The 72,089-nt window shown below is 41.8% G+C and overlaps 1 protein-coding gene and 1 long non-coding RNA gene across 2 annotated transcripts; one reads left to right on the top strand and one right to left on the bottom strand.

Annotated features, from left to right (window-relative positions):
• The first annotated feature begins 11,781 nt into the window (after positions 1-11,781).
• Positions 11,782-38,810, top strand: MAL2 (mal, T cell differentiation protein 2). The gene is made up of 4 exons (XM_045453839.1): positions 11,782-12,012; positions 25,296-25,466; positions 35,551-35,706; positions 38,528-38,810. The coding sequence occupies exons 1-4, from the start codon at positions 11,881-11,883 to the stop codon at positions 38,597-38,599; spliced, it is 531 nt and encodes a 176-aa protein (XP_045309795.1). The 5' UTR covers positions 11,782-11,880; the 3' UTR covers positions 38,600-38,810.
• A 16,531-nt stretch (positions 38,811-55,341) lies between these two features.
• LOC123586798 lies at positions 55,342-63,118 on the bottom strand. The gene is made up of 2 exons (XR_006706955.1): positions 62,747-63,118; positions 55,342-55,792 (listed from the first exon to the last, which is right to left on the bottom strand). It is a non-coding gene; the product is annotated as an uncharacterized LOC123586798 (long non-coding RNA).
• Positions 63,119-72,089: the final 8,971 nt, after the last annotated feature.

Raw genomic sequence — 72,089 nt, 5'->3', positions numbered from 1 at the left:
TCTATAAAATCCCAGAGTTAAACTGTCCTACAAACCAAAAGGAATGGGTGAAACTGCTTTTTTGGATAATATTGGTGAAAGAAAGAAAGAAAGAAAGAAAGAAAGAAAGAAAGAAAGAAAGAAAGAAAGGGCTGAGCTCATTAATGTTCAAGCAAGGATGCATTTGAATCGGGAAAGTTAATAAGTACTCTGCGTGGGAGGATCCATGAGACAGTATAAGGCTGTGAAACAAATTCAATGTTTAGAAGAAAATGATAGATAATTCCATTTAATGAGTATACAGCAGACTAATTATTGCAATGAAATATGTTTAATTAAAAAGAAGTCTGCTTCCTAATGATTATACTGACTGTAAACCAGTTTGGAAAACCCCAAAGACAGCTAAAGACGATATATATAAAGGCTACAAGGAAGGTTTACACAAGAAGGGTAAATAAATGCGTCTACTGTGGTCTAAAGTAAGCATTCTAGCTATCCTAGGCTCTTTTCATGTAATACTCCCTGATTTCTGAGGGCAATGCCCAGTTGGAAATAAAAGAAAGTCTTAGGAGAATCATTTAAATACATTTTGATATAAATTTGGAAAAAATATATTTTAATATAAATTCTTAGAAAATGCAACTTATAGCAAGTTTCATTCAGGATAGTGTTAAAATCCATTCACAGAATCAAAACATTAACCAAATGTGTACAGCTCCAGTTTGTAGTGGGACTTAGCAATGACATGTAAAGCATGTTTTCACATCCTATTTAGGTCACGCAATCATTGGTGGCCCAATGGACAGGGAAGAGCATAGCGAGTGGAGGAGAGCAGAATTGGGGGTTTCAATCCAGGGCTGCAAAAAGGTGACCCTGTCTGGATCCTCCAAGAGATTCTGAGAATGTAATAAATGAGGTCATCAACACAGATTAATAGCCTTTATTAGATGCAAAGTTCAAGGATTTTTTTTTTTTTAAAGCAGGAAGGTCTTCAGCTTCTCATCTCCCAGTCTTCTAGAATATCTCATCCTTCTACAAGAAGGACAATTTTGAACACCTAGAACAAGGATAAAAGATTTCTTTTTTTCCAAAAGTGCCAACTTCTCTGAGGAAAAGAATGCTATGATTTATTACTATGTTTGCCATGGGTAGGGTGTAATAGGTAGTGTAACTCATGCCAAGTATTTACCTAACTTTTCTGTAAATTATTTTCCTCACTTCAAAAAATGTATCTTCATTTGTCTCCTTAAAAATCACAAGTCACTGATTTCTGCTATGATTTCTTGAAAGTCTATGCCTTCATATGTGAGATAATTAGAGGAAAATTAGCTTAATAGGCTATATCTATCCTTGGATAATCTTCTAGTGAGGTCAGATCTGATTATGTCTAAGGTTTGAAGAATAATTACTAGTACAAATTCCCTGGGGAAAGATTTTTTTCTCTCTTCTGGTGTAATGAGGGGCTCAATGTAAAATTGGTCAGATGAAATGTGTTTGGGTTTTTTCCCTATAAAAATAATTGTAACACCTGCTCTCTCTTGCCTTTGTAAACATCAACCCATTTTTCTATTATATGGGTTGAAAGTCATTTTCTATTGGATACATTTAAATAAGTACCAAAATAAAGAACAAAATCATGTATATTTCAGGAATAATTTCATGACTCATGTATTATTACTAATGATGTTAAACGTTCGTTAGGTGCCTACTTTGTGTTAGGTGCACAAAGCATGGAAAGCAATAAATGCTCTCCAGATAGGTGTCAATCTACAGAATAATACTACCTCCCTATAGAAGTGTAGTTAAAAATATAAAGACCAAGGACTCATGAGAATAAATGACATTTTGTGAAATGTGAAACTAGAATATTTCTCCATAAGTTTCATAAACTTGTATACCTTTTACCATGCTTAGCAAAATAATTGAGCACTCACTAAATATTTATCACACCATCATATCTGAGAGCATTTTACAATAAAAAATTACATCTTCTGTTTCATTTCACTTTACAATTACCCAAAGGTAGATAAATACAGGAAACAAATACAGGAAAATAAACCCATTTTATGGGTGAGAAATGAGCCTCAGGGAAGTTAAATGATTTGTTGAAGATAAGGAAGCCCTCACCGCACTGCTTTCCCATTCACTGTTGGATGGTTTCAATATTCGAGTGCCAATTTATCTCTGAGCCCCAAGTTATCTCTGTAAAACTTGTGCTTTATAAGTTCACTCTCCTCTAACCTTGCATTGTCCTTATGAGGTTCTTAGGATAAAGTTCATAGTCTTAAGTGTGACCTAGAAAGCCCTGACGAACCAAACCTTCACCTAACTCCCTGGCTTCATTTCAAGGTACATGGACTTCACTCAGTTCTTATCACCAAGCTCCTTCTTAAATACCAGTTTTCATGTCTGTTCTCCCCTTTGTTTATGACACCCCTTCCTCCTCCACCCTTCAGTCAGGCTAGCTTTTATTCACCCTTTGGGTCTCTGCTTAAGTAGCTTACTCTTCAAAATTTTCCCCAACTTTCCACCTTAGGTGAAGACCCTGTTATTCATTCACATACATTCCATATATAAAGAAAACATTTGTCAAAGTCTTTTTGGCTGTCCTGAAGATGGACCAATTCCTTATTTGGTCAATTTCCCAAAGTATAAGTTATAGGGAAGGATAGAGCCCACCTCCCATTATGGAGGGCTAAAAGTAGATACTTGTTCCCGCCTGTCTTTTAGCTAGAACACAGATGCATGGAAAATTAGATGCACCTGCTTCCAAGCTCAAATGAGAAGCTCGTGACTGAAAGAAGCATGGACAGAAGAGAATTTATCCCCGGTATGGTGACAATGGCTGTGCTGACACCCAGTTTTGAGAAATCACAGAGACATCAACAGGATTGTTGTTGATGGTAGAATCCTTGATCCCATTCTGGCAATGTAAGGAGTACAAGTCATGGATCCTGCTGATTAGTGGAGTAGTTGGTAGTGTCCATACTTGACTAGTTTTGTAGCTTAATTTTGGGTGTGACCCAGCTATGCATCCACCCTTATCCATTTTCTCAGCTTGGTTTCCCAACACTCCTGACAAATGTATAAACTAACACATGTCTTTTCAGTAAATTTTATTTCTGTTTCAAGCATCCAGGTTCAATTTCTGTTGTTGCAACTGAGAACCCTGAAAAAAAACACTATTTCCCTTTTAATCTTATGATTTAAAAGGAATACATATTTCAGTGATGTCTGCTTCCCCAACTGAACTATAAGCTGGAAGACTTGTACTTTGTCTATTACGTGAGCCACAGCTGTCTAGCACAGGTTTGTCACATAGTGGACAAAATCAATCTGCTGCATGAAAACAGTGAATTAATATCTGCAAAGCACTGTGCCTAAATGATAGAGAGGGTAGGGGATAATAAGGTTCAACAATGGAAATTCATATATATGATACTCAATAGAGAGGATCTGTTTATAATGAATTATAAACAGCCACACACACACACATATATACTAATGAATGTATATATACATATGAACTAATGAATGACCATTATGTAAGATAGAATGTGAAAAGTGTGGGAAAGACAGAAAAGTCAAAAGGGGAAGAAATGAAGGCATTATGAAAGAGATATCTTTCAGGCAGGATCTTGAAGTGTATATCAAATTTTGATATTCAAAATTTGGAAGAGGGATTATTCAATGAAGTCTGGACACTTGGAGGGATGAACAAAGGCACGGAGGTCAAAATGCAGAGAATGTAATGGGCACCCTACTAACAGCTATTCTGGAGGGGGAAAGCTATTAGGGAAGAAAATGGCATGTCTAGGCTGCACTATGAAAAAGTCAAAATTACAGAATTATTTAAAATTTAACAGAGTAGAAAGAGTAGACCAAAAAAAATCAGGTTTTAGAAACTGTGGGTATAATTCAAAGGAGAGGTAATAGGACACTGTTGTAAATAGTAGAAACAAATGAGTGAGACAAATTATGAGCCACCAAAAAGGTGGAATTGCAAAGATTTGGAAACTGGCTAGATATGGGAAGTTTTTTTTAAAAAAGAAAAGTTTTTTAAAAGTGAAAATAAAGCATGGATAACCAGGAAAATGGTACTACCAAGAACAGAAGAAAGAAATCATAGGGAAAGGTGAAGTTTTATAGAGAAAGATCAAAGTTTTTTGTAGGATATTTTGAATTTAAGGTACAGATGCATTCCCACAGGAACTGGAAGTAGAGGTCTGGAGCTCAAGAGAGAAATCAGAGTTAGAGGTCCAGATTAGGAACAGAAGCAGATGCTGTCAGTGGTCTTCTAGGTCCCCTCAACTCCCTTTATATCATTTCTGTGTACCCTTCTCCCCAGTTCGGTGTGGGTTCAGGCATCAGCCTCTGTGGCCCACTTGGGAGGACAACTGTGAGTTACTAGAGGTGTACTACCTGCGTGTGCAGATTGCTACAAGAGTTTGGAGTTTACGTGCTCTTCTCTTCTGTCCTTAGCCCTTTCTGGTGCCAATCAGGTAAAGAAGTATGAAAGCCTTGCCTTGAATTGTGCAACACTGAGATGTACCTTACACTCCAATCGTTCTGCAAGATCAGGTTGACTTATGCCTGAGATCATACCCTTGCCTGACCTCCTCCCTTCCCTGTCCTGCTCTAATCCTTCCCAGTCTCCTATAAGAGCACTTCCTTACTGAATCATTTGTATATGAATCCATTTCTCAGGGACTGCCTCTGGGGAACCAGAAGGAACACAGGGAGTTGTTCTCACAATGTGGCTCAAGTCCTCCATATTGCCACCGATGTTCTTCCTGCTTGTTTTACCAATTTTTGAGTGAGGGGTGATGAGATCTCTGATTCTAATTGTGGATTTCTCTATTTCTCCTTACACTCTACTGCTTATGCATCACTTATTTTTAAAACTCTGTTATAAGTTGCATAAACTTTTAAGAGTTTTAAGTTCTCCTGATTAAGGGATACGTTTTATCACTATGATATTACCCTCTTTATCCTAATAACTTTGTTGTGATTGAAAGTTATTTGGTCTGATGTTAATATAGCCCCTCAGGCTTTATTTTGATTACTCTTATCATGGTATGCCTATTTACATCCTTCTACTTTTAATATGTTTGTGTCTTTATAGTTAAAGCAGGCATTTTTTAATCAGTGTGTAGTTCAGTAAGAGTGAACCATAATGTAAAGTATGGACTGGGTGACTAACATGTGACAACGTAGGTTCACTCTTTGTATAAAATGTACCATTCTGCTGACAGATGCTGAAAATGTGGGAGGTTATGTATGCATGGGAACAGAGTGTACATAGGAAATCTTTATATCTCTCTCAATTTTGCTGTAAACCAAAAACTGCTCTAAAACAATAAAGCCTTAGGGGTGCCTGGATGGCTCAGTCGGTTAAGTGTCCAACTTCGGCTCAGGTCATAATCTCATGGTCTGTGGGTTCGAGCCCCACGTCGGGCTCTGTGCTGACTGTGCAGAGCCTAGAGCCTGCTTCAGATTCTGTGTCTGCCTCTCTCTCTGCCCTACCCCTGTTTGTGCTCTGTTTCTTTCTCACTCTTTCAAAAATAAACGTTAAAAAAATTTTAATAAAAAAAACAATAAAGCCTTAGAAAATAAATTTAAAAAAATGTTAAGTGCATATTTTACCTTCATTTTTGAAAGGCACTTTGAAAGGCAACCAATTTTAGGTTGGTAGTATTTGTTTTGTTTTTTTCTCTTTTAGTAACTTAAACATATTTTACTCTCTTCTTGCTTGCATTGTTTCCAACAACAAGTCTGTTGCCACTCTTATCTTTGCATCTCTGTATGTCATGTATCTTTTTGGCTTGTAACTTTGAAGATTTTTCTCTTTATCATTGCTGTTAAGAAATTTTATTATGATATGGCTTGGTATATATTTCTTCATGTGTCCATTGTCCATAAGTTCACTGAACTTATTAGATCTGTGGATATAAATCGATAAAATTTAGAAATCTGTCAGCCATTATGTCTTCAAAATTTTCTCTATGTCTTTCTTCCTTTTGAGATTCTAATTGCAAAAATATTAAAACAAGGTTCTCCCACTGATCACTATACTTTCATTGTCCAGTATTCCCTCCCTCTGTGTTTCATTTTAGTTCCTGTTTCTATTTCTATGTCTTCATGTTAACAAATCTTTTCATCTGCAGTGTCTAATCTGTTAATCCTCCACAGAGTATTTTTCATCTTCAACATTGTAATTTCCATATCTAGAAGTTCAATTTAGGTCCTTTTTATGTGTTTTATATTTGTTTCTTTAAAAAAAATTTTTTTTACATTTATTTATTTTTGAGAGACAGAGTGTGAGCAGAGGAGGGGCAGAGAGTGAGAAGGAGACACAGAATCCAAAGCAAGCTCCAGGCTCTGACCTGTCAGCACAGAGCCCGACACAGGGCTCAGACTCACTAACCACGAGATCGTGACCTGAGCCGAAGTTAGACGCTTAACCAACTGAGCCACCCAGGCACCCCTATATTTGTTTCTACATGCTATACTCAATCCTTATTTTTTGAACATATGGCATACATTTATACTAACTGTCTTAATCTTTCTACTAAAATTATCATCTGTACCATTTCTGGATTTGTTTATGGTGGTTGATATTATCCTCATTATATTTCATATTTTCTGCTTCCTTGCATGCCTTGTAGTTTTTAACTGGATGCCAGACATTGCGAATCTTATCTTCTAGGGTGCTAGACATTTTTGTATACCTTAATATTCCTGAGGATTGCTCTGTGATTCAGCGGAGTTATCTAGAAACAATTTGAGCATTTTGAGGCTTTTTAAAAAGCTTTGTAAGGCAGGACCAGAGCAGCCATTCACCTAAGGCTGACTTTGTCCCAGTACCAAGACAATACTTTTCTGAGTACTCTATCCAGTGCTCCATTAATTAATCAATTTTTTGCTCTAGTTCCTGGAAACAAAAACTGTTTCTGGCCATGTATGAACTCCTGGAATTATTCCTCTGCTCCCTTGGCATGCCTCTTCCTTGGCTTCAGATAAGTTACTTACCTTCCTGTGCTGATCAGCATTTATCTGAAGATTTAAGGAGAACGCTTTGCTGACCTCCCAAGCTTTCTCTGGATGCAGCTCTTTCCTCTAGTATTCTGTGAACTCTAACTCCTTTGGATCCCTCAAACCCAGCTTCACCATCTCAACTCATGAAGACAGCTAGCCTCCACAAGGGTCTTTCTCCCCCATACTCTGGAAACTTGCTCCTCAGTGAGAAAGTAATAGGGTTCACATGACTTTTTTTCTTATTCCTAAGCGATCACTACCTTGCACTGTCTGATGTGCAATGTCCGAAAACCAGTGTTTTACATATTTTTTCTGGAATTTGTTTCAGCCACAAAGATGAATCCAGTCTGGGTTATTATATTTTGGGCAGAAGTCACGTGTTGCTGTTTTTGGTAATAAAGGAACTTTGTAAGTGCTCATAGAGGGGAAAAGATTGACTGTAAAGTAGAATTTGAAATTGAAGAGAGAGAAGGAAAAATTAATGAATGAATTTCCTAAAGGAAGTACAAAGGAGAAATAATGAAAAGCTGGGATGGGACTTAACTTTGGATAAGGAAAAAAAAAAAAAACACTTCTTCTGAGACAGGAAGAAAGTAGGAGAGTAATAGTGATAAAGCATAGAAATTTAGACGCAGGCTTCATTTGGTCAACTGATATTATGTGCGCTCCTATTATGTAATGTGAACAAATCTCAGCTCTTTTCTGCAGGGTGGGTCAGGGGATGGAGGAGGAGAGCGAAGCATGATACCCAGTACATGTCTCCCCCAAATCACCCTCATTCCAAATCCTCCCTCCTGAGCTTTCCATATTCTTTTTTTTTTTTTTTTTTAATTTTTTTTCAACGTTTATTTATTTTTTTTGGGACAGAGAGAGACAGAGCATGAACGGGGGAGGGGCAGAGAGAGAGGGAGACACAGAATCGGAAACAGGCTCCAGGCTCTGAGCCATCAGCCCAGAGCCTGACGCGGGGCTCGAACTCACGGACCGCGAGATCGTGACCTGGCTGAAGTCGGATGCTTAACCGACTGCGCCACCCAGGCGCCCCTGAGCTTTCCATATTCTTGATAAAAGTGAGTGTTTTGTAGATTATCTAATGGGCTCTTAATCAACTTCCTTTAAAACTTCTGGTGGTCTGATTCACAGCTCACATTGGTATCTGGTATTTATCATCTTTTGGTGCCTCCACTGATCTTTTCAACTTAAAATCCTGTTATATAACATTACCTAAGGGGTATGAGACAAATGAAAATACAATTTCAATTTAGCAAAGCGAGTGTTCTGTTCTGTAAGTGTTCTGCATATCAGGTCATGGAAATACAGTGGATGGGCCGGGGCCCTACATAATATTCAAAGGCCACATAGATAAGGGGAGTAGGAGTGGTAAGAAGGAAGGATGCTCCATTAGAGGGAGGAGAATGTGTGAAGGTCTGGAGGCAGGAATTTTTGGAGCTGCAGGTGGATTAATAGGACAGGTGAGGTCAGAGAGCTCATCAGAAGCTACACCCCCACAAATACCCTGAATGCTTTCTGGGGTGTTTGGAATTGATCCTGAGAACAGTAGGGAATCCTAGAGGAGTTTTAAGTAGAGGAGTGACTGCAATCAATTTTGTGGTCAGAAATCATTCTACCAGTGTAGAGACTATACGGGAAGGAACAAGACTGTTAGAGTAGTTACTGTGACAAGGGATACTATCATATCCTGAGATAGAAGGAGAATAGTAGGGATGGAGAGAAGTGATATATCCTCGAGAATAAGATGGTGGAACTGCCAGATCTTATAAGTGATTAAATATGTGGCATAAGAGGAGCTACCAGGGGAAACACCCAGATGTTTGTCTTGGGTAACCGGATTGACGGCCCTGTTTTCAATGAAACAAGTATTACTGGTTAGATGTCCTAAAACTCCTTGTAAAGTAAGAGATAGTAGGGACGGTTGGAATGGTTTAGATTTGCTTTCGTTCACTGAACATATTTGTCTACTGTGCCAGGCTTAAAGATGGGGAAAGTGAAAGAAGCTATGGGATAATAAACAAGACAAGTAGTGGGGAGGGGTGGTGGCAGAAAGTGACAACCTCAGGAATCCTTAAGTCCCAGTCAAGGTTAGATAACATGAATTAGTGGAAGCAAGAGTCTTGGTTATGATCTTCTTTCAGTAACCCTGGACACTATGAAAGTAGCATCAGAGAAAGCAGATACTGATGGCGGGTGGAAGCCAAGCTGCAGAATATGGGGGCAGTGTGGGTAAATTTACAGTAAAGTACAAGATGGAAGGCAATATCTGGGACTAACATGAGCATCTCTAAAATACCTTCCCATGAGCATAGAAAGGATAGGGAAGCCAGAATGGGGCCAATGGGAGAATAAAGGCAAAGTGAAAGTCTGGAGGCCAATGCACTGAGAATGAAGGAGAGTGTGATGAATAGGAGACAGCCATCAGAGAGAATGTCAGCGTTGAAAGGAATGGCAGTAGTGAAATTCCAAAAGGTGTGTGCAAATGTGATTTCACTTCATAGAAGGCAGCAAGTGGTTGTGAGGCAAGATTGTTAGAAGTGTCATGAATATGAATGATGACATTCCAAAATAGGGGTTCCACAGGAAGTCTATGAACAAGGTAAAAGTCAGGCTGGAAGTCAGTTATGGAAACAGGACAGGGAAAGAGCAGAAAGTAAAAAAGAGCGCAGAGTCAATTGTGTGGAGGAAGAGACACCGTGGTGAGGTGGAGGTGGGGGTGAGTGCTTTCCTTCCTGAGTCCAGAGGTATTACTTTCATTAGAAGGAAACTGGTATTATCACGAGAAAAGAGGTATGGGTGGCGACCATGAGCAGGGAAAACCATTCCAGGAAGGGATTAATTTTCAAGCAAATAGTATGTTACAATAATAGAAGAAACCTCGAGGACAATTCTTTTCATTCCACTGGTCATTGTGGAAGCAGGTAGGAGAGGGAAAACAGGGATGGTCAGGGATACATGGGATAGCAAGGAACGTGCTGGAAGGGACACAGTGAAAAGTTTTCCCCTCAGTGGCAATTTTTAAAATAAGTGAAATTGAGGCTCTCTGGGTCATTTGTATTTCTGGAAACTCCAAAGTCATTTTAAGTTTATTTGCTAAAATTTGGGGGGCCCATCATAGTTGCTGAGCATCTCCCTAATGAAATTCTTTGAAGAGGTCTTCCCTTTGAATTTTCCTTTCATTTTTTTAATGTTTTATTTATTTTAGAGAGAGAGAGAGAGGAAATTGTAAGTGGGGCAGAGAAAGATGGGGACAGGATCCAAAGCAGGCTCTGCACTGAGAGCAGAGAGCCCGATGCCAGGCTGGAGATCATGACCTGAACCGAAGTCTGACGCTTAACCAACTGAGCCACCCAAGTGCTCCCTTTTGAATGGTCTTCAAGTGCTTATGGAGAAACGGTAGGCAGAAAATACAATGTGATATGATACACAGGAAGATTATTCCCTACTGTCAGGGTCTGAACACAGAGAGAGTTCACTAATGAAACAAGTCAGAGGAGAAAACTTTCTATTTCCTATGAAATAACTAGCTCACATTAAACATCAGAAAGTAATGACGAAGAGGTGGAGAAGATGGGAGGAATATTCAGAAGGTTTCACCCACACCCTGTTTTGTGGTGTTTGCCCTCATCCTGCCACCACACCTATGAGTTTCGCTTATTAAAATAATAAAGAGGTAGAATGACTAAAAGCTGCTGACAATGCATAGAGCTATACACAGTCCCATAAAGGCTAGTACCAACAGAAAAGATCAGTATTCAATTTGGGGAAAGCCTGATGATGTTAGCTAATATTTTTTCCAGCTTGGTCTATCTGTGCATACTGGTGTGTGTACTTTTGTTTATCGTCAGCGGATCCTTGAGAAGATTAATCTCCTATCCTTCATTTCACTTACAAAATGTTGACATTAAAATCAAAGATAAAACGGGGATGAATTGGGGTAGGGAATCTAAACTATACATAGCATCCTTTTAAAAAAAATCCACGTAAGTGTTTAAAAGGCAACAGCAATTCAAAGTTTGGAACAGGTAAAATCAATTAAAGTTTTATGCGGAAAATACAGCCTGGGCAACATCATAGGTACACAAGAGCACGATATGAACATGTGTAAAAATTCAAAAAAATAGCAGTCGTCATAGAAGCTACCATTAAAAGAGCACTTCCCATGGTCTAAGCTCTTTCCATGTTAATGTAATTTCGGTAATGACAGGAGGTAGATATCCTTAACCCCATTTCACGGATGAACACACCACAGGCCCGCCAAGAAGCCTTTGCAGCATCCACCACCAACAGGTGTTGGAGCTGAGCCATCTGACTGCCCTAGCGGTGTTTAAAAAATCCCACTAGAGTCTCACTTAAGGCAGATCTACTCCACTTTTTAGGTGTGCCTAGTGACCTTCATTTTACCTGCCGAGTCACAATTTCAAGACTTGTCTTACAGTTACATTGAAGAAAGTAGGGTAGAGAAGTCGTGAGAGTAGGAGGAGGGGTAGGGCAGGTGGAAGAGAACAGGTGGAAACGAGGGGAGCTAGAAGAAACAAATATAGAGCAAGGCGCTGGCCCGCGGAGGGGCGAGGAGGGCGCGGGAAGGACCGCGCCGGGTGGCCGCCGCACCTGTGCACGTGACCGGCGCGGGCGCCAAGGCGGCCTCGGCGCGCTCACCTGGACCCACGTGACGGGGCGGGGCCCCGCGCGGCCCTAGACAGCGCGGCCACGCCCCCTCCCGCGCGGCGCGCCGGGACCCCGCGGACCCGAGCGGCGGCGGCGGCGGCGGCGGCGGCGGGAGCCCGGGCGGCGGAGGCGGGCGGAGGGAGGCGGCGGCGGCGCGCAGAGACGCAGAGCGGCAGCGGCAGCATGTCGGCCGGCGGAGCGCCAGTCCCGCCGCCCCCGAACCCCGCCGTGTCCTTCCCGGCGCCCCGGATTACCCTGCCCGCCGGCCCGGACATCCTGCGGACATACTCGGGTGCCTTCGTCTGCCTGGAGATTGTAAGTGGGGTAACCGCGGCGCGTCGCCCGGGGAGCGAGGACCGGCAGCGGCATCCTTGCTTCCCGGGGCTGGCTCCCTCTGCCCGCGCCCCAGCTCCCTTACATTCGACGTGGCCTTTACCTGCGCCCCTCCCGGGGTCCTGCCCTCTCCATGCCCAGAGCAGCCCGAACCTGGGCCCTCTCGCCTGGCACCTGTTACGCTGGCACCTGCTCTCCCGCTGGCGACAGAAATGGCCCCGAGGGAGCGAGCAGACGGCCCAGCGCCGGGGCCAAGGATTGGGGTCTTTCAGAGGGGAAGGGTGCTTGGGCTTGGGGCGCCGCGGAAGACCCCCGGTGGCTTGGCCAGGGGCCGCGCTTGGCTAGGGCAAGAGTAGGCTCTCTGGGCCTCGCCTGTTGCTAACCTGCCATTTTGTTGGGTGGTGCAAAGGTGTAGCCGATGACTGAGTGACCTGAAGGCTGCCACGACGTGAAAAGCCGGAGGCGGGAGGTGCCAGGAAGAGAAGGCGGGCTTAAGACCTGAGCCTACCCACCCCCTTCCCTTTCCATTGTTAGTGCCCTTTGGATTGGGGAGAGGAGCAGAGCTCTGGAGGCAGGGCAGGGAAAAAGGTCAAGTGAACCGTGCCCTTGGCAGTTTCTAATAAAGTGGGCCTGAGAGTGGCTGGGGCGTTGGTGGGGGAGGTACAGAGGTGGCTGTCAAGTTCCTCGCTGCCTGCCTTTGCGCCTACTAGCTTCCTAACCGACCTGTGCAAGTCGACACTTCTCAGCCCACTTTGTTGGGCCTAGGTGAAGGTGAGGTCACCTGCCCTGCCGTGCACCTTATTGGGCTAGAGATTTTTTAAACCTTTTTAAAGCTATTTTGTGGAGTTGGAAGCTTTTGGAGCTCTTTGTGGACCAGGGGGAATGTGCAAACATAAATTGGGCAACCCCAGGTTGCATCATGCCCTGAGAACGGCAGATCAGAGTGCAGTGCTAGCCAGTCCCTGCCCTTCCTGTAGGCTGATGTTGTTTGTTCCCTATGGAGTTTTCATCTCTCTTTTCTCACCTCCTCTGAGTTTGCATAACCTGGATTTGGTCGCTTCGGTTTCGCTTTTGTGCTTGTGGGGCCGGAACGCCTTGTGAGCATTGGTTTTCTGCCCTATTGTGTGAAGGTGGCTAAGGCGTGCTAAGTTAAGTTTAGCTCAGATTTGAATCTGCAAAAGGAGACAAATGAGTTACAGGCTACGACATCAGTAATCGGATCGTGACTGCGAGGCTGGAAGAGGCTGGTTTTGAGTCTGAGCCCAGTTCAGAAGCATCTGAATGCTTGGGATGAGGCGCGGGCATCCATGTGAGGAGAGTAGAGAGGGGATGGCACTGGGCCCGGGCACCGTTGTGTGTGTGTGTGTGTGTAGGAGGGGGAGACACTCTTAGAACGGTAGAAAGCTTGTATAAGTTCTGGGCTGCTTTAGTCCCATGTTCCTCAAACTCTACTCATTTGCATATCGCTTTTAGGAGTTTTTGCCATATCTGCATTCCACCTGTTCTAGGATTTACAGAATGTTCACTTCGATTCACTTTCTAAACTTCAGTACCTACTTCAGCCTCATCCTAAGCAACAATATACATGAATTCTCGAATTTGATATACTGGGTATATATTTTTAATATTTACTCAAGTATGTACTTTCGTGTTTGCATACATGTATGCATACATATAAAGATATGTAAGGATACATGTATGTATATAGGGACCTGTATACATATATACACAAAGAAGGCTCAAACACGTGCCATCACATCAAATACTGTGCCAAGGGCCATCTGTGGTCTTGTCATACTTTTGGAAACACTGCCTAATTCTGTGGGAAAAAAGTGGATGTGATTTATTTTCTCTCCCCTGCCCCCATATCTCTTTATCTAGCCCAGGAGTTAGTTCTCAACTCTGCTGTACTTAATTACTTGGGCAGCTTTTAAAAATACGGTGGCTGGCCCAGACTAATTAAATAAGAATCTCTGGGGGAGCGTCCTGAGTCGGCTAGGTTCTAAAAGCTCCCCAGAGGGTCTAGTGAACACATGGCTGGGAACCCCCGAGGGCGGCCTTTACCAGGGCTCTGTGGACAAGACGGCCCTCATGCAAAGCCAGAGCTTCTACCCCTCCCCATTCTAATAGGGACCTAGGCCCAAAGAAGTATCCAGACTGTTCCCCTTATCTCTTCAAGTTTTCTTGTTGCTTTAAAGTGTTCAGTCTCCCACGGCTCCTCCTCAGAAATTCCTCTGCCTGTGAATAAAACGTGACAGTTTGCTAGGAGCAGTTCTAAACTCCAGGTGATCTCCTTTCTGGGGGCCTCTTCCAGTGTTTCTGGATATCCCCAAACTCCTTCTCAATTTTGGCCTTCTGTTCAAATGCATTTGTCTTGGTGAGTTCTCTTTTTGCGTCTTGTTGCCATCTAAAGCTTGATGTGGGAAAACAGCAATTGACAAGTGGGCTGGGCTATCAGCAGCTGACTAAGCTAATGAAACCTTGATCTTGGAGTTCACTTCTCACACTAACTGGAAACTTTGCTCAGAAAATTCAGTGTCACAGATGGTGCCTATACTTACTGTGGTGAGTACTCAGTAATGTATAGAATTGTCAAGTCACTGTGTTATACACTGAAACTAATAGAACGTTGTATGTCAACTATACTTCAATAATAAATTTTCTCAAATTTTACATTAATAATTCATTTTCATTCCCTCTTATTATATCCATGCATAATCTCTCAAGTGTAAGCCGTTTATTGAGAGATAATTCAAAAGATGCAAACAGTGCCTGCCTAATGGCACCAGATAAGGCAATTTATAGCACTGGCTTCATAGGTGGAGAATATTGCAACCACATAGACGTGGCATGGTTTTTTGAGACAAATGTGGTCCACTCCCAGATATTTAGGTTGTCAGCTCCTATGTTTTTGCCCCGAGCTATACTTACCAATGCATGCTTGCCTTGAAGAGTGTAATACTAAGTTATTTTTGCAATGCTAAGTCTTTTAGTTTAGGATGGAAAACATCACCTTCAAAGTTACATTTTCAAATTCTCTCAGTGTTTCCTGGTTTAGTGTTTTCTAAGTCTTTTGTCAGGTACTGATTGAATACCTACTGAGTGCAAGACACTCGTCTGGGGGGAAAAAAAAGATGGTAGACCCTTCCTCACCTGAAAAAACATCTAACCTAGTTGAGATGATCTGCATAAAAATAACTGCCATTCAGGGACGATGTAAATATGGAGAGTGAGCTACAGCTAAAGTGTTTTCCAGGCAGGTCTGTTTATAAGAAAATGAACATCAGAGCATCTGTCCTATGGAGCCGAACAAGGTACTTGAGGTCCCTGTCCTCAGTGAGCTTACCTTGTATAATCCGCAAGATAGATCAGATGTTACAGTTAAACATGGAAAAGAAGAAAGGTCAGGGGCGCCTGGGTGGCGCAGTCGGTTAAGCGTCCGACTTCCGCCAGGTCACGATCTCTCGGTCCGGGAGTTCGAGCCCCGCGTCAGGCTCTGGGCTGATGGCCCGGAGCCTGGAGCCTGTTTCCGATTCTGTGTCTCCCTCTCTCTCTGCCCCTCCCCCGTTCATGCTCTGTCTCTCTCTGTCCCAAAAATAAATAAACGTTGAAAAAAAAAAAAAAATTAAAAAAAAAAAAAAAAAAAAGAAAAAAAGAAAAAAAAAAAAAAAGAAGAAAGGTCAATATGTTGAATTCAGTGCGTTGCATGGTTTCGGTGTTTGGGAAACTATCCACATTCCCCAAGATATTCACTAGCGTTTTTCTTTATGGGAGGTATTCTAGGACTCCTATTCACATGTTCTGACCTGCAGTGGTGTGGATGTCCCAATAACTTTCACTCATCCAACAAATACTTAAGAATCTGCTATGCATCAGGCCTTATTTTATGCCCTGGGAATAGGATAATTAACATAGCTCCTGCCCTTAAATTCGTGTATAGTGAAGTATACAGTCAAGAAAGAATTCCAGTGTCTGAAGTGATAAAATTGGTCATGAAAAGTACTATTGAAAAACGGGGTAAAGCACATCCGGCCACTGGGGAGTCCAAGCCAGGCAGCTCGCATGAGACGGTGACACAGGAGTTTAGTCTTAAGTGATGAGTAGACATTCAGTAGACAAGAGAAGTGGGAAAGAGAATTCCAGGTAGAAACAAGGGCATGTGTAAACGCTAGAGACAAGACAGACCATGGCACGAAGGTTCCAGCAACTGTTTTTGTTTTTTATTTTTTCTAAATTTTTTTTTAATGTTTATTTTTGAGAGAGAGACAGCAAGGGAGCAGCAGAGAGAAAGAGAAGGAGACACAGAATCTGAGGCAGCCTCCAGGCTCTGAGCTGTCAGCACAGAGCCCAATGCGGGGCTTGAACCAAAGAATCACGAGATCATGACCTGAGCCAAAGTCAGAGTCGGATGCCCAACCGACTGAGCCACCCAGGTGCCTCTGGTTTTTTATTTTTTTTACATGACTCATGGGAAGGTGGCAGAAGAAGGAGAAAGAGCAGAAAAGGCCCGAGTTGTGATTTGCTGAGAACTGACTGGACCAGGCATCACATGGGGAGCTGCTGAAGTCCAGGGGCAAATGTGATTGTACTTGTGTTTTAGAAATCTTTGAGTACGGGCACCTGCGTGGCTGGGTCCAGTCAAACGTCCGACTTCAGCTCAGATCATGATCTCGTGGTCCTTGAGTTTGAGCCCTGCATGGGGCTGTCTGTCATCAGCACAAAGCCAGCTTCAGATCCTCTGTTCCCCTTTCTCTCTGCCCCTCCCCCACTCATTCCCCACCCCATCTCAAAAATAAACAAACATTCAAAAAAATCTTTAAGTGGTGAAGTTTGCTGATAAAAAAGAGGCTGAAGGCAGATCAGTTAAGGGACTTATGTCAGTGGTTTGAATGAGGGATAATGACAATGACAAATGACAGAAGTACAGAAGAAGAGAGATCTGACCTTTAGAAGGTCAACCAAGTATGTAAAGTTTGACATGTTCTGAAGTGAAACTATGGTAAACTTAAATATAAGATGTAACTCAGAGGAATTACGGCAGGAGCACAAAAGTTAGAGGATGGTGGGGAGGGAGGGGCTCTGGAGCGGGCGTGCACAGAGAAACCTGTGGAAGAGATTTCAGGTTATTGTCAACCCGAAGTTTCTTGCCCAGAAAATAGATTTGAATTGCACAGGGACATTGTGTGTTTGCAGCGGTGAAGAGGGGCTCTCTGTGGGTATGTTTCCTTCTCTGTGGGGGTTTTAATTCTCTAAGTAGGATTTTTCTTTTTCCTCTGGGTTAGAAATCTCCAGCCGTGTGAAAAGAGTCCTTAAAACTGCATAAGAGAAAAGGAACTGATGCCCTTGCCAAAGATTATTTTCGGCACTTGCTTCGCCCTGACTAGCAGCCCCTTACAAAATAGGAAGAACTACAGCTCAGAAAAAGTTACATCAGTTTCCTGAAACTCTTCACCTGGAGCTCCAGAGGAAAAGGTCAAGGACAGGAGATTGGTTTTGCAGAGCCCTACAGAAATGTTGGACGTGGTGGTAGGATCCGTGGCCGTGGCATGTCTGCGTGGATGTGTCCGCATAGAAAAGACTGCGTAATGACAAGGACAGGGACCGGGCTGTCATACACAGTATTGTGCATGTGCAGCACCTGACCCATGCTATCTGATCTGGAGGACGGTCTGGACGGTGTGTGAAGATATTCTAGAGAAACTGGCTGGAGTGGACAAGGGCAGCTTTGAGGTAGATGTCCTGAGCAACTCTTAAAACATCATGGTTCTTCTCCAGGAATCTGCAGTCTGACCTGAATTTCCTGTGTCCTCTCTAACATGAAAGGGGCCATGTCCTTTCATATGTGACGTTCTTAACTTTTGTATAATGGCTTTCAGAAGGAGGGAGGTAAAAAGCAAGAAAAGAGGCATGAATGATCTGTGTGGTCCTTGCTGACATCAAGGCATTGACCTGCATGAACGTTTTTAACCTAGGTGATAACTAGTTACCTGCAAACAGGAAAAGAGGATTTAAAAAAAAAAAAAAAAAAGAAAAAGAAATCAAGGGCAGTTATAAGTAAGAATAAAAAGGGGCCAGAATTTATTTCTCCCCTATAAGGATGCGCTTTCCATTTTAGGACCTTAAGTAGCCTCAGCTACTTAAGAAATTGAAATGGAAATTTGGGGCAGATGGGGAGGAAAGGCCTGTAGTAACAAATGCTTCCCAGCATCCTCAAACATATTTTTGAAATTTTCAAATATGAATCTAAAAAGTAAAACTTCCTTTGCATTAGTGTGTTTTGTACCTAGGCCCCTTCCGTATATGCTATTTCCCATTGCTTCCCAGAACTTGTCTTGTTCTCCTTTCTCTGATTTAAAACAAAAACACCTTGCCAGCTTGTAGCTCTGAATCAGAACTGCACCAGGACTAGTCCGGGGCCAGGACCAGTTTGGATGGATGTCCGCATGGTGAGAGAACAGATGGGGATTGATGGAGGGCTCAGGAGGGGGTCGGGTAAGGCACAAGATAAACACCACCCTGGTCAAGAGTTCCAGTCACAATTGCAGGAGAATAGGTGAATTGAACACATTTGAGGCTCGAAGAAGAGTAAAAATGGAGTGTCATGAGCTAGACTGGCAAAAGCTGCCACCTTCCCCATAACTTTCCATCCCCGCCTCCTGAGATCTTGCTAGTACAAGATCTGGGTGGGTGTTGCCAATAATAACTTAAAAATTGAGAAGTACATGTTCCTGCTTCACTAGACTTCATGCCGATTTTTGAACACCCACCATGTACCAGCAAATGAGCTAGGCTCCAGACAGCAGTGTGTTCTTAGCATCTCAAGCTGCACTTCTGGATCATTTTCTTCTAGAACCATTCATTACACATACCGGTTGGTTTCCGTTTCTTTCAGGGAGAATGCAGTTGAACGTCTCCTGTAGAAAGCACTGTCCTGGGTTCTGAGCGTACAGAGATATTTAAGGCAATGCTGCCGACTCTGACCTCACAATCCAGTGGGCAAACAGCCATATGAACCCATGATTTCAGACCAGTAGATGTCAGTGCTACAGAGGATACACCTGTCAGTAACCATGGAAGGACCAGGTGGTGGCATCCAGCCAGGGAGGTCTATGTGGAAGACGTGCTGCCAGAGTTTAGTTATCCAGAGAAAACTTTGATGGCAGCATGCTAGGCAGAAGCATGAACCAGTGTGATGGACTCGTGTGCAGGGGGTAAGAGACCAGAGCCCGGAGTGCCAGGCGAGGGTGGCTGGGGAAGCAGCAGTGCCGGGAAGAAGGTGAGCTTGGAGTTGACTACAGTCCCACGGTGAACGAATTTATATACTTATGGGCTGCCTTGCAAGCACATCTATCTGCTGACCAAAGTATGTTCCCAGTTAAAAAAAAAAAAAAAAAAATCTTGGAATACAGGTTATGCATAAAGAGCTAACTGTAGATCATCTAGTCATTAGACTATAAATAGTCCCAACATACTAAACACTCTTTAACCATGTTTAAACCAAGTTTATTTATTTATTTTGAGAGAGACAGTGAGGGAGCATGAGTGGGGTAGGACCAAGAGAGAGGGAGAGAGAGAGAGAAATTCAAGCTCATGGCGTGGAGCTTGACGCAGGGCTTGAATCCACGAAACTGTGAGATCATGACCTGAGCTGAAGTCAAGAGTCGGACCCTTAACTGAGCCAGCCAAGTGCCCTGATATTCTGAACTTTTGGAGGGCACAAACTCCTTTGTGATCCTGATGAAAGTTGTGTCCTCAGGAAACTGCACGTGCACTTTACCCAGCTGGATATGACTTTAGGGAGTCAGCACTCCCACATCCACCAAGCGACTCCACAGCAAAAGGATAGAAACCCTTTGGGGGAGACACAATAGCATAGTATCGAGAGCATAGGCTCTGGAAGCCAGGTGTCAGTTCGAGTCTCATTTTAACATTTATTAACTGTGTAACTTAGGGCAAATTATTAATGGCTATCTGCTTCAACTTATCTGTAAAATGGGAGTAATAATAGTAATTATCTCTGAGTGTTTGTGAGGATTAAGTTGGCACAAATAAAACCCTTAGAGCAGTTCTTGGAACATACGCATTCAATAAATGCTGGCTAGTATTTCTTTTATCCTCATTAGCTTCAACCTCTTAGTCAGCTGACTCTATAAACCAGACTAAGAGACCTTTTTTTTTCCCTCTAGGCTTGCTGGTGGGTTCATTCTCACTGCTATAGTGATGAAATGCTCAATATATAAATTTTTTTAATGTTTATTTTTGAGAGAGAGAGACAGAGCACGAGTGGGGAAGGAGCAGAGAGAGAGAGGGAGACACAGAATCCGAAGGAGGCTCCAGGCTCTGAGCTGTCAGCATAGAACCCGATGCAGGGCTTGAACTCACAAACCACGAGATCATGACCTGAGCCGAAGTCGGCGCTTAACCGACTGAGCCACCCAGGCGCCCCTGAAATGCTCAATATATAAATTGCAGGAAAATTGGAAACTTTCTGTTATATACAGAAAGTTCCAAACAATTAAATATTTCTCCTTAGGGGTAGTCTAACCAGTCCTTCCTACCTTCAGATTCACTTACCTTTCCCTGTTCTCATTCCAAACATTGACTAAAAATAGGTCACAGTAGGGACTGGCCTGTTTACTTAGTGCAATAATAAGAGTGCACTAAGGTGAAGGTGTCAGATTGGTTTGAAAACTGTCAGCTAAGATGTTGGAGGGCATGTTTAAAAGCATGCTATTAGGAAATAAGTGACATTTGAAAAGACATAGGCTATTTGCAAAATGAATCCTTTCGAGACACGAAACCATCCAAATAGGAGACAAGTCGCGAAGTGTGTCATTGCACAGCCAGGATGGCCAGAGTTGTTTCTGGCACAACACCCTGTTTTCCTGCGGGGTTACGGGTTTTCACCCATCCACGGTTTCTAGTGAAAACACGTTTCAAGTCCAACTCGGAGGGCTCAGTTCAGTGTGATGGGCGGATGAAAACGTCCGCGACTTTCTTATGGGAAGGCTTCAATCGAGTCACACCCTCGTGGGCTGCAGGAGCCAAGCTGAAGTGGTCAACACATGGGAAGCCACAAAGGAGATCTGTGGTTTCAGGGATGTGTAGCAGTTTAACAACTGCAACTCAACACAGACATGAACACTCCAGGTGGCTGCCAGGGACCCCTGAATTTGAGCGCAGAAGGGAAGGGGAAACTGAGACACAGGAGAAGGCTGATACGTACTTCTAGGAAATGTTTGCCTTTGCAACATACCTGTAAGTCTGGTTGTCTTTTTGTTAGAGCTTGAGGTACAGAGTCATGCACCCCAGCTTTGTTCCTGAAAGAAATGTCAAAATGTGGTGCATTGGGGAGTTTTGTGTGTAATTATCAGACTTTTCAGGACACTAGAGTGATGGAAGGCAGTGATAGACAAGAGGTCAGAATGTGGATTCAGATCCAAGAAGAGAAAACGTGGGCGGACACAGCACCCCATCCTTCTTCGCAGTGTGTGTGCTGTGCAGTTGCTATGATACTTTATCAACTGTTCTCCCTCAGATTGTAACCATTTTTGACTCTGCTTTTCACCTCTACAATCAAGGCTCCCTCCAGAGTCACCTCTACTAAACAGGGATGCTAATATTTACAGTATGGCTGGTAAATGCTCTCAGCTTAGTAACACCCAGGATTAGAAGAGGTGAGTGTAGTGAGCATTGGTAATATTATTAAAAGATGGGTCGTTACAGTTGCAGCCAGGTTGGGAAGCTCAGGAGAAGGGGAAGCTTTTGGTGAAAGGAAGTCATGAAGTGAGGAAGAAAAAACTGTGTCAGAGCCCTAGTGACCTATATGCCAACGTGAGTCTGTGCAGTGAGGAAGGTGGAACTCTGTAGTGAGCTTAATTACGTTCTCTGACCCGTCCCTCCAGTATCTCCCATAGCTACTGTGGTGAGCAGGACTTAAATCCGGATTTCACAGACTTTTCAAGCCCGGGATGTGGAGTATGTTTACGTGGGGGAGGGGCATTCGCACACCTTCCTCCCTCTCCTGCCCCTTTCCCACACAACACACACCGCGAATGAGGAGGCGAATCTGTTCTCTTTCCATGTAGGTGCTTGGTTTCCTTCCCAAGCCTTTGAGGTGTTGGAAGGGCTCTGATTTTGAGTAAGAACGGTTTATCTGTACTGTTTCACATCAGCATCTGCTGTCAGAGCCCTGGTCTGCTCTGTAAGCCTGCTTCAAAACCCGCCTCCCTGCCTCTCTTTCTCCATGCCTCCCATTAGATTTCTTCTCTCCTCTCCCAGCCTCTCAGAGCACACTGCATGGAGCTCTTTTTATAGCACTCGCCACAATCTGCTCCGGAATCAGCTTTGATGGTGTCTGTTTCTCCCTAATCTAGAGCTCCAGGATACAGAACCTCGCCTTTTTGTCTTTTTTCCCCGAGTATTCTTCTGCAGTACCTGGCAGTAGGTTTGAGGTCAACTAGTTTGAGATCCAGTCTGGGTTTATTAAATGTTATGCCTAATTCTGGGGGATCATATAGCCCTTCTTCAGAGTGTCAAATTTATCATAATCCCTGTAGCATATATTTATGCTTTAATATCGGAGTCTGCCTGCCCCTAATAAACAGGTTCTTTATTAGCCTGGTTGAATGAATAGATATTTATTAGTGATGTATATTTCTTAAATAGTATTTAAAGTAACGTAAGTTATTTGTGGTGGGAGAGTAAGAAAAGGTTACCAGAAAGAGGATGCTGAGAAAAAAGGAAACAATTTGAAAATCTTATCACCTTCGGATATTTAGTAGACAGTATGAAAGAGTCGAGAATCTTTTTACCAGGAACATTATTTCTTTCGTAACAACTAATCAGTTTGTGGTTAAATTTGTTAATGTACATTAATATTCATGACTTAGATTTATTTCATAAAACTTTGTGGGTTGATTGTTAATTTGTTTATTGTTATTTTTTTTTAATTTGAAATCAGGACTTCAGGTATACCAGAAACCACAACTGTAAATGTAATGATTGGTGCTTTAGTTATCATACTCAAGTGATAATTCATTATGCTTTCAAAAATATTTTTCAAAGTGGTGGTGAATTGTATGACTTGGCCTTTGTGGAGAAACTTGAATTAAACTTGTGGTTTTGACTTTTAGCGACTTGTGCAATTTGGATATTATCTACACACTTAAGCGAGATACATGGGATTACTGTTTGTTAATATGTGGAGCTCTAGCTATTCTTGGAAACTTGGAGCTTTTTTTACTAAACAAATATGGGAGAGCCTTCTGCCTGCCAGACAGACATGTTTCTATGATATCGCTTCCATGTATATGGGGGGGGGGGGGCGGGGGAGGGAGGGGGTGCTGATTCCTACTTGCCTATAGGTTTCTTCAGAACAGGTTTCTTCAGCCTCAGCTTTTGGGTCACCAAGTCCAGCCCAGTGCCTGACTGACAGTTAGGAAGGGATCATTATGTTGATGGATGAATGGCTTAGGATGCAGAGGCCTATAAGGTGGCTGGCTGCCAAGAAGGTCTCATCGTGCAGTTGGCGTGGAAGCCAGGACATTTACAATTACAATTACATCAGTATAACATATCCATACAGGGAGCTTGCCCAGGGGACAGGGTACCTGAGCATGGGGTGGGACTCAGGAAAGACTTTGGGGTGTTGTCCTCTTCAAGATGAGCTATGAGTAGAGGTTTCTCAAATACTCATGGGGAGGGAATGACATTCTCAGCCAGCATATGTGAGGCCACTCAAATGTGAAAGTGCTTTATCTTTGGACTATGGATTTTTTTTCTTTAATATAAAATGTGAGGGGCTTAGTGGCAGGAGACAAAGATGGGAAAGACAGGTTAGAGCATAAAGGGCCTGGAATGCCATGCAAAGGACGGGTAGCCTCTATTAGCAGTAGCATAGAGGAGAATTGCTGTGGTTAGGTTCGTGAAACTGGCCGTCTTATCTGTTCTTTTGCTGGCATGTTCCCTACCTGCCACCATGCCTACTTCTAGGCATGAAACTAGAAACTGGAAACATTCTAGTTTCTGTCTAATCCACTCACTTTCCTCTGTCCTCCGTGCCCGAGTCTGGACTGTGCTCTGTGGCTGTCACAGTCTCCTCTGTGGTCCCCCAGCCCTGCATCCATTCCTCTCCAGCCCTGTCGCTCTCTGGCCAGAGAGAAGCATCTAAATACACGTTAGATGGTGCTCACTCCTGCTCAGGCATTCTGTGGCCTCCCATTGCCTTTGGGAGAACGCAGGACCCTTCAGCTCAGCATCCAGCCCTCGCCTGTGGCCACCCCCCATGTGGTCCCTGCTGCCCCTGTAGTGCTGGGCTCCGCCCCTCAGCTCCCCACCCCTGAGTCAGGGCTCATCTCTAGCAGGAAACAGCCTTCTCCTCCCACCTCTACACTCCCTAGCTTTGTCTTTTAGGTTGCTGCTACTGGGGCGTATTTCCTGTCTTTTCAGCTCTGGATTTTTAGAGCCCTCACTCAGTGAACCTGCAGTGCCCAGTATTTGCCCAATTGTGACAGGTGTGAAACAGCATTTTACACACTTACTTGTCTCTTTCCTGTAAGAGGCCAGGAATTCTGCGATGGCGGAGACCAGGTGTAGCTTGTTGACCATCTTATTCCCAGCATCTGGAACAGTCCCTGACAGGCAGCAGCTACTTACTGAATATTAGGTCTGTGCCCGGCACACAGAAGAGTATCAAAAATCAGGTAGACCTTGTTCACTACCACGTACAGCAGCTGCGGCTTTTACTCGACAGATGGGCAATAATCTCACATGTTCAAATAGGCCATGATAAGGACGGACACGTGGCCATTAGCGCTGACAGGTTAGAAAGTCATGGCTGATCTGTGCTGGTAAACTCTCTGAAGTGGTAAGAGCGGAAGCCAGAGGTGTGAAGAATCACAGCAAGGATAGGAGGTGAGGACCAGGCACAGATGAATTTGCAAAAATGGTTGACTGAAGAGGAAATAGTTAGAAAGGCCACAGGGTCAAAGGAAGATATTTTTAGGTGATGCAAGAGGTCTGTGTCTGTTCATGGACTGAGGATGAGCATCCAACACGGAGGCAGGTGCAGAAACAGGTGTGGCTCCAGGTCAGACCTGTGCATGGAAGCTCTGGCCTTGCCCTTGAGGAAAGCAGGTGTCTGTGTAGGGGGCTTGCAGCATGTGTACAGGGCTCTGGGGGGAAACAAAGGTAGAGTTAGGGGTGTAAGCGTGGACGTTCAGTTCTGTTGCCCACTCCTGTGACATCTTTCTTTCTTCCTTCAGCTGTTCGGGGGACTCGTCTGGATTCTGGTTGCCTCCTCCAACGTTCCTCTACCTCTGCTACAAGGATGGGTCATGTTTGTGTCCGTGACGGCTTTTATCTTTTCCCTCCTCTTCCTGGGCGTGTTCCTCTCTGGCATGGTGACTCAGATTGATGCCAACTGGAACTTCCTGGTAAGGGATTTTTAAGTCTATTTCAGGAAAATGAGAGAGACGTATAAATATCTTATTCTGTCCTGAAATGCCTGATCCCCTCTTCGATCCCCAGTGAGAGAGAGAGGTCTGGCCACCGGGTCTGCTGTGCTAGTGCCTTGCTGGACAGCAGGGTCCCTCTTTGTGAAATTTGTCAATAGAGCCGAGCAATCTGTTATTCCTTTATGAGTTAGGTGACCTTTACTCAAAGACTCTTTTAGTTCGTACAGTAAATGAATTGCATTACAGTTATTGAACTATTGAAGAGATCCTTTTGGGGGATGGATGCTTTGACATACATCTTGAAATTTTCCATTGATTTCTGCTTCAGATATTAAATACATATATCCTTTTCAGAAAACAAGCAGCGATATATTCTCTTCTCTAAATACTTACAAAAGGGGATAGTTTGTATTTGTTTTTAATTCCTGTCCTAAATTATTAAGAATTGGTCAATTTTAAGAGATGAATTTACAATCAACATAACTTTAAAAATTATGACACCATTAGATTGGATCCACTTACTTTCCCTTTTCCCATATAACATAGGGGTCCTTTTTCATGCTTATGCTTATTCATTCTCTGGGACTATTTCATAATGGCCAGTGGAGGTTGAATTCCAATCAGTTGGTAGTTAGAAATTTAAATCAAGCCTTAAATCAGGCTTATATTGTTCCTTTCAAGTATGGTAACATTGTATTCACCAGCTTTAGGACAGAGGCTAGGCATATTAAAAAATGTTCTTTGTTACAGAGTCTTAGAAGAACCATCATCCCAAATGTTACTAGCAGTGAAGTCTAGTGAATGTGGTTGCCCATTAACCCAGCCCAGGGGCAAATGGTTAGTGTAAAAAGTTAAGGAGGAAGTGTGGTACAGTGGTTATAATCCTGCACAGGCTTTGAACTTAAGTCTGGTTTGCTTAATAACTATGTAGCCTTGGACAAAATATTGAACCTCTTGGGCTTTCAATTTCTTCCTCTGTAAAATGGTAATAATGATACCTACCTCCCTTAGATGCCGTTAAGGAATAATGGCCGTAAAGGAATGCATTCTAAAGCGCTTATCAGCTTTGTGATTTCTAGTAAGTGATCAGCAATTGTCATAATTCCATAAGTACACAAGGCTTGCAGTTTGAAACTTTGAAAGCCCTTCTGTTGAGGGATGCCTTGGTGGTTTAGTCGGTTAAGCATCCGAATTCAGCTCAGGTCATGATCTCATGGTTTGTGTGTTCGAGCCCCACGTCAGGCTCTGTGCTGACACCTCAGAGCCTGGAGCCTACTTCACGTTCTGTGTCTCCCTCTATCTCTGCCCCTTCCACTCATGCTGTGTCTCTCAAAAATAAATAAATGGTAAAAAGAAGAAGAAGAAGAAGAAGAAGAAGAAGAAATAAAAATAAATTAAAGCCCTTCTGTTGAATTACTAAATTGTACACCTGAAACTAATGTTATACCGTATGTTAACTAACTGGAATTTAAATAAAGACTTAAGAAAAAAACATATTCTCATTTTCTCTCTGTCTCTTTCTGTCTCTCTCTCTCTCTCTTTCTTTCTCTCTCTCTCTCTCTCTCTCTCTCACACACACACACAGGAAGTCCTGTTTCTGAGGTTGCTGCTGCAGTGTGTTCCTACATTTTTGCCTTGATTTCTCATTAATGATGAGAAAATATTTCTAATAAATGGTCAAGTGATGAAGATCAGAAATCTCAGTCTAAGTTATAGATAGACACTTAATCTCCTCTCCCTAATTGCCTGGCTTTCCTGTAATAATGTATGAATGAACCATCGATACCTAACGTTGGTACAGCAGCAGCCTCTTCTAGTATTAGGTTCAAAGATGGTGTTTGGCCACCATGTACCAGTATAGCCTTCAATCCTAGCTAATACACAGTCACTGCCCCCACCCTGCTACCTCTTCCCCAGTGCTGTGCTCCCCCTCATCCTGGCCCTTCCTCTGGGACTTTCCTGGACTGCCGAATAGCTCAGCAACTAAAAGGTTAATGCCTGGAAAGGTAGTGAGTCTCCAGGAGCCTGCACTGCCCAGCGTTCCTTCTAACTGGTTGATGCACATGCTGTACCAATGTTTAAATGTTTTGCCAACATCACTCCTGGTTTTATTAGACATACAATCTTTTTTTCATTTATTTAATTTATTTTCAAATTTTATTCAGATTCTAGTTAGTTAACGTATGGTACAATATTGGTTTCAGGAGTAGAATTCAGTGATTCATCACTTGCATACAACACCCCGGCTCATCATAACTAGTGCCCTCCTAATACCCATCACCCATCTAGTCCAAAAAAACAAATAATCCAGATATGAAAAGGACAGAAGACATGAATAGAAAGTTTTCCAAAGAAGACCTCTGGATGGCTGACAGACACATGAAAAGATGCTCAACATCACTCATCATCAGGGAAATACAAACCAAAACCACGATGAGGTACCACCTCCCACCTGTCAGAATGGCTAACATTAACAATACAGAAAATAACAGGTGTTGGCAAGGATGTGGAGAAAGGGGAGCTCTCTTGCACTGTTGTTGGGAATGCAAACTGGTACAGCCACTCTGGGGAATAGTATGGAAGTTCCTCAAAAAGTTAAAAATAGACTACCCTATGATCCAGAATTGCACTACTAGGTATTTAACCCAAAGGATACAAAAATACAGATTCAAAGGGGTATGCGCTCTGATGTTTAGAGCAGCATTGTCAACAATAGCCAAACTATATAAACAGCCCAAATGTCCATCAGCTGATGAAAGGGTAAAGAAAAGGTGGTATATATACACAATGGAATATTACTCCGCCTTCAGAAAGAACGAAATCTTGCCATTTGCGACAGCATGGATGGAGCTAGTGTGTATTATGGTAAGTGAGAGAAGTCAGAGAATGACAAATCCCGTATGATTTCACTCATATGTGGAATTTAAGAAACAAAATAGATGAACATATGGGATGGGGGTGGGGAGGGGAGAAAGAGGCAAACAAACCATGAAAGACTTGCAAACATCTGTTTTCCTTTTGTTTATGTTGAGTCTAATTTTTGATATTGCGTACGTTGTTAATATTCTTATAAATGTATTAGGTTTCCTAAACTTGTGTTCCTCCCCCCGAGCTGTAACGTTATATCTGTTGTTCGGGCAATAAAATGTAAGAGTGGGTTTTGGTTTTTTGGTTTTTTGTTTTTCCTAATTAAACCACTTTATGGAAGAGGCCGTTGAAATTGGAAGACCTCCCAGTCTGTTGCATGGTCCCCTGCAGAGTGTATCCTGTGGTTTTCTTAGCTGCGGCCGTCCACTCTGAGGGAGCGAACGGTGGTGGCCACACACAGCACACGGTGCAGCGGGGTCACTGCGCAGCCTGGTGACAGCAGCCACGTTTTACAAGACCTGGCTCACGCCTTCAAGGAGCAGACTTAAACGCTTGCCATGTTTCCAGAGGGCTCCTTTTGTTTCTCCTCTTGTGTGATTTTCTACATAATCAGTCATTTTTTGACCACATGGCTGCTTTTGGTGGGTTTCGTAACCTATGCTGTGTACTCCTAGCCAGAAAGAGTTTTGAGCCAAACGTACTGTGGGAGTTGCCACCAGATGGTAACAACTTTTAATTGCTGTGTTCTGGAACTGTTAGACATTAACTGCTCAAAAGATAATCATTTCCCCCAGTGGTGACAGTTTAATGCTACCTGCATACAATGCACAAAGGAAGCAGAAATACATTTTGATGAAGAATTTATTTTCTAAAAGTATTTGTTGTGGGATATTGACTAAAATATTCATAGCTTCTAACTGTTGTTGATCATGAGATTGAGTTAACATCCGTGGTGGTAGATGTCCTCAGTATTTTTCCCCAAGCTTTCTAGCTTCAGTATAAATGATGAAATAAAAATATAATATGTAATATATGTAATAACCTATATTAAATGCGAAAAACTTGCCCTATTCTGAGAAAAGAAGCAGGTTTTCATTTTGAAATGGTTTTTCTGTACTCTGTGTGTGTGCATGTGTGTGTGTGTGTGTGTGTGTGTAGAGGAAATAACACCATTCTGCCTAACTTTAAACAAGAGATACCATACTTATTTTCCACTTTTGGAGAGGAGGGGTGTGAAGGAAAGATCTATTTTAGGAAAATAAAAGCTACAAAAAGAAGTCCTGTACAATTAAACAAATTCACTTTATTCCCCCAACACAGTTGACCCACATTTGCCCATTATGGACATCACTTAATACTGTGAATGTCTTGATCTGTATTTTCTGTTCTGATACTTCATTTACTTATTTGATCTTTAGGTCGATTCCTATGGGACACCATTTTCTCATTTTTTCAGATGAGAAAGCTGAGGCTCTGTGTGGCCATCACCCCTTTTCATGCTGCCGTTGCAGAAACCAGGATTCCCCTATTTGTGATGTAGCTTTTTTTTTTTAACTAGTAAAAATTTCACCTTGAAGTGTGGAGCAAAACATGGGCTTAAGATAAGAATATGGGGGGGGGGGGTGTCATTTGTTGCTGAAAAAAATCAAGCTATGCTTGAGGCCATTTACCTGAGCAAAAGGTGAAGACAAGTGGGCAGCACTCTAGGGTGTATGAATATTGGAAAGTTTGGCAGGAGAGCAAGGGTATGCGAAGGAGACTCAAAGAGGACGGGGCCATCTGCTGATGGGGACGTGCCAAGGACTCAGGACAGGTGGTTCCCAAAGGGTGGTCCCTGACCAGCCGCAGCAGCGTCAACCTGGGAACTTGGTAGAATGTAAACTCTCCCATCCTACCCAGACCTACTGAGTCAGGATCTCAGAAGGTGGGGCCCCATAGTTTGTGTTTTAACAAGCTTTTCAGATGATTCTGAGGCATGCTTACCTTTGAGAACCACTGGTTTTGCATAAACAATCTGCGTTGTCCAGAACGAGCAAAACATGTGGAAGACCTTCTTGCACACATTCCACACAGAACAGCAGTTGGAATAAGATGACGAGGATGGCCAAATATAAACATGGGCGTGGCTCTCCAGTGGCGGGGGATCTTTACTGAGCACCTAATATGTATCTGGCCCTATCCTAGACCCTAGCAATAGAGTGGTGAACAAGACAGGCCTGCAGTGGCTCTCAGAGTTTGTTGTAGCAGGCAGTGGCATTAAAAAAATGATTACACGATTGATGCATTAATCAAAATGATGTTAATGGCCAAGCAGGGAATGCTCAGGGTACTAGAAGAACATATCTGTCATCTTAGGTCCACTGGGAAGCGGACTGTAAGATGGATTTAAAAGTGCAAGAATTTTTTTTTTTTTTTTTTTTTAGAAGGAGGGGAAGAGATAACACCTGTCAAAGGTAATGGGCAAGGAAGTAGGATAAAGCAGGAAAGTCTTAGAGTGGGATGTAGATTGGCAGTCTTGGCCAAGTTAACAAGAAGCTGAAGAGCACAGTTCTTCCTTCAAAAGTCTTGTATTGGGCAAAAGTGGCCAGGCACCCAGCATCCCCACTGGAGCATCATTAGCTGGGGGCTGCCAGGAGGAATGTGGCATTGGCTGAAACACAGCAGTAGGTCCCCAACCCACTGAAGCTGGAGCTGTCAGCTAATGCCAGGTTCTTTCTTAACGGGGAATGCATGCAGTGCGTGATTACAGAGGCTACTGTCCACTTCTTTCACCGGTGGACCCACTTCTCTGTGTCCGAGGAACTGCTCCTCCAAGGTTCTCTTCCTGAGTGAGCACTTAGGCCAGATGGACAAAGCACAGCCCCTCTAACTGGCGTTGGTCTCAGGGCCACAGCCGGTGCTCATCATCTCCCTCCTCCACGAGCCGTCTTACTGCCCTTGCTCGACACTCAGGTCTGCCGGTCTCGGTGGTTTACCTGGCGGTGTCATCCAAACCCTCCTTCCTGAGGGTGGCCGAGCCCCTGGTAACCATATCCTTGTTTTGCTTCAGCTGTCCATTTTTAGTCCCAACCGGGCATGAGAGTTCCAAGAGCAAGATCACCTGAGTTCCACATGTGCTGCCCTCCTACGTATCTGCAGCCTTCCCTTCCCTTGATGATACGGGCAAACTACCCTTGTCAGGATGGTGATTCCTCCTCTTGCCTTTTGTTCCCCAAATTCACAGGCAGGCAGCATAGCTTATAGCTCAGTGGGACCCTTGCTGTATCCTCCAGCAGGAGTATACCCTTTGGGGGACCAGGGCCTCTGGACATGCAGAGCTCAGAGTCGCAGGAGCAGCAATCACAAAGTCATCAGGTTATTGGGAGTAATAGTAAGTGGAGAAATTCCTGCTTCTACCACTCGTTTCCCGTTCTTTCAGTGGGGATATAACACCATGTAGAAAACTCATGTGCCCTATACCTACCACATCCCAAAAGATGGCCACACGTTCTCCAAACTGTGCCTTTAGCCAGTCATTCCGTCATGCTCTCAGGCCAGCAGCTTCTAAATGGTGCACTATGACACAACTCATGGTCATGGGCCCATTCCCACTCTTCCTCTCCTGAGAAGTTGGTCCTTTGGTCACATGCTCTGTTGACTAGATGCCTGTGAATCAGGCATTCTGTAAGTCCCTGTATAGTGGTGGTGGCTGAGGCCTTCAGGAAAGGAATAGCTAATACAAACTCAAAATGAGTGTTTGATTTATGAGAATAAACCATATGCCTTCCAGGAAGCTAGGAGCCCAGTTTCATCAATTTGCTACCAGGTAAGGATTGTGCTATATCAAAGTCTCAGAGTTAGTCTCTGCTGTTGGCAGGTTCAACATTCAGAAGAGGCAGTAACTAAATCAGCTTTGGCGATTGGAAGTCAATGCTACTGGGCGTTACATAGCCTCCTTCTCCCAACTATGGTCATTCTGCTCTTGGGCCCATAATGCCAGTAATCAGGTGGCTGGTGACAAAGCCTGGCTTGCATCAACTGGCTGGGCCAATTTTTCTGTGTGTCATTCCATGCCTGGATGCTGCTGGTGGGCATCACCATGTGACAGACAGATCACACTTCACACCAAATCCCATATGTCCATCTCCCTGCTCCATACTTCCTTGTCTCAGAACTTTCAGTCTTTTATTCTCCCAGGGCCCTGACCATTACCACTGACCATGAGTCTCTGTATATCCTCACTCTGGGCCACTTTGTTTTCCAAACAAAGTACATGGCATAATGCACCATTCACAGTTCAACCCATTAGGAAAATATTCCCTAACCACTGTCTTTCAAAGCCAACCCTGACTGTGGCTACAGTGCACATATGATACAGCCACTGTCCCTTGTCACCTTGCAGCCACGAATCATGCCACCATAAAGAAGCGCAGGTGTTTTCTTTCTCCTTCAGCTAGACATAAGGGAACCCCTCCTTCATGTGGCCACAAGTGAGTGAGGAAGGGGGACAGTTCCATTGTGGTAGGTGATTGGGGGTTCAGGCTAGCACCTGATGTGCCCTCTAGCCCGGCTCAGATTGATCTCTGATGTGCCACCCCATCTTAAGGATTGCTGTTGACCTGTTTGACTTACTGGGTGGTAGTTTTGACAGAATTCCATTCATGGTGGGATGTTCTGAATACTTAGTCCTTGGTATCTCAAGTCAAAATGCTCCTTCTCCACGTGGGCCCCGTAGAACATCAGGAACAACTTGCTTTACAAGGACATGTAACCCCTTACTGCAGGTTACCTGCCTGACTCTAGAACTCCAAGCACCTGCGTGGTGATTTTCTCTCCAGTGTTGTCATGAATTCAATTCTTTTCCTCCAACACCTTAGGATACATGTGGCCCTAGAATAATATGGGTAGCTGGACAGCATGGCCTAAGCCAAACAGAGTTAGGAGTGCACGAAGTTTACTGGATGGTTAACACCATGAAAGATGAAGAGGGAAGGAAAAGGGTTGGACAGGGAAGCCTTTACCACAGGTCAATTCTGATACTCCTGAAAAGGAGGGAGAAGGTAAAATTAGACAAGAATAGAAAGTTGGTGGGAGGTGGGGAAGGGTGCAAGTGGTAATTGGTTGTGGGAAGAGTCTCTCCAGCCACACAATACTGTGTGTAAGGAGCATCAGCCTTGAGGCATAGAGTGCTTCCTAGCACCAAAGGCCACCACCTTGAGGCCGAAGTGGCCGATATTCAGAGATGTGAGGGTAGCAGGAGATGAGGTTGGTGAAGATGATAAAGGCCTCATCGGACCAAGAGTGGCAGGCCATGTCACCAAACTCCTTGCCTCTTCAAGGTAACATGAGCTGCTCCTGGGGATCCAGCGCAGTAAATTAGTTGAGTGCCTAATGATCTCAAACATATCCTCTCAATCTTTGTTACTAATTGAGATCCAGCTCTATTATTTTTAATCCCTAAAAGTAGTCACATGTGGACTTTCATCAGTTAACATTGTTGAATAACTACATATATCTGAGCATTTCTCCTCTGGACTAAACACATGATCAGTATGTAACACTGTTCTTACAACTTTTGAAGGCACTGGTGAGTTAGCTTATGAATTAGGTGTTCAGTGGAAAGAGTTTTTAGCGTGTACCTTTAATTCTCACTCCTGATGAGTAAACTTTTCCTTATTATTCTAGGCAGGGTAAGAACAATTCCTATGGATAATTTTGTTTGCTGAATGGGCATTTACAAAGGCAGAGCTGTGTTCTTTCTCTGTAACGTTGCTGTATCAGTAATAGACCATGTGATAGAGGAAAGAAAGTGGACTTTGGAACCAGACAGACTTATGTGGCTTTGAGTTCTCCTTTCAGAAGTTCATCTTTGTATGATTTTAGAACAGTTATTTAATTAGGGGTGCCTGGATGGCTCAGATGGTTGAGCATCAGACTTGGGCTTGGGTCATGATCTCACAGTTCGAGGGTTCGAGTGCCGTGTCAGTCTCTGTGCTGACAACTCAGAGCCTGGAGCCTGCTTCGGATTCCGTGTCTCCCTCTCTCTCTGCCCCGCCCCTGTTTATGCGCTGTCTGTCTGTCTCTCTGTCTCTGTCTCTCTCTCTCTCAAAAATAAATAAACATTAAAAAAAATTGTTTTTAAAGAACATTTAGTTAATTAAAAAAACAAAAAATTACTTGTTTGTAAAATGGGAATAATAAATGGTAGTCGTAAGGATGGATGATAATGAGTGTAAAGTACCTGGTATCTGGGAGCTGCTGACAGACACACACAGCAATGTGTTGATGGATGTCATCAGTTCACGTAAGATGATGTGAATTCCAGTAGAGTCGCGCCTCACAATGCCAGCAATATACGAAATCACCTGATGACAATTAACTTTTGTATGAGAAGTTCCTGAACTTTTTGTAGAAGCCTATGATATAATATTTGCTTTTTTAGAATATCAGGAGATACGTTATTGAATTCTGTGATGTCATAGGTCATCCGCATTTTTCAGTGTATGAGGTGACAGTCTCGTGGATGAAAATCATAATTGCTCAGAAATAAAAGACTTAATTATAAATGTGTGTATATTATTACATAACTGTATAATGTATTACAGTAATATTATTATCTAGTAACTATAAGAACAAGGTGTAATTTTTTTAAGTTTATTATTTATTTTGAGAGAGAGAGAGTGTGTGCGTGAGTGGGGGAGGGACAGAGAGAGAGAGGGAGAGAGAATTCCAAGCAGGCTCTGCACTGTCAGCACAGAGCCCGGTCGGGGGCTCAAACTCACAAACCGTGAGATCATGACCTGAGCCAAAACCAAGAGTCGGATGCTTAACGGACTGAGCCACCCAGGTGCTTCAAACAAGGTGTAATTTAAATGTTGTTTTACTTGAATTTTAGGAACAGCATACGTTATTCCTTTTTTATGTTAATATTGATCTCTGTGGTACCTTACTCTATGCTGAAATTACATATTTTACTGTAAAATTTAGTGTAGCAGAAGGTTTGCCACTACCGATTACAGTGAGTCGGTTGATTTTCCTTTGGATTTTGATAGCTTGACGTTGCTCAAGCAGCCAAAGTAAATGGTGAGTATGGTGAAGGATTGACTACATATTCTAACCTTCCTGAACCTAAACCTCATCAACTGAAATAAGGAACAGGGGGGAAAAAGTACTACTTTTAATTGTAGCTGTCTTTTTTTTTTTTTTCCTCTTTCAGGATTTTGCATATCATTTTACCGTGTTCGTCTTCTACTTTGGAGCCTTTTTACTGGAGGCAGCAGCCACATCCCTGCATGACCTGCATTGCAATGTGACCACGGCTGTGCAGCCACTCTTGAGTGATAACCAGTATAACATAAACGTAGCAGCCACAGTGAGTGTCAAGGAGTCCCGGTTACCAGCACCCACCCCTGCCCTGCGTTCGCTGTCATGGTCTCCCAGAAGCTCCTCAGGCAGCAGTAGTTTTCTCTAATAATAGCCATTGGCATTAAACATATACTAGCTAAGTATCTATGTAATAACCTGCTGGGCAAAGTACTGCTGTTACCCCTCGTGTTGTAGACAATGACGTTGAAGCACAGAGGCTGACGTTCGTGTAAGATGACAGCCAGTCCGTGGTTGTGGCTGGCATGGTACAACTAAGTCTACCTTGTGAAAAGAATTCCTTGTGCTTTTTACTTCCTGTAACTCCAGACATGGTAATTCATCTTAATTATAATTGTAATGCCTTTCAATTCAGTGAATATTTATGGAGAGCCTAGCACGAGGTAGGTAATTTGCTGGGTTTTGGGGACAGGGATGAACAAGGTGCAGTTCCTGCCACTGGGGAAAGTCCCCATGAGTGAGGGGGTGAATACGCCAGCCAGTACAATAGATGACAGAGGAAATACATGCCGTGGAGAAATATTTTGATTTTTTTTATCTTCCTTAATTCATAATACTTAAGTGAGTTTGTTGTTTTGTGTTGATATGGGGAATTTGAAGACATATTATTTCTGTTTTTATAATCTTGAAAATGCCAGAAATCCAACTTACTCCCTGAAATGTGCCGATATTTAATATGACTATATAGCAAGTTAGTGACCCTCAAGTTTTACTCTTCTATGCAGACAGCACATACAGACATCCCAGGACTCCCCATGTGGTCATTAAAATCTCTCTGGAGCAGCGCTGTCCGGCAGCACTTACTAAAATGGTAGAAGTGTTCTGTGTATGCACTATTTGATATAGTGGCCACTAATTAATCCAATTAATCCATTCATTTTAATTAATTTACACTTCAATTTGAACAGCCACATGTGGCTGTGGCTGTCCTATTGAACAGCACAGGTCTAGAGTCTGGGTTTCAAAGGGGAGAGCTGTGATGATTCTAAGACCTCCTATCATCCCCCGGGTTCTCAAGCCTCTGTTACAATTTGTCAGAATTCATTGAGCATCTCCAATGATTAGACTGATTATAGATTGCAACAGAAAGGAGCATGGCTCCAGCTTTGACAGGCTTATAGTTTAGATCAGTGTTTTTATACTTTCTTTTATAGGAAGTGAAACTGTCTCACTTAATGAAACCTTACTGAAAACCCAATGAGTATAGAAGGCAAGAGCACAGATGCTCTAGTTGGATTGGGAGAAGACGTCCTTCCTTCTCTTAAGCCACCTCTGTCAGCCCTATCATCTCTGAGGCACTTTCGTGAGATCCTTATTACCAAAGACCACAGCTAGAAAGCCACTGGACTTTTAACAATTTTATGAAGTGAAGAAAAGTTCAGGGCCTTGGAGTTGACTTTTTTCCTACCAGGTGTCCTTCCTATTAGTCCTCAATTCTCACAGAATTTTCCTTTACTACTTCCATCCCCTCCTTTTTAGTGCTGCAGGCTGTCTTCGCACTACCTGCCAGATCCTTGTACTAGCACCAAATTGGTCTGTTTATAGTTGCCTTAAGATCCTACTTTCATAAGAGTAGCAGGTGCTCAAGGACTTGATGATCCATGTCATTAATTTCTCACTAACGTTCCTTTGTCCCAGGAGCCCAGTTTTCAGTGTTGCCATGTTGTGATTCCATTGTGGCTGACGCTCTTCTGTGACTTTGTCCCTGTTATCCTTCCCTCTCTCTGTGCCTAAGGGAAACTGCCTTAGTAAACCTCTACATGCTTTCCTTCTACATTACATAGCAGCTCATCCATATGTTCTCATAGAAGTAAACCTTTAGTTTCTGAGTTTTCATCATACCTAAATGTATGATTTGTTCTTTTGTAACACTATATTGAGTCCCTCACTTTATTTTTTATTTCAATATACCTGAGAAAGGAAAATTCATTTTTGTTAACAATAGATATCAACAGTGGTCATTCTCATTCAGTAGACGATGTCTAGATTAGAGATGCATCAGAGAGACAACCAGCAGAAGGCAGCTGGGGAGAATAGCAGAATGGCAATTAGAGAATGGTCACGTTCTGTAGGTGAATCCGATATTCCCTCTCAGAGCTGGAGTTTTCTGGTAAAGGATTGCTGCACTAAGTCATAATGTTTTATCACATTTAATTGCTTTGTCTTATTGTTTTCTATGGATCATGAATTCAAAAAGGATGAGGAGAATAGCTACTGTTTGTTTATATGCACCAAATGCACTGATGTACACGTAGCTGTTGCTAAAGAAATCCTTGTCAAATAGTAAGGACAGTAATTCAGAGTTCAGTGCGGGTTTCAGAAGTATCTCCCACGCCAAATGAATCTGTTGATTCATTTCTATGGGTTTTCTTTGTTTACTTCTAAAATCCCTTTCCACTGTCACCGGTAGGATTTTATATATCCTCCAGTTCTCATACTTGCACTTTTCTTGGCCATGAGATCACTGTATGAATAGACACCTCGCAGCGAATTTTTGAATACGGTATTGAGAGTTTCATAAATACTTAACAAGTGAGTCCAGCATGTGAACAAACGTTAAAGCTAGGCCTGTCCACAAACGAAAACATTATTAGGGGCTAGAATGTTGAAAGGAAGGGTTAATGATGTGAGGCGATTAGATGGTAGTACAATCATCAAAAAGATGAATGAACATAAACCATTTCCGTAAGTGTTGAAGTATCTTTAGGTACTTCAGTCTTCAGATAGTTGTTCCTTGGGATGAGTGGGTTTTTCTAAAATTAAAGTCAGTGTTATAAATCTGATGTGAGCTTTTGTTTCCTTTTTCTTAGATTTTTGCCTTTGTGACGACAGCCTGTTATGGTTGCAGTTTGGGTCTGGCGTTGCGAAGATGGCGACCGTGACACTCCTTAGAAACTAACAGTCTATGTGTTGGTTTCATTTGTCTACGTTATGTGTCTGATCAATTTGGATACCATTTTGTCCAAATGTAATAACATTCCAAAAGCAACTTGTTTATATAGAGAGAGCACCTAAGGACAAGTTTTGGTTCATTTCATGGATGGAATTTTAATTTTATTATGATGATAAACAGAGAAGTGGCCTTTAATTTTACATCTGCCTCTTTCCTTTTTTAAGAAAATTTTCCCGGGGCGCCTGGGTGGCGCAGTCGGTTAAGCGTCCGACTTCAGCCAGGTCACGATCTCGCGGTCCGTGAGTTCGAGCCCCGCGTCGGGCTCTGGGCTGATGGCTCAGAGCCTGGAGCCTGTTTCCGATTCTGTGTCTCCCTCTCTCTCTGCCCCTCCCCCGTTCATGCTCTGTCTCTCTCTGTCCCAAAAATAAATTAAAAAAAAAAAAAAAAAAAAAAAACGTTAAAAAAAAAGAAAATTTTCCCTTATATCCATAAAATATACCGATATTGTTCATGAAAAAGAGGTATATCTTTTGTTTGGTTATTGAGTCACCTAAACCTTAATATTACTAGGTAACTAAAATTTCATAAAAAGAAAAAAGACACATTTTAAATAGTCTTCCCACTGAATTCTGTCTTTTTAGCGTAAAACAGAGATTGGCACCATTTTTCTGTAAAAGTCCAGATGGTAAATATTTTAGGCTTTGTGGGCCATACAGTCTGTGTTGCAGCGACTCAGCCTTGCTGTTACTTTGTGAAAGCAGTCATAGACCACACATCAGTGAATGAGCATGCCTGGGTTCCAACAAAACTTTATTCGCAAAGACAGGCAGCAAGCTGGATTTGGCCTGTGGGCTGTGAGTTACGGTTTGCCGACCTCTGGTGTAAAACCTTAGTTCTATGTTATGTATTTTATTGAACTGATCCTGAAAGCTATAAAACTAGATAAGCCACATAATATTTAGCCTCATTATGCAATAATCATACTACCTTTGTGTTGATGGTCAAGTGCTTACCCTTGAGGTGGTGGATGGTTGCTCAAGCTAATTCAAGCAGAGTCTTGGATACAAGAAAAAGTAATTTATGAACTAAATCCTAGTGGCCTAATCTGACCAAGGGTCTCTTAACAACTGAGCAAACCTGTCATCCGGCATCCTTCCAATGAGATCCCCAGAGACCCTTCACCACTCCTGGAACTGGTCTCTTCTACTTCTGTCTTACTTTGGATTTATCTATGCTTCAGAATACAGCTGTTTGTCCCTGTGCATGAACATGGGAATATTCATGTGTGGATATGTGAGGCTCTACCAAATAGAACTCCCTGAAGAGTTAACTTTTTACTTCTCATTCTTTTACATTACTTTGGGTTAAATTTCAGTAGAATACTAAATATAACTTAAAGTTGTAACTTCTTATGTGTTTTAATAGTAGCCCCGACATTTATGTTGGTTTGCATTGGTGACAGATGTACAGAATCCATTTTAAAACAATAGCCATCATAAAAACTTGTCTCTGACTGAATTGCACAGAAAATATTTGAATGCATCTGTTAGAGGTATTCTGGTTGTGGCAAGTGCCAAAATGGCTTGAATGGGAAAACAAGTAAGATTTAGATCCCACTCCCATGACACATCCAAGTGGGGTACTTTTGTCCTGCCCCAGGAGGGCTGCCTCCAGGAAAAGAAGGCATTTGATAGTGCTAAACCTTCAGCCCTTTGCTTCTGTGGCTGAATCATCCCCTAAGAGTGCCATGTATAAGTTATGCTGGTAGATTTCATGGACGTAGAACAGTCTTGAATGAGTAACGTGATCAATGCTCAGTGATCAGATGCTGTTTATATAATCATCTCCAAAAAGAAGAATCTTCTTAGAGTTTGGTTTGTGATATAAAGACGTGTTTCAATATGTGGCAAGAAGAAATCAGTCTTACGACCTGACTTCCATGTTTTTTCTAGCACCATACCACACACTTAAACCTGTATTATGAATTGTATATTACAAAGTCATAAATGTGCCATAAGGATATATAGTCCATGCAAGTTGGAATCGTTTAAAGTTAGTCTGCTAGATATAGTTGTGAGATTTTATTTTTGTTTCCAAAGTATAACAGGTTCATGCTTGGTGGCATTAAATTAAATGATTTCATGAAATGGCTTTGGTGGCATTTTTGTAAATGGATTGCTTCTAGATCATTAAGAACCAAGCCTAAAACTCATCTGACTGTGAATAGTTATATTTGTAGATTAATCGTGTTCTGGGTTTGTGAATTGAGTGACAAAGCACTTGAACAAAAATTATGGTATTTGAGAATTCTTTATATATGCTGTAGAAATGAGAAAGTATTGGTTGGTTTTAAAATCTGGTAACTCCACGATGAAAAGAAATTTATTTTATAAGTGTTATGACTCTAATAAAGTATTCATTTGCTAATCTTTTTTGGTCATCTATTTTTTATACAATTCACTTTGAAACTCAGTTAAAGGTTTGATATAAACTTGACAGATTTGGAATTTCTAGACTCATACCATATAAAAATTCTGCTTTAAACCTTTCTATGTAAAAGATGGTCTCTCAGGAAATGTCAGTGAGCCTTTTTTCTTTGATGAAGGTCGAAGAGGTAAGTCTTTGGAAGTCATATTTTAAAGGAAGTTAAAATTATGCTCTATTTTATTTTAAAAGCATTTATATAGTGCTTAATATATGCCAGGCAGCGCTCTAAGCATTTTTTCAAATATCGCTCGTCATCTTCATCATGACCACTCTGTGAAGTAGGTAACATCTCCTCTTAAAGATGAGGGAACTGGGGCACCGGGGTGGCTCAGCCGGTTAAGTGTCCGACTCCTAATTTTGGTTCAGGCCGTGATCTCACGGTTTGTGAGGTCTAGCCTCACATCGGGCTCTGCGCTGACAACGTGGAGCCTGCTTGGGATTCTCTGTCTCCGTCTCTCCGCCCCTCCTCTGCTCGTGCTCTCTTTCTCTCAAAATAAATACATTAACCTAAAAAAATTAAAAAAAGAAAAAAGATGAGGGAACTAAAACAGACCTAAGGAGCACCCAGGGTCATGTGCCTACCAAGAGGGAAAGCTGGCCTTTGGACCCTAGTAGTCTGGCTCCAAAGTTCAGGCACTCAATGGCTGTGCATCCCTCAGTTCAAGATTTTACGTATGAATATATATATATATATATATATGATGTATAAAATATATGATACATATCATATATATATGACCCTTTCTCCCCCTAAAGAAGTTTTTAGCAGAATGTTTAATTGTGTTAGATGCCATCTTTTAGAACTTTTTTTGTCATAACCAAGGACTCATGAGTTTAGCTGTAAGAATTTAGGCCAAACCTGCCATATAAGGGAAAAGTTAGGCAGCTTTGGTCTGCAAAGGTCCCCAGAGTGCTTGACTGCCTGTTTCTCTAGTCCGTTAATTCTGGCATGGACTGCGGGGCTTTGGTCTCCTCTGCTGTCTTACATCAAAGTTGTCAGCTCCTCATTGACTCTTACATCAAGAGTCAGCTCTTTCCTGAATTGACCTGGCTTCCTGATCGGCCCTGGAGCTGACATCAGGAGGGTCTCTAGTCTGAGACCCCCCATTCGATCTTCATACGTAAACTCTGAATTTGCACCTCTGCATTTGCCAGAATCTGGAATTCGGAGCCATCGTCACGAAGGTTCTGTCTAACATCATGATGCTTCAGGTTTGTCATTGAGTGAGCCAGTGTCAGGTGACAATGGAATAGATTCATGGGGGACGGGTCCAGAGTTAAGGGGAGGTGATCATCTTTAGAACATGTATGCATTTTGTTTAATGCTCTGAAAGTTTGGCTTTTTGAGAGAATACTAACTGTGCCCTGGGCAGTAGGTCAAGACTAGTCGCTTTCTCTGGAGCATTCTTCTCTCAATTAACTTGCATGACTTGTTCCCTCACCCTCTTTGGGTTTTTGCTCAATCATCACCCTGAGTCTCATATCGGCACACTCCTCCTCAATACCTGCATTTCTCCTAGGCACTTACGACATACCTTTAAATATGGCATAAATAGAAATAGCATATATTTTACGTACTTACTATATTTGTCCTCTTCTCCACTAGGATGTAAGGCTTATGGAGAGGAGCCATCCCTGTTCACAGCTCTCTCTCCAGTGCCTAGAAAAGAGCATAGCAAAAAGCATGTACTCAGTAACTATATATTGAATTGGCAAATGGATGAATGTTGTAGCATTACCTACTTTTGTGTTCTAATCAATATACTCTATAAAAATTGATCTTGTTAGCACTTGCAAATTTCTGGTGTAAAATGACTAGGCATTTTTCACCTAGCTCTGGATGTATTTAGGGCAAATTCTACCTTACAGGTTCCCTAGTAATTAAATATATGTGTATTGTAAAACTGCCTTCAGTCTTCTATAGCAGAGGAGCTGTGCATATAAAAATGAGGCATCCCATGTAAACTCATTACGTCATTATTCCAGCCTTTTTCGTGACAAAAGATGTCACTGTAGACTCAACTGACATAGTCCTCAAGGCATCATCAGAACTAAGAATTAATGGTCAAAGGCTGTCATTTTTCTATAATTACGATGGGAGTGGAGGGCTGTGGCTAGTGGTGTTTGCTAAAAATTACAATAGTCACTGTTCTAAGACTAACAAGAGGTGGAGATACCTGTATATATCATGTGGCATTTTGATTTTTTATGTCTCCCAACTCCAAGTTTTATCCTCAGATATGCGTGAGAGGCATTCCAGATGAAGGATATTGTTGAATTTTCTATCTACAGTTTCCTGTATCATTCTAAGTACGTCTTCTGTCCTGAGGCAATGTATAGTTTTGCCAAAGCATCCGTGTACTGGGCCACTTGCCTTTTCATGAAATTGCGCATGTTATTGCTTATTAAATATGCCATCTTGCTGAATACCCTAAAACTTTTGTGTGGAAAATTTTTGGAATGTGAATAAACTCATTTGTTTATATACATAAGTATATAAAATATTTAACAGTGGTTAACTAAAGATTTGTTACTTTTGAACAATTTAACAGTTGTCTCAATTTTTGACCATGCATACCCTATTTATGTATATGAAATATGTGAATTAGTGTCAACTTATTTTAACTATTAGTAAAGCATTTTAATTTTAAATCATAAAATACAGTTAAAGTATTTTCTTGTATCATGCTGTGTAATAAATTTATCCTGAATATTTCTTAAGGCACATATACTCATTTTGGAGGCCATAGGAATAAATGGATCATTGATCCAGAGGTCAGATTTATCTGGATTTATCTCTTCTACTGGTGTGATGAAAGTTTTGAATAAAATCAGAGAGGAAAATGTCTAATATAGGGTCTGGCAACTATAGACATTGTCTTTTACCAATATCTTTGGTTTCCTAGCGAGATGATAGGTACTGCTCCATTTCTTTTGAGTGGAAAATTGCCTGTCTTTCAAAAAATACTCTGGTCATATAAATTTTTATGAAACGAATATATTCTCAGCAAATGCATAGGATACTATGCTCCTTCCCAATGTGAGATGAGTAGGGGTTGCCTCAGATTGTTTTTTTAAATAGTTATACTTCCAGTGTGCACTAGGAAAGTATAAGTTGCACATCAAAGGCATGATTTCATGGATATTATTCAGCATGAAACTAAACATTTAAGTAGGAAAAAATATTCCATTAAGAGCTGTGTGACTTGAATCACTTTATTTAAGTTTATATATTTATCTACAGTGGTGATCATATATACAAGCCTGTGACAATAGTTCCTTTGGGAAGAAGAACCCAAGATCTAAAAATACAAGAAATTGATTGGAGGTAATGCCTATGAAAGATAAAGAGAAGGACAAATAAGATTAGGCAGGAAGAGTTTCAGACCATGTTCTAGTTATGAGAAAAGTCTCAACAAACTTAGGAGGGAGCTCCCACACCAAGATCGCCCATAGAGCACTCCCACACTAGCTAGGAAGAGGGAATCCTGTACCAACACGATGCTCAGTCATTGGCCTTGGATTGCCCAGAAAGAATGTGATCTCACCTCCTCAGCTTAAAACCTGAAGGAATATCCTAAGGCACCTGCAAGTGGAGGCTGTCCAATAACTGCCCTCCCTGTGGATGGTAACCTGTTGGAGAGCTGAATGGCACACTTGGTGACTGCCACTTTCTGCCCCTTTGCCGTATAAGTCCACTTCTCCATACCTGTCCTGGGCGCCCCTCCTCGGAGGTTCCAGTGGGCCTCTTGTCCTAAGGGAAGGATTAGAACAAGGAGGTTAGACAAACTACTAGCTCCATCACAGCAGTTAGCCTTGGGGTCATCACTGGTACCCATACTCTCTCTGTGATTATCCATTCTGACTTCCTAGCAGCTACCACCAGCCTCTCCAGGCCTGGGTCACTGATTTGGTGGTGTGACTCAAATCCCTAAGAGGTCTAAACTCCTGGCAGTGATACTTTCTACAGGTATGGGTCACTGCCCTTGTCCACTCACCATCACTGTTGGGCAAGGAAATACCAAGAAGGTACCTATGCGTATCACCTGAGTTCCATACACATTCCTCCCTGTCTCCATTGTGTGATAGCCCTACTCCTTCCTGACCAGGATCAGTTACCCCTGTCAAGATGGTGAATCCTTTCTGCCTGTTGGTTTCTAAAATCCTAAATGCCTCAACAGAAGCCACAGCTTATGAGACCTTTGCCTTGTCCCTGGCAAGAATGAATTTCTCTTGAGGATCTGAGCAGTAACCATGCAGAACCCAAAGTTGCAAGGGCAGGCAGTATCAAGTCCATAGTGAGTTATGGGGAGTGATGATAAATGGGGCTACTCCTGTTCCACCTTCTTTTGCCCCAGCCCCATGAGTCCTTTTGAGGACATAGTGTCTTATAGAAGTTTCAGATTCAAGGCATATCTAGCATCTAGGAAGATGACTCCCCACCCTCACAGAGTATTGCCTCTGTGCTGGTGCTTCACCTCTGCTTTCCACAGGCCATTTCAGGCCAGCTGCTTATGGATGCTGCATGGTCTCTCGTGATCAATGACCACTGTCACAGAGCTTTCTCCCTGGTTAGATGCTATGTTGACTGGGATTCCACACTTATGGACCAGCACTCCATAATGTTGTGGTGCATGAATTTGTAAACATTCTCACCTCAAGATATTTTTCTTCTCACAAAAGGAGCATGAGCTAAAACTGGAGAAAACATAGGGTTAAATCCTCATGGCCTTGGGTTAAACAGTGGCTTTGTGGATATGACAAAATAGATAAATTTAACATCAAAATTCAAAATTCTTGCACATCAAGAGACACTGTCCAGAAAGACACTGTCCACAACTTACAGAATAGGGGGAAAAATTGCAAATCATATATATGGTAAGGGTCTAGTATCTAGAATATATAAATAACTCATAATTCAACAACAAAAAGCAACCCAGTTTAGAAACAAAGGACTTGAATGGACATTTCTCTAAAGAAGATACACAAATAGCCAACAAATACGTGAAAAGATGCTAAATATCATTAGCCACCAAGGAATGAAAATCAAAACCACTTCACATTCACTAGGGTGGCTGTAATGTTTTTTAGAAGAAAAATAACTAAATTGGAACCCTCATTAATCACTTATAAGAATGTAAAATGAGGGGTGCCTGGCTCCATTTGTTAAGCATCCAACTCTTGATTTCGGTTCAGATCATGATCTAATGGTCGTGAGATTGAGCCCTGTGTCCATCGGGCTCCACGCCCAATGTGGAACCTGCTTGAGATTCTCTATCTCCATCTGCCTCTCCCCTGCTCATGCATGCTCTCTCTCTCTCTCTCAAAATAAATAAAACAAAATAACTTATTTCTAAAAAAAAAATGTAAAATGATACCATCACTGTGGAATGACACTTTGGCAGTTCCTCAAAATATTTTAGCAGATATTCAGAGAGTTATCACATGACCCGGCAAGCAATTCCATTCCTAAATATATACCCAAAAGAGTTGAAACAGATATTCAAACAAGTACTTGTACACGAATGGCCATTGTAGCACATTGGGAAACAAACCCAAATGTCCATCAACGCATGAATGGATACACAAATGTGGTCTATCCATACAATGGAATATTAATAAGTCATAAAAAGGAATACCTGCTAAATGTGGATGAACCTAGAAAACATTATGCTAAGTGAAACAAGACAGACACAAAAGGTCACATATTGTATGACTCCATTTATATGAAATATACAGAATAAATCTAGAGACAGAGAACAAATTAGTGGTTGCCAAAGGCTAGAGGGAGGCGACATTGGGGAGATTCTTCTCCCTCCCCACTGTGAGGACACAACGAGATGATAGGCTTTCTGCAAACCAGGGAGAGAGTCCTCACCAGAAACTGTCTCTGCTGGACTGGGATCTGGGACTTAGAGCCTCCAGAACCATAAGGAAATACATTTCTGTTATTTAAGCCACTCAGTCTGGGGTTTTGTTCTGGCAGTCTGAGATGACTAAGATAGGGTGCTGTGCCAGAACTTGGGTCTGGACCTCAAAGAAGTATCCTTTTTATGTCAACCAGAATACGGACCAGAACAATATTCCTACACATGGAATGTATTGGCTTCAGAAAACCATGGTGCTTCCATCTTTGTGGTTAAGAAAGCAAGACGCAGCAATTTGACTTCTTTAGAAAGGGTGCTCCAACATGCTGCTGACTACAAGTTTTGTAAGAAAAGGAGGGTCCCTGAATCTTTGCAGGGTTTCTCTCATGCCCTCTGGAGTGCACATCATACCAAGGTCTTAAGCTGGCTCTTGTGCTCATCCTAATAGTATTAATGTCATGTTTAGTAAAATGTGCTGTGGTTATGTCAAGATCGTCCAGATCTCTGCAGATTATATCATGGCACATAACAGAAAATTTATTCTAGTTCTGGACACATCTGTGATGTGTATTACTATCCGATCCATGTGAAAGCCAACTGTTTCTGATCCCCTTTTTTGATTAAGATGGAACAAACTCCTTCACCTTACCAAGTACCTGACATCTTGTCTGGCATGCCAGCCACAATCAGGACCATTCTATGGTCATTCACAAAGATGTTTCTGATTCCTTCAGAGGCCAAACTGTTGAATTAGAGATATGTTAGGGACCTTCTCCCCTGCATCCTTAAAATCCGAATGATGGCACTATTCTAGGTCATATCCCTTCCCCCAGAATATAATATATATATATATGTATATATATATATATATATATATATATATATATATATATGTATATGTATATATATATATTTCATTTAGTATATTGGCTGAGGGGCTGTACAGTTTCAGAAGCTTCCACTTGGACTCTCCTTCTATGATAGCTCTTAATCTACAGACCAAGGATCCAATATGAAGTTTACTCTAATTGCCAAGTATGGTAAATCCAGTTATACATTTAGGAACCAGGAAGATGATAACCAAGTTGGTTCACACACATAGTAGGTTCTTTGTAAGCTGGATTTTGGCCAGGAATCTATTGTCCCCCTATGTCCCTACTCAAACAGGGATGATAATCATGCTTGAATCTCCAAACATCCATGCCAACTCAGCCCTTCTGTCCAAAGTCCCTCAAAATATCTTGCCACTCTCCTTTAATCAATATTAATCACATGAAGAAGGATCAAGGGTATTATTATAGTGTACATCTGAGGTCCTTCCTCATGGGGAATTAGCCACTTCTTCAGTTAATAAGTTTCCAGGTCTGAAAATAGGTTCAGGTTGCGGGCTGAGCAAGAAAAGTGAATAATTGCCAACAGTTTCATGCTCATCCATTTTCTCCTGTTTTTGGCTGGATGTAATTTGCAGTACTCTTGTTGGTTGCTCATCTGTTTTTTCCCCTACAGGAGCCACGTTCTACTAACCAACTGCATAAACTCCAGTGGGTCAAGGCTCTGTGATGGCCTCTCCCAAAATTTATAACCCCCCCCCCCGCCCTGGATTTGGGTGGTTAAGTATCACCTGGATTCTACTGCATCATGGCTCCATCATCCTTATTTCTTTTGATGAGTCAAGCTCTGTAAATGTCTTGCCTACCCACAGTTCTATTTTTTAAAGGACCTTCTTAATGACATAGAATAACACTAGCAGGTAACATTTACGGAACATTTATTAGGTGCTAGTTACTAATCTAAGAGTATTAGATGTTTCCCACTCACTCTCTCCAATAACCCAAGACACTCTTATGATCACCATTTTCCAGGTACAGAAATTGAGGACCCTGAAATTTTGAGACTTGTGTAAGATCATGCAGCAAGGAGCACAGTCACATTTCAAACCTAAGCAGGGTGGTCCAAGAACCCAGTAAGTACTGGGATCCAAAACATTTTTAAAGATTACAATTCTGAACGAAGTGCAAGGAGTTGAGTAGATACACACTTTTAGGTGTTATCATAGCCACGAATTTGGTCGATAAACACTGGAGAAATGCTGGAGTATTTTACAGTGAAACACAAACTACTTCCATGGATCACCAGCTACCTCTTTGTTTGCATTTCAGTCTGGTATCAGCCTTTAGAGCTGCCAGTAGGGTACTACAGAGGGCACTAGGCAATGAGTGTGTCAGTGAATGGAAATCAATGCAATTTCGGTGTCCCCGGCTCCACTGAGTCCTGCCTTATAGTTTATGGGATCTGAGACAAACCTGTCCAGAACTCGGATGAATTCTGGACACGCACTAGATAGCTCTGGGACAGCCCTATTGATCAAATGACTCTAAAGCATGACTTCATTCCAACATGGGAATACTTTTTTGTGGAATTTGTTTAGTCTCGGTTTATATTTGCACTACAAAGTTACAAGTAAGAATTCTCTTTCTGTCCTGTTGTTTTTCGCTTTTGATCCCTTGGCAATTTCCATTTCTATGAAATTCAAGTTAGTCTAAGAGCATGCAGTGCTAAAAACCCACGTTCACTTTTCTTTTAGCTGTTTTTCCATCCAACCAGGAGAGGGCAGTCAGAGTACATGTTAGAGATTTCAGAGGCAGCTGCTTAAGGGTGGGGGACTGCAGAAAGGTTTTCCACTTTAAGACGATGTCCTCTCAAGTCCCTTTCCTCAGGGTAACGCGCAAACCCAAAGTGTAAGGCTCTATGCAGCATGCTGGTCTAAGTTAAGAGCTGAGAGCTAAGGCCTCTCTTGAGCCACTAGTTAAAACTTAATCATTAAAAAGCATAGATAGCAACGATTGTCATCAGAATGCCTGTTTCCATAGTGGGGAGGGACTAAAAACATCAGTGTCTTTCATGTCCTTGAGATACTCACTATATTACAATTAAATGTCCCCTTTCAACACCTTTCAATCTCTTTCACTGTTCATCAAAACGCAATTGTGGAACATACTCCCTGGGCTCCGCTTGCAAAAGTTGGCCATGACTTCTTTAAAAATTTTTTTTTTCAACGTTTATTTATTTTTGGGGGGACAGAGGGAGACAGAGCATGAACGGGGGAGGGGCAGAGAGAGAGGGAGACACAGAATCGGAAACAGGCTCCAGGCTCTGAGCCATCAGCCCAGAGCCTGACGCGGGGCTCAACTCCTGGATCGCGAGATCGTGACCTGGCTGAAGTCGGATGCTTAACCGACTGCGCCACCCAGGCGCCCCAACCATGACTTCTGAGTTTGGGCATTGCTCTTCTTGCCTTCACCTTATACCCCTGTGGTGATTGAATTGTTTATAACAACACACACTGAAAGCCGTCCTGCGCTTCATGCAATAATCAAAACTATTTACAATGCTGCATCTTGTAGTAAACTTTCTCATTCCACCTTTGCCTTCTTGATTGAAGTCACTGTGATTCTCACAACAAGCTTGGTCGGGTGGTGCCATGATAGAAACGGAGTTCGGAGCCAGGTGGGACTTGTTTCGTATTTTGGCTCAGTTGTGTGATTTAGAGCCAGTGTCTTAATTTCTGGATCAGTTTTTTCTCCAGTCTGGCAGATGAGCAATGCTCTGATTTTATTGCACGGTAGGACTTGAAGCAGAAATTGCTATTGCTGTTGTTTTTGCCACTGATATTTTGACCAAGTAGCAAGGTACTAACCAGTGACATCCTCCCAAAGGGTAGCAGAGACTTTGATTCATTCTGGAAATACAGACAGTAGCCCAAAGAAATCTGGTTTTTATCTAACAACCCTATTTTCAATGTCAAGGAGATAAATTAATTTTTGTTTTCATTCACCAAATAAGGTCATATTTCTCAAATTTCCTTTTTTATATAAAACCTTTTCCTTCTTTATGTCTTCCTTCTCTTCAGGAATATCAGCACCAAAAATAAGAAATAATAGTAAAAAGCATTTTTAGTACTTGTAGTTGACTCTGAATTCCTCTTAGAAGGAATTCTAATTCCTCTTAGAAAGGAATCTAGTTTGGTCTTAAAGAAAGAATGTTTCAACAAATACCACATATGTAATGAAAATCTTTCTTACATGCTTTGCATATTACGTTACGTTTTACATATGTAAATTGCATGCAGAAATCAATCTACCAATTTGAACAAAACACTTTGACAGGTATAGTTTGTTATTTACAACAATCTTCTAAGAAAGCAGATATGGTTCACATCCTACTGAGAAAATGATGTTAATGGTTCATTAGCTCTAAATAGATCTCAGAAGACAGATTTTTTCAGACTCCTAGTCTAGTGCTCTTGCTTCAGTACAGCATCATCTTCACAGTCCTACCTCAGGCAATCTAAATATGGGTGCATTTATAAGGGACCCACAGGTGTACCATCCCTATTCTCAGCGAGTGCACAAGTAGCTGATATAACATCTTTTGACCACCTTTACTACTACAAAGCATAGCAGATTTATAACACAGCCTGGCAACAAAAAAAAGCAAATTCTTCCATCTTCAAAATAATAACACTTTGAGTGCTGTTTAATTTTTGGAAGGCACAGTGAAACTCAGCAAAACTGAGGACTATGTAAGTGCATGCCATCATTTGGGTGATACAAACCAGGATTATTTTTTGAAAAGAAACCCTGAATTATAACTATCTAGTTTTTTCAGTATGAATGACAAGCATTTGTGTGTTTGTTAGTATACTCTTTATTCTCAGGGAATCCTAAAGAATGACAGGGACACTGGCATCCTACCTAGTGCTGATACTTAATAAGAGATTGCTAATAAGAGTGTTATAAAGGTATAATACATATTTTTAACCATGTGCCACAATATCATGGGCCGAGTGTATGGCAGGGCAGTATGCTAGAAGCCCTCCTCATATTGTTTCATTCAATCTTCATGACAATCCTATGAGATAAGGGCTGTCATTATTAAACCAGTCCAGATAAGAAGGAGAAGGCTCAAGGAGGGCCCCTTTGCATAAGCCAAAGGCTTTTGCAGGAAGATAATGAGAAAATGAGGTCACAGTGGAGGTCAGGAACAAATTATAACAGGCCTTGGGTGATAAGCTATAGGTTTAATATTTTATTCTGTAAGCTCTGAAGAAACACAAAGCAGTGCTTTAGTAGGATCATTCTAGCTGCAATGTGTAAGGGCAGATTGAAGGAGGAGAGACTGGAGATCTCCTGCAAGCTAGTGCTATAATTCAGACATGGAGAGATAATGGTCAGGGTAGGAGGAATAAGGAGAGGAAGGAAGGAAGGAAGGAAAGGAGGGAGGGATTCCGTTGGTGATGGGGTGTGTAGTGCTCAGAGGAAGTTATCAGGATTTAGAGGCAGAGAGAATCAGGACTTCGGGTGCTGACATCGAAGAAGATGGATGAATCAAATTCCTAGTGGTGTAGGAGTTGCTTTTTAAAAATCAAACTGATGTCAAACTGTATGTTTTTACTCATAAATGTGGCATTCTAAATGAAAAAAACAAATGAAAAGTCTTTATATTTAAAACTCTGCATGCCTTGGGTAAATTCCTAGCAGTGCTATTGATGGAATACAGGAGTGCTGATGCATAGGGGCACTTGTACCCCAATGTTTATAGCAACACTTTCAACAATAGCCAAATGATGGAAAGAGCCTAAATGTCCACCAACTGATGAATGGATAAAGAAGTTGTGGTTTATATATACAATGGAATACTACTTGGCAATGAGAAAGAATGAAATATGGCCTTTTGTAGCAACGTGGATGGAACTGGAGAGTGTTATGCTAAGTGAAATAAGTCATACAGAGAAAGACAGATACCATATGGTTTCACTTTTATGTGGATCCTGAGAAACTTAACAGAAGACCATGGCGGAGGGGAAAGGGAAAAAAAAGTTACAGAGACGGAAGGAGGCAAACCATAAGAGACTCTTAAAAACTGAGAATAAACTGAGGGTTGATGGGGGGTGGAAGGGAGATCTCCTCTCCCTTCCACCCCCCAGTGGTGATGGGCACTGAGGAGGGCCCCGTTGGGATGAGCACTAGGTGTTGTATGGAAACCAATTTGACAATAAATTTCATATTTAAAAAAAATTTTTAATAAATAAATAAATAAACATTAACATAAATAAATAAATAAATAAATCTCTGCTGGTCCTCAAATTTTCCAGATGTTCCGTGATTCTGAGTACATAGTAGGCTTGCACTACTTGGGGCTCAAGCAATGAATTGAGGTCATATGACCTCTGAGATTAAAGATTCTTACTGCGGGGGCGCCTGGGTGGCTCAGTCAGTTAAGCGGCCAACTTTGGCTGGGGTCATGATCTCATAGTTCGTGGGTTTGAGCCCCGTGTTGGGCTCTGTACTGGGCTCAGAGCCTGCTTCAGATTCTGTGTCTACCTCTCCGTCTGCCCCTCCCCTGCTTGCACTCTGTCTCTCTGTCTCTCAAAGAATGAATAAAAACGTTAAAAAAAAAAAAAAAAGATTGTTACTGCAGAAGAACCTCACTTATCCTGAATGATATACTAGTTGTTTGAATCATGAAAAAATTAAAAAGGAATTTCCTAGAGTTAATCAGCCAACATTTAACATTTCAGGAAAGAAAGAAAAAAAAAAAAAAAAGAACGCTTTATAGGAGCCTGTGTGTGTGTGTGTGTGTGTGTATTCATTCATTCATTCCTCCATTTGACAAAAATCTACTGAGGGATATTACGGGTCAAGCATTTTTTTAGGCAATGAAGATATGAGTTTCTTGGCCTCTGCTCACAAAGAACTAACGATCTTATGAAAGAGAACAGACATCAGAAAGCATGTTATACTACATAATATAAGCAGAGTGCTGTAGGTGTGCAGAGAGGACGCTAATCCCAGATGGGTATGACTACAACAACTTGCTAAAGGAGCAGGTTTCTAAGTTAAGTCTGAATTACAAACGTAAGTTAATTAGGCATTTGAGGGGATGAGCAGTTTTAGAAAGTAAGGATACCATGTGCAGAGGAGCAAAAGGCAAAATGGCTTGAGTGTGTTGGGAGAGCCACAAATAGTTCCTGTGATTGGGGCATAGAGTGAGAGACAAAAATGAGTCTAGAAATTAGAGGTTTGGCCACTTGGAGTTTAGTATCTCTATAAAGAAGTTTGGACTTGATCTTGAGGGTGAGGAAAGCCACAAGATTTGATGCAGAGTCATAACTTGATCAGATTTTTCACTCGAGAAAGATTTCGCGAATACTGACAGAATAGGTGGATTGTAGGAAGTGGTAACTGAAAACAGAGAATTGAGTTAGGAGGCCACAGAACAAATCCAGGCAAGAGATGATGGAGTTTAGAATAAGGTAGTGGCAGAGTAAAAATGGAGAAAAAAAATGCATAGGGAAGATATAAACTAGGTGTAATTGATAGAGCTGGATTCTATCTCGAGCACCTGAATAAAAGGGGATACGTTTCACTAAAGTAATCTATGGGAGTGGGGTTGGGGGAAAGGGAAAGTAATAAATTCTATTTGCAACTCATTCGCACGTTTGAATTTGGAAATGCCTTGCCGACGACAAGTCCTGATCTCAGAAGAACGATATAAGCTAGAGAGAGGTACAGCTTTGGATATGTGAGCGTACAAGTGGTCAGTGATGCCTGGAGGTGATCTCTAGCTCACCATGAAGAAATGTACAGAGGGAAAAGGGATGAGAACACTGGCACATCAAAGTAGGTGGAGGAAAAACAGCCCAAAAAAGAAACCAAAGGGCACTCTCCAGAGGTTTAGATACAACGTGGCTTGACATAAATCAGTGAAAGAGAGACCTAGGAATAGTGACCAACCCATCAAATGCTGTAGAGGCATGAACTTGTTGTTGGCTGTTCAGTGGAGACTCCAAAGCAATGATGAGAACACAGCCAAGCAGCCAAACTAGGTAGAAAGTATTTATGTCATAGTCACTGAACACCTACTAGAGACCGGGTGCCGAGGAAAAAAACAGGAGAGTAAATTCTAGGTCCCTTGACATGAAGAAAAACAATTCAATTCATTCTCTGACATTCCAAAATCCCAGGTCTTTCCTTTGTCTTATCCAAAATGATCTCAGTCCGCTCTATAGGTACCTATGTACCTATAGGTCCATAGTACTTTATCCACAACTTTAAGCTCCAAACAGCTCTGGAAACTGTGTTTTGTTTTGTTTCAAGAATCTGACCTGGACAAATAAGAGGTTATTTTTAGTCTTTATTTATCTCTTAATGTGAACATTCATATGTTTGACTGCAGAAATATTGATCCAGATGATTATAACGTACCGTACTGTACCCCACTTATGGTCATAAAATACACGGCACGTGTTCTTTATTTGCTTCTTAAAATCTCTCCCCCTTCAATAATTAAATTCCAAAACACATACGATGCGAGATTATGGACATCTAGAATTAAAGCACTTTATTAAAACACCTCAGAAAATAGACATTTTTCTTCTTTCTAGATTAGATACTTCTGATGGGAGCCATATATAATATTTATTTTGAGTGTGAAACTTTCTGGCAGAAATCAAGCCCTTGCACTAAACAATAGTCTATTTGTCCCTCTCTATGGCAACTATCACCGCTGTGCCACTGCATTCACTCCGAGTACAGCAGCAGAGACTGGAGGGTGCTCCTCAGCTTGCAAGGAGATGTCCTGTCCCGGAGCTGACCTCACTCCCCTGAGCGTTCTCTCTGCTTCCTTCGCTCTATGGCCCAGGGTCTGCTGGCTCCCTTTTCTGCCCTGCACCTGGGCCTGCTTCCGTTTTCTTTTCCATGAAATCTTAGGCCAGGAGACTCTTCCCATTCTTATTTGGCAAGCTTGGGATCATTACCATTTCAAAGCTGGAAGAAAATTCAGAGAGAGCATTGTGTTTAGTCCCCCTCCCTGTAGAAACAAGGACACTGAGGGGCAGAGAAATGAGGGGACTTGGCCACATCGCCTAGGTAATTTATGACCAAGTGAGGACTTCAATCCAGCCTGCTATTTCACCTTCCCAGCTCAAGGGAGCCAAACATCAGATGCATGGGTGCAGTAGGTTCTGTAGTGAACACTTTTGTTTGCTTTGTTTGTTGGATTATTTATTTTACTCTCCAGTTTTCCTCTGGGATATCACTTCCACATCTTTATCCCTGTGGTTCAAGCAAATGCACTCAACTCCCTAATTCCATGGGTAGCAAATAACTGGAGCCAGGCCAGTCACAGAAATGAACTCCCAAACCAGTTGGACAGAGATCTGGGAAGCTTTGGAACAATTACCAAGAGGAGGGCATATGTGCACTCTTTAATCCCCATTGGACTTCAGTGGCATCTGGGACCGCATGGCCCAGAGTTATTTAGAGCCATCTATCACATGAAGCCAAGAAGGGAAGCCAGAGCCTAGAGGTGGAAAGACAGGGTGTTCTGATGACACTGAGTTTCCAAATTCTCCCATGCCTGAACCCCTTCTACCTCTGATTTTTTTCAGTCACATAAACCAATTAATTTCTTCTTCTGTTTAAGCTCGCTCTGAGTGGATTATCTGTCACTTGCAAACAAAAATTCCTTACCACATAAAATGACCTTTTATAAAGCCTCTTCAAATACTGTCTGTTTGTGGTTTGATGATTTTTTTCTAAAGGTCTGAAATCTCTGAAATTCAATAATTTGCAGAATTGAGGTGAAGTGAGGAAATACACAGAGGGAAACTTGTGTCTTGATAATACGCTATAGTTTCTACTCTACATAAATGATAGCATTGCACATTTAACCGAAGTCCTATGTTCTCATTTTATGCTGGGTGTGTGACTCCATTTGCTTAATTTGAAACGTATGCAAGCATCCTAACTTTTAATGTTGCAAACTGAGCTCTGGCATTGGGCTTTTCTGTTTATTTGTGTTTATAAAATCATCGTCTCTTGTTCTTAAGAACAAGAAGAGTTACAAGGGTTTTTTTTTTTTTTATGTTACATAGTTTTTTTTTAAATAAATAAGTCTTAAGAGGTTTCGTAAACTTCAAACCACTGGAAAAGAATGACATGATATGAGCTAAATGTAAATGAATCAGAAACTTCCAGATTAAATTTACCTTCAAATCCACATCAGTTTATAGACCAAAGGGAAGCTTTGATATCTTAAAAAGCCCATGGGAGAGTGGGTAATATTTAACATGTTGGTCTATGCCAAATTAGGCCCTTTTTATTGAATAGTTATCTCCTTTGCATATGGAAAGGCCTCCCAAACAGGGTGTTTTCTTGAGTAAAATCAATGAAGAAGACAGCTCACGTACCACTACTCAGATGAGATGAGCCAGTTGCAAGGCAATTTCAGGTTTAGGAGAAAAGGACATGGTTGCTTAAAGACACCAACAGCAACTGATTATGCACATCTTCTTTTGAAAGGAGACTTCAGTCCCCTTGTTCAGTTTCCAAACCACCTGCCTACTCATTTCTATTCTCATTTTTGGCTTTGGCCGCCTGCTTCTCCAACCTTATGCCACTCTCCTCTTTCTTAACGCCTATTTAGCTATATATCATGCTCCTTTCTCTATCTTGAACTTGTCAAACTCTTTCATGCCTTGGGGCCTTTGCATTGCCATTCCCTCTATCTAGAAGACTCTTTTGATGACTCCTTGCAAATTGGTCCATATGATATTCTCAGAGGAACTTTCACTGCTCATCCTATCTCCATGCCCCATTATTCTCTCTCATATCACCCTATCAACTTCCTTCATAGCTGTTATAACAATTGTATGTATCCTATTTATTGACTCTTTTGTCTGTCTCTCCCTTTTAAAGTATAAGCACCTGAAGTGAAGAGATCATTTTTTTGTTTGTTTACTGCTGTATCTCCAGAGCTGTGAATAGTGACTGCCACATAGTGTACAAACAATAAATATTTGTGGAATGAATGAGAGGGTGAAGGAATGAAGGATGAAACTGTACAAATACGCTCCTTCATCTAAAGGATTATTTATAGAAGGGGAAGGTTATTGTGCTCAAATGTTAACTATTCTAGATAAGGTTGAATAAGCAGGCTTGTCTCTACTTGTTTAGTTTCCATTAAGTTCCATTAAGAAAAGCAACATGAACCATGACTTCATGATCCATAGCCTAATCTAAAAAACATTAATACTTCATCAGGAACTGCTTCACCAATGACCATACACTGTTAAACTGTCTCTACAAATTAGGAAAAACCAAACATCCAGAATTCTAGGGTACTAGGATGAGTTCTATGATTTTTTTTTACCTTGGACCTTCTCTTAGAGATGAACCAGGAGTACAGCTTGCCCTAAGTTTAAGGACAAACACTAACTGCCCACAGGAGAAGTGACTCAGTCTTAATGGAAAACAGGAAAGATATCAGGCTGGATATTGTCCATGTTAAGATCAATTATTTAAAACAATATGTCAGTTGCCCTTCTATCTATGTGTACTCACAAAATAAGTTGAACAGAAACCATAAATACATTGCTTCATTTAATTTTATGACAACTCAGGGGTGCCTGGGTAGCTTAGTTGGTGAAGTGTCCGACTTTTCCTCAGGCCATGATCTCAGGGTTTGTGAATCTGAGCCCTGCATCAGGCTCTGCACTGATAGCTTCACATCCTCTGTTTCCCTCTCTCTGCCGCTTCCCCTCTCATAAGGGCGCATTCAGACACATGCAGTCTCTCTCTTTCTCTCTCAAAAATAAACATTAAAAAAATTAACTTTATGAAAACTCAGAAGACAGGAATAATAGGCATTTCATATCCGTATTTTCGATGTGAGACCCTAACCTTTCCCAACTTCCCAAACCAGAAATTCTGAAGACAAGACCACTGGTTGCTACTGAGAGACAAGAATACTCATGGTGTCTGTAAGCCTAGTGAAAAGAAAAGCCTAGTTTTGTTTTGTTTTTTTCAACGTTTATTTATTTTTGGGACAGAGAGAGACAGAGCATGAACGGGGGAGGGGAAGAGAGAGAGGGAGACACAGAATCGGAAACAGGCTCCAGGCTCTGAGCCATCAGCCCAGAGCCCGACGCGGGGCTTGAACTCACGGACCGCGAGATCGTGACCTGGCTGAAGTCGGACGCTTAACCGACTGCGCCACCCAGGCGCCCCGAAAAGCCTAGTTTTAAGAAAGGGAATAATAAGGAGATTTTCTCTATACTTCTCATATAATTAAAAATCGATAACTTATTGTGTGTAAAGTTCATGCTGGGTTTGGTGGGTGACATAAGAGTTTGTACGACAAAAATCTCCTGACCAGGAGCTATCGACATAGTTGGTAAGATCAGATATGCACACATAAAAGGTTTTGTAAGAGTTGCAGATTCAGATCGTTGGTGCTAAAGGAATTAGGCAGAGGCGGAAAAGGAGGGCATCAACCCACGACTGGAGTAGACAACGAAAGTGCTTCTTGAAAAAGATGGAAATTCAGCTCAGCAGAGCCAACTCAGACACAAGGGCTTGGTGGATAAAGTCTTCACATAAACACTGACAAGGGGGAAAGTATGCCATACTTTGGGAAAGAAACTGACTTGGACAAAGGGTCTACCTTGATGGAGAGAAGGTGGGTTATAAAGAACCTTAAAGCCAAAGGGGCACCTGGGTGGCTCAGTCGGTTGAACACCTGACTCTTGATTTTGGCTCAGGTCATGATCTCGTGATTATAAGACCAAGCCCCGCATCGGGCTCTGTGCTGAGTGTGGAGCCTGCTTAAGATTCTCTTCTCTTCTCTCTCTCTCTCTCTCTCTCTCTCTCTCTCTCACACACACACACACACACACACACATATACACACACATGCACACACACACACAAATCTTGAAGCCAAACTACAGAGGTCAAGGTGCCTGGCGGTGTCATTAGAGGCAAACATATATACAGCAGAGGAAGAGGAAAGTGAGTAAAAGGGAAAGATGTAGACAAGAAATGAAAGGGAAGAAGGAGTGGAGAAAAGGAGAGAAAGAAAAGGAAGAAGTGTTTTATAGTAGAGGGTGAAGCTGATTCCAAAAAAAAATTGTCATTTTTCTTCAAAGACAACTTATTTTCTAATTTTTTTAATGTTCATTTATTTTTGAGAGAGAGGCAGAGCACAAGCACAGTGGGGTGGGGGTGGGGGTAGCAATGGACAGAGAGAAGCAGACACAGAATCTGAAGCAGGATCCAGACTCTGAGCTGTCAGCACAGAGGCTGATACGGGGCCAAACTCATGGACCAAAGTTATGACCTGTGCTCAAGTCGAACACTTAACCAACTGAGCCACCCAGGTGTCCCTAAAGACACCTTATTTCCTAAACCGAAAACACTAGGACAGATGACTGGCTGCTATAGAAAATTCTGGGTGCATAGCTACCATGTCCATAGGTCAGACTGCTTACCTGTACAGCCTTTGAGGAATGTTTTTAAGTTAAAGCCTGATAGGGTTTTTGTTGCTGTCATTGTTTTAATGGATATGTGCATCCTTCAAGCAACTATAAATCATAAGCACATCTTCCAACAAAATTAAGCTATTCTTGGAGACATCCACCTGGTATCTGGGCATTGAGGGAATGAGAGGCAGGGATAGAAGCACCAGGAAATTGAGAATAGAATTAATGTCACCTAATTTGAGAGATGGAGAAGAGACCACCAGAGGTGGAGGTGGGAAGTGCCCTATAGAGATGAGGGCCTTGGCTGGCAGGAAAAGGGAAAACAACTAATGAGGGCCTCACAGGATGTGTGCTAAAAAATTTGTTCTTTTATGTCTTAGGAGAATCCCAAGAGGAATTGTTATAGCCCCTCATTCAAATGGAGGGAAAAAAAATTAAGTAACTTATCCACAATCACATGTTAAGTGGTAAGTCCAGTCTGATTCTTAACATTGCTGAAATCCATTCCTTCCGCTCACCCCCACAGCCATCCTTTCTTTTCAACCCATTACAGCTCTTGCCGGGATTCCTATAGTCACTCACCAAACAATATCCCTGACTCCAATCCTGTCCGGCTACAATCTATTCTCTGTGCTGCAGCTAGGTGAGCTTATCAAACCAGAAATCAGATCAACTCACTCTCCTGCTTGATCCTTCCAAAGACAATATGTTTTCCTCTGACCAAAAGGCCAGACTCCTTAGCCATGGCTATAAGTGGGCCAACCATACAATGTATCTTCTTTTCGGGTGCCTGGATGGCTCAGTCGATTAAGCATCTGCTTTTAAATTCTGCTCAAGTCATGACCCCACAGTTTGTGAGTTCAAACTCCCTGTTGGGCTCTGTGCTGATAGCATGCAGCCTGCTTGGGATTCTCTCTCTGTGTCTCTCTCTCCCTCTCCCCTGCTCCTCTCTAAATAAATAAATAAACAAATAAGATACACTTTTTAAAAATGTATCTTCTTTTGAAAGAAAAGGGGAGGCTACTAAAATTAACCTGGGACAAGAGGCATGAATGAGGACTGTCACACGTAAATAAGGACATGCGATCTCTTACTAGAGAGCCTTTCATGACCTGCTCATTACTTTCCTACTCACCCTTCACCAATTCCCCATGGCCTTCTTGTACTCTTGCTGTACTAGACTACTGGAAATCCCTACATCATAGTATTTTCACTTCTGGGGTCTTAATACACTTTCTCATTATCTCATCTCTCTTCACCAATTGTTCTTCACCCAGCTACCCTATAGAACCCAGATCAGAGTTTACTTCCTCTATGAAATTCCCCCCACCCCAACTCCTTGAGGCCGATTCAGTGATGGTTTTTTTGGTTCCATTTCACCATGTGCATGCCCTAGGGTTACATTTAATAGATCACACACACATCTGCTTCCCTGTACATCTTCCCCTCTGATTGGATGCTTCTTTACTGTAATTAAACACCTAGTACATAGTTCCATTCCTACTATAAAGGAGGCATTTATATAGAGGTTTAATAAATACATGTTGAGAGGATAAATGGGTACATGGGTAATTGAAACGATAAAAAAATAAGTTGTTTTCCAAACTTGTAACCCACTGATATGATTCAGTTTTCATTTCCTTCAAGGTGAATGATTTCCTAGCCTGGCTATGCATCTGAATCACTGAACTGGGTTACCAGATATTGGGGCTAAAGAATCTGTATTTTTAGCAAGATTTCTGGGTGATTCTTATTCAACCCTCGTCCAGTTGGTCTGGATTTAAGAAACTACGTCTCTGCAACGATCACCTGATAGACTTACTTTATTCTCATATGGTTTGTTCTGGTGGAGAGAAATATTAACCCTCTATTTTAAAGTGAGAAGTTATTTGCCTTGTATCTGCAGTCTCAGGATCCTCGGTGCACTAATGTTTTCTTAAAAGAGTTCAGTATACCGAATTGATATGAAATGAACAAAGATACATCTATTCAGATATGAATCCCAGGGTTCCCACTCCAGATATCCATATCTCCAATCTGGGAGCTGGCTCCTATTGGCTCGCTCCTTTGGTCAACATTTTTAAGATAAGAAAGATTCCTTAGAACAAGCCAGCAGCCAGGAGTGGGGAGAAGGCAAGAGTTCTCCATGGGGAATACATTTGCTGAATTTTTTCAAATTGCCACATTTCCTATCTTTAGCATTTGAAAAATATTGACTGTACTGAAAAGTTTTAAATTTATGGCAGGTTACTGGGGATTTTTCAGTGTAGCCTGATCCAAGCATTCCCTTTGAAGTAGTGCCTATAATATAGTGCACTTCACCAAAGAAGAGAAAAGAAAAATAGTCCGTCTCCTTGAGAACAAGAACAAACGACTTGCAAACATGAATTGAAAGCCTACTTTCTGAGTAGAGGACCTGAGCTGTTCAGCACAAGTGACCAACAAAGCCATGACCTACCTCCCCACCTCATGCAACCACAGCTGGGAGACTCGACAGAGCAATGACCTCTCTGCTGACTTCTCAGTTAGCCTCCGGCCTGTCAACTGGCAAAAAAGAAATCTCAAAAGAGGAAGAGCCGTTGGAGTTCTAAATGAAGGCAGGAAAATGAAGGACAGAAGACAGACTCCACTGCCTCTCCTGCTGCCAGTTTGTTGTAAGTGTTGGATGAAGCACTCAAGTTCTGGGCTGAGTATTTTATCCCTTCATAAAAATAAGCCTCGCAGCTCTTGCCCAACTTGCCAGGCCTAATGACCACAATTCAATGCCATAAAATGCTTTGCATTCCTTGGTGAAAGCTGCCATATAAAAGGTCAGGATACCAGCCTGGGCTTGTTTCGTTCCCGGGATTAAAATTTTGAGACTACAAATTTGACATTATTATTTTTAAAAACCTCTCAAACAAGGCTGAAGATAGATTAAATGCCATCTAAGGCTTTGGTGACTTCACCCATAGGCACTTGGGTATACTATGAATGCAGGATAATGGAGAGGCTTTGGATCTCCATGTAGCAGGAAATTGGTGATATATAAATCAGGAGGGCTTCTCTGTAGAGTATAAATGAGAGGACAATTGAAAAACGAGTAGCTGTACATCAGGGCAGGAAGAAGCATAGGTGGCATTTAGAAAAGGAAAATGAGTGTATTTAAATAGAAAATCTAAACTAGGAAAGAGAAAACTTCTGATGTAGAGAATTTGAAAGAGATAATAGGTATTTGAAAATGTCAAGCAAAAAGATCTTGCTCATCAGTCCAGTTAAGAAGATTGAGCACGTGTGGTTTTTTTTTTAAACTTTTTGTTTTGAAATAAGTTTAGATTTACTGAGTAGTTGCAAAAAATAGTAAAGCAAGTTCCCATATACTGTTCACCAAACTTCCCCTAATGTTAACATCTTACATAACAATAGTACAATTATTAAAACCAGGAAATTAACATGGATTCAATACTCTTTTTTTTTTAAGTTTATTTATTTATTTTGAGAGAGAGAGAGAGAGCACGAGCAGGGAAGGGACAGAGAGAGAGGGAGAGAGAGAGAATCCCAAGCAGGCTCCACACTGTCAGCGCAGAGCCCGATGTGGGGCTCAAACTCATGAACTGCGAGTTAATGACCTGAGCAACATTGATACAATACTCTTAACTAACCTACAAACTTCATTCAAATTTCCCTGGTTTTCCCACTATGTCCTTTTTCTGCAGGAGGATCCAATTTAGGATCCTACATTGAACTTCATTGCCACATCTCCTCTGTTTCCTCCAATTAGTGACAGTTTATGAGTCATTTCTTTTACTCTTTACCTTGTCATTTTCAAAGAATACTGGTCATTTATTCTGTGGAATATTCTTCCGTTTGGGTTTGTCTGATACTTCCTCATGTTAGATAGGAGAAATTGGGCCAGGATGTCACAGAAGTGATGCCATGCCTTTCTCAGTACATCAGATCAGGTGGACACTATGTTGATATGCGTGATTACTGGTGACGTCAACTTTGATCACTGGTTAACACGGTGCCTGTTGGAGTTCTTTGCTATAAAACGCTTTCCCCCATTGTAATTTATGATTAGATTATGAAGAAATATTCTGAGATAATGCAAATATAATTTTCTTAAAAAAAACAACTTTATGTATATAGTGCAGTTTTAGGGTCACAGCAAAATTGAGAAGATAGAACTTTCCCATATACCCCTTACTCTACACATTCATAACCTCCCCCATTTTCAGTATCCTGCACCAGAGTGATGCAGAGTGGTATTTGGTACAGAGGGGTATTTGTTACAATCAGTGAACGTACATTGACACCTACTAATCACACAAAGTCCATACTTTGCCTTAGGGTTCACTCTTGGTGGGGTACATTCTATGGGTTTGGACAAAAGTATAATGGCATGTATCTATCATTATAGTATCATGCAGACTCTTTGCACTGCCTTAGAAGTCCGCTGTGCCTCACCTATTCATCCCTCTATAACCCAACAATGGCTCTTTTTACTGTCTCTACAGGTTTGTCTTTTCCAAAATACATACAGCTGGCATCATAAAATATGTAGCTTTTTCTGATTGGCTTCTTTCACTTACTAATATGCATTTAATGCTACTTCCATGTTTTTTCATGGCTTGATAGCTCATTTCTTTGTAACACTAATAATATTCCATTTTCTAGATGTACCACAGTCTATCCATTTGCCTACTGAAGGACATCTTGGTTTCTTCCAAATTTTAGCACTTATGAATCAAGTTGGTATAAACATTCATGTGAAGGTTTTCACGTGGACGTAAGTTTTCAAGTCCTTTGTGTAAGTATTAAGAAAAAGATTACTGGATCATATAGCATGCTTAGTCTTGTAGGAAATAGTCAGAATGTCTTCTAAAATGTGCCATTTTACATTCCTACCTAGCAATGAATGAGAGTTCCTGTCATTCCACATCCTCCCCAGTACTTGGCATTGTCGGAGTTCCAGATTTGGGGCCTTCCTAAAGGTATATAGTAGTATCTCATGGTTGTTTTAATTTGCATCTTTCTGATGACATATAATGTATAGCATCTTTTCATACAAATATGCTTTTAGTCACACACTTTTGCTCACTAATTTTAACATTTATCAAGGGTTCTTATGTGCAAAATTATTGCTGTTAGTTTTGCCGAATGATAATTTTTCTATTTCCCTTGTCATTTCTACATTTAATAAGAGTACAATATTGTTTCAGTGAGGCTTATTGAAAAGATTTTCTGAGACAAAGAGCTTGTACTTTATGGCAAGAGCCTTATTCTAGCCCTAGAATAAGGGGAAGAAGCTTCACATTCTTATTTGTATTCCTTTTACCAAAGATGGTATTTGCAAACTCTCCTAATACTTGGTATAAATAGAATTCATCGTGCCCAGTTAGGATATAAGTGGAATTTTCATTTAAATGGGCACAGTCTGAAATAGCAACTTAATGATAAAACTTAAATTCTCATATTTATAGGTCCTTTTTTATTTAAAAATTCAGTAATTAATCTTGAATTCCATATTCAATGCTACGTACTATAGTTAGCACTAGAGATATAGTACAGACTAATACAGACATGTTCCCAGCCCTCATGGAATTTTTGGTAGAACAGAGGAGGCAAGTGATAATATAATGCATTGAAATTACAGTGAGTTCATAAATGGAAAAGAACAGTTCACTCTATAGAAGAATAAATGTACCTAACCTAGTCTGGATTGGGCAACTGATCTGATCTACAAGGGTATCTCAGGCAAAAAAAAAAAAAAAAAAAAAAAAGCTAAAACCCTTGATAGGATGATAGTGTATAAAGATAAATGAGGGGTGTGAGGAACCGAGAAATCATGAGGCTGAGGAAACCATAAAGGGAAAATCTTTGCAGGCCACTTGGAACATCTGAGAACCATTAATATTGACCAGGGAAGCAACGGAAAGTCACTTCAGAGCTTCTAACAGAGGTGCAACAGATTTGTGTTGGCAATATCTGAAGACTACACTGGCAGGCTGGGGGCAGACTGGTTACAACCGGCTTAATACAGGCTATGAAAAGACCATTTGGGAGTTTAGTGAGGCAGCACAGACAAGAGACAAAACTATTTCAGACTTAGGTAGTGGTCATAGAAGTGGAGAAAAGAAGAAAGATTCAGGAGATGCTAAAAGGTAGGATAAATCTGGGGCACCTTAGTGGCTCAGTCAGTTAAGCATCCAAATCTTGGTTTCGGCTCAGGTCATGATCTCATGGTTCTTGGGTTTGAGCCCCACATGGGGCTCTACGCTGACAGTGTAGACGCTGACAGTGTAGGCGCTGACAGTGACAGACTGCCTGGGATTCTCTGTCTCCCTCTCTCTCTGCCCCTCCCCTTCACTTTCTCTCTCTCTCTCAAAATAAACAAGTAAACATTAAAAAAAAATAAAAATAAGGGGCGCCTGGGTGGCGCAGTCGGTTAAGCGTCCGACTTCAGCCAGGTCATGATCTCGCGGTCCGGGAGTTCGAGCCCCGCGTCAGGCTCTGGGCTGATGGCTCAGAGCCTGGAGCCTGTTTCCGATTCTGTGTCTCCCTCTCTCTCTGCCCCTCCCCCGTTCATGCTCTGTCTCTCTCTGTCCCAAAAATAAATAAAGGTTGAAAAAAAAATTTTTTAAATAAAATAAAATAAATAAATAAATAAATAAATAAATAAAAGGTAGAATAAATCTGGACTTAGAACTGGATGCGAAAGAAGGGAGAGACAGACATGTCCATGGTCACCCCCAGGACTCTGGCTTGGACAACTGAGTACACAATGGAGCACTCACTGAGATAGGGCAAGTAGAGGAGGAAGTTGGTTAGGGAAGCTCATGACTTCAATTTTGGACATAAACAGTTTGGGAAGAAGCAAGTGTAAATGTTAAATGGGGAGTTGAATGTGTATGTCCAAGCCCCAGGAAAAAATTGATGCTGCACGTGTGGCTTTTGAGGTTATTTTTTTTAATGTTTATTTATTTATTTTGAGAGAGAGTACACATTCGCAAGTGGGGGAGAAGCATAGAGAGAGAAAGAGAGGGTGAGAGAGAATCTCAAGAAGGCTTCGTGCTGTCAGTGCAGAGCCAGATGTGGGGCTCTATCTCACAAACCATGGAACTGTGACCTGAGTCAAAATCAAGAGTCTGATGCTTAACTGACTGAACCACCCAGACACCCCTGCATGGACACTTCTGGTCTGTCTTCGTATCAAACGGTCTTTCAGCCACCTTCTGTACAGTTAGCGCCTCCCTCTGTTCCAGTTAATGTATTGCTATATAACAAACTACCCCAAGACTTACTGACTGAAAACAACGTATCATCTTTCATAGTTCTGGATTGACTGGACTTAGCTAGATGTTTCTTGCTCACAGTCTCTTATGCAGACGCAGTCAGATGTCTGCTAGGCCTACCATCATCTGAATGCTTAACTGGGTGAGCCAACAGGATGGATCGTTCACATGGTTGGTGGTTCAGGCTGTCTGTCAGCCAGGGGGGCACGGGGCTCAGCTGGGGCTATCTCCTGGAGCATCTACACGTGGCTTCTCATGCCAATGTTAAGTGTGTTGTCTCTCAGCTCCAAATCTACATTTCCCTGCTCTTTGGCGGGATACCGCAACTGGACCCTGCAATCAATTCTTCATTGCCAGCTAGTGAAACGTCAGGCTTTTCACAGGGGGCTTTGGAGTAACCCTGGTATCCCTGGGTGACGGTGGCAAGAAGACACTTCTCTTCAGGGTTGTGATCTCCATTGTTAACATGCAGCCTGAGAGTCTGAGGGTCCTTGTGGACAAGCTCCAGATGCACCCTCAGATCACGCTCTGCCCCTGGCCACCGTTGGCATACTTGCAGCCTGCAGCTTCAGCTGTAGCTCCGTTGTGCACTCGGGCCACGTGCTACCACCAGGGCCTCCTCTGGGCAGCCCCAGCTTGCTCCTCAACCCTCCTCTCTTACCTTCTTGCCACTTACAAGCTGTGTCTCTGGGGTAGTCACAACCGCTTCTAAAAAGTTCGAATCTCAGCACTGGGGAACAGGACTCTCTCCTAGTCTGAAATTCCTTCTCTCATCCTAGAGATGACGGTTTGCACCTGCTATTTCTGGGCCTCCGAAAATCCACTCTTTCTTCTTTTGGTAGTTGACCACCTCTACTAGATGACAATTACCTACATTACATTTTCCCTGTTCTGATAACAGGTGTGGTTTCTGTCTCCTGACTAGACCCTTATTGATTTACCGTTCCATGTGGTGTGGCCAGGACCTCTCATAAGGTGGGTTCCTAGAGAGAGTGACTCCGGGCTCATCCTTAGCTTATCTTTTCTTCCCTATATATATCTTCCAGTTATCTCATCTAGTACCTGGTTTAAAATAGCATCCAGATGCTGATGGCTCCCCAAATTACACCTCCAACCCATACCCCACGGAGCTCCAGCTCGTATCTTCAGCTATGCATTTAACCCCTCTAATAGATAGTTCAAACAAAGCTCGTAATTGCTCACATCCCCAAACAAACAAATTATTTCAAGAAGCCACCACTATTTGTTCAAGCTAAAGGAAGAAAAGTTACTCATCATTCTCTTTCTTTCTCCCTGCCCTCCCCTGACTCCAATACATAAGTAAATTGGTTCCATTTTCTCTCCAAAGTGCATTGCAAAGCCACCCACCCTAATCTAAGTGACAATCATCCCTCTCTGACCTCCCAATACCCCTAACCACCTCTAATGTTATCTTCATACACCAACCAGAATAAACTTAAAAACCTAAGTCAGATCATGAGTTTTCTTCAGTGATATCTTACTGCACTGAGTAGACGGGCCAGCATTTGGAGAACACTGTGACTCTGTAGAGAACTGGAGACTACTGGCCTCCTGCCTCCTCCTTTCAACTTAACTGATTCTTCCTCTCACTCATTCTGCTCCAACCACACAATCCTCTTGAATTCCTAGAGCAACTAAAGCCTTTTCTTTCTCTGGACTTCCAGAGTTCCTTCTCTGCCTGTGATGTTCTTTTTCTGCCTTTGCACGTGGTTTAGGTCTCCTCCAGAGGCCACTCCTCCCACACCCTAACTACACGTTCACTCTTTGTGTTTCTTTCTTGGTGTGATTAATCAGTTTTCAGTCAGTTCCTTTTTGATAATCTATGTCCTTATTTATGGAATATAAGCATGATTTATCAATTCTACAAGTATTTTACAAGTTCTTGCTATGTTTCTGATGTTTTTCTGGGCACTAGAATACAGCGGTGACCAATATCCTGCCGTCTCAGAGATTACATTTGATTTAGGTAATCAGTAAACCAATATAAGAGTGTAAGAAAGAAAGTCCAATTTTATTTAATTCCAAATAAAAACAAATAGCAGGCCCTACATCTGAAGGGAAATTTTCCATCTTGCTTATATTGCTAAGATTCTTTGATAAATTTCTATAATGTAAACTTTAGGCAATAATCAAGGCAGCTCTGGTGGGCACAGAACATCAATGTGGGGAGATGCCACTTACATGGCCTGTTTACATCTCCCATTCTGCTTTTAACATAGAAGGCGGTGGTGACATTTACTTGTTTTCCTTAGTCGTTCTTGTAGATTCATGTAGGTGTCTCCATCTGGAGCTGTAATTCAAATCTGCATTGAATGCCAGCCAGAATTTGTAGAACACTGTGAATTTCTTTATAACAAGCTCATAGAGGACAGGGTGGGGAGGAATAGCTACCCAGGCTTCCATGCATGTGGATCCCAAACCCACTGAAGACTCCAGAGAACAAACAAGAAATGCAGTAAGAATGAGCATACCATGGACAGAACACAACCTTGGGCCACATGAGATAGAAACTCACATCTCATTTAAGTAGACGAAAGGACAGAACTTTCTAATTTTTTGAAGCCACTCACTATAGATTATCTGTGTATGGAGTTGAACTGTATAAAAAAATTCTAACTAAAAAGAAAGATATATTGATCACAGTGAACCTCAGAAACTTAAAATCATTGCTCCGTAGAGCAACATGGATGATAGATACCAAAAATCAAAAGCATGAATTCCCTACACAATGTCCCTGCCAAGCTTTCTTTTGGATCATGTTTATACACTTATGATGCCAAAACACTCAGTTCTTTTTCATCTAAAGACACTTCAGGCTGTTAAAAAAAAAAAACTTTTACTTATGCAATTCAAGGGTCTCTAAGCTGCTAATATGAAACTTTCTAGACATCAGTTTTCATTAATGCAAAAGCAAAAGGACCCAAGCCTCCATCCTACATACTTGAAAATTTTAGTTTTCTTACAATAGTCTGGGGGATGATCTGTGGGTTCAGTGGGCTTCCTGGACCTTCTGATTTTAGATTCCTGCTCACATTGAATGCACCACCCAGGTTCATTATCTTACTTTTGGAGGCAGCTGTTCATTTGTCACATTATTGTGCCCCAGATGTGATAGCCTTGCCCATATTTCATTTCTCAAAGCACCAACTACTAAAAGCCATTTATGACACCTGTTATTGTAAATTGGTGGGGTCACAGAAGGAGAGCAATTATGAGATATGACAGTTATAAAGTCACTTGGTCAACACACAGGTTCAGTTTCTCACTGGCCGTTCTCCTCAGTCTCTGGTCTTTCACTACCTCTCTCACCCTCTCTATGAGTCCTCTCTCTCTCTCTCTCTCTCTCTATCCTTCCCTCCTGTCTTCCCTCCCTCCTTCTCTCTGTCTTCCAACCTTCAATGTCCAGAACTGACATCTAAAAATAGTCAATTCTGTCTTACCTTATTATGGAAAGTAACTCTCTCTAGTTTCTCCCACTCAGACTAGTTTTGGTGTAGAAGATTATATTTGTACAGTAAAATTGTATTATAGGGTGTTTTTTGTGTGCAAAAGAACAATTTTCTCATGTTGATTAACCCTATTCCCTTGATTCCTAACGTAACCAGCTCAAACTGTAACTAGCTTTAAAATATCCCAGACGGGGGCGCCTGGGTGGCGCAGTCGGTTAAGCGTCCGACTTCAGCCAGGTCACGATCTCACGGTCCGTGAGTTCGAGCCCCGCGTCGGGCTCTGGGCTGATGGCTCAGAGCCTGGAGCCTGTTTCCGATTCTGTGTCTCCCTCTCTCTCTGCCCCTCCCCCGTTCATGCTGTCTCTCTCTGTCCCAAAAAAAATAAATAAATGTTGAAAAAAAAAAAAAAAAAAAAAAAATATCCCAGACGTCTTCCCTAAATCCTTATGTTGGCCCAAAATGTGTCTTCTTGATGTTTCTGTCTACTGATTTTTATTCCATGATGGTTACTGATTTTTTACTAATGTGCTAGGCACCAGGCTAGGTATTGAGGAATGTAAAGACCCAATTCCTGCCCTCAGTGATCTAGAGACAATGCAAAAGCAATTAAAACATATTATAAAAATTGTTCCTCTGGAGCTAAGCACAATGCTTATGGGTGACATATGGGAGCGCACTTACCTAGACATGGAGGGGTGGACTGGGTTGAATTGTGTCTCCTTCAAAAGGTGTATCCAAGCCCTAACTCCTGGTTCCTATGAATATGGCATTTAGAAATAGGGCATTTGCAAACATAATTAAGGATCACAAGATGAGATCATCATCCTGGATTTAGAGTGGGCCCTAAATCCAATGATTAGTGTACTTAGAAGAAACAGGGAGATGACACGGAGATAAGGAAAGGGAGCCACATGAAGGTCTGAAGGCAGAAAATTAAGAGCTGCCACAAACCAAGAAATGCCAGGACGCCCCGGAAGCTGAAAAAAGCAAGGAAGCATTCTCTTCTAGAAGTTTTGGTGGGACTGTGACTCTTCTAACACCTTGATTGCAAATTTCC

Source organism: Leopardus geoffroyi, chromosome C3, assembly GCF_018350155.1.
Source record: "Leopardus geoffroyi isolate Oge1 chromosome C3, O.geoffroyi_Oge1_pat1.0, whole genome shotgun sequence".
Classification (NCBI taxonomy): domain Eukaryota; kingdom Metazoa; phylum Chordata; class Mammalia; order Carnivora; family Felidae; genus Leopardus; species Leopardus geoffroyi.
The sequence above is the reverse complement of the archived record's forward strand: the minus strand, read 5'-3'. Positions and strand labels throughout refer to the sequence as shown.

Coding starts and splice junctions, on each gene's coding strand:
- MAL2 (XM_045453839.1), top strand. CDS start 11,881: ATGTCGGCCGGCGGAGCGCCAGTCCCGCCGCCCCCGAACCCCGCCGTG. Junction 25,467..35,550: donor ATGCCAACTGGAACTTCCTG/GTAAGGGATTTT, acceptor TTCCTCTTTCAG/GATTTTGCATATCATTTTAC. Junction 35,707..38,527: donor ACATAAACGTAGCAGCCACA/GTGAGTGTCAAG, acceptor CCTTTTTCTTAG/ATTTTTGCCTTTGTGACGAC.